The 71700-nt window shown below is 48.5% G+C and overlaps 1 protein-coding gene across 1 annotated transcript; it reads left to right on the forward strand.

The window, feature by feature from the left end:
- Positions 1-25975: 25975 nt before the first annotated feature.
- AQP3 (aquaporin 3 (Gill blood group)) lies at positions 25976-47036 on the forward strand. The gene is made up of 6 exons (XM_032779847.2): positions 25976-26176; positions 39051-39177; positions 40655-40792; positions 42374-42492; positions 43404-43621; positions 44521-47036. Exons 1-6 carry the CDS (start codon positions 26069-26071, stop codon positions 44687-44689), a joined length of 879 nt encoding a protein of 292 aa, XP_032635738.1. The 5' UTR covers positions 25976-26068; the 3' UTR covers positions 44690-47036.
- The last annotated feature ends 24664 nt before the right edge of the window (positions 47037-71700 follow it).

The following is a 71700-nucleotide window of genomic DNA, read 5'->3' on the forward strand; positions in this document are numbered from 1 at the left end:
CAGTTTATCTCCCTTTGGTCTTGCACCAATATTGTCCTTTAGCTTCCATAGCTCTTCCCCCTCCCTGGAGTTTAATGCCTCTCCTTCCCTTGTGACCTTGCTTGTCTTTTTAGATTGCAAGCTATTTTGGGCTCTGTGTTTGGAAAGTACATGGAACGTTATGGGCATTACAGTAATACCAACAGCAACAATATATAACATTCATAATGACCAGTTACTGATCGATACTGGGAATATTGTTACCCTATGTGCTCGGGAGCAAATACTTTCATACAATGGACACATGGAGTACTCTGAAGAAGTGGGGTTTTTATCATGAAAGCTTATGCCCAAATAAATCTGTTAGTCTTTAAGGTGCCACCAGACTCCTTGCTGTTTTTGTGGAGAACTCTGTAGCACATCTCAATCTCCTGCTGGCCCCCACCAGGATAGTGAGCATTTACACACCTAAGTAGCACTCCCAGTGCGCAAGTGTGGGGTGTGGATGGACCCCAAGCACAGCCATGGCACTGCATACAAATGTTAAATAATAGTCATCAGAATATCCACATGGCAGTGCTGGGTTAACTGGGCTCCACTTCTCTAGTCCTGCCACCCTCTGAGCAGCAGGGGTAGCAAACAAACAACTGGCATCTCTATTTGATTCATAATAATTATAAGTAAATAGTAATTAACATTTTGTAGTCCCAGAGTAACTAGCACTTGAGCATCTCAAAGCACTTTTTTAGCGTTAATTAGGCATCACAACAACCTGTGTAAGGCAGCTAAGTGTTGCTGTTATTTTACAGATGGAGAAACTGAGGCACGGAGCGGTCCAGTGATCACACAGGCAGAAATTCAGCCCTACGCAGAAGGGCTGCAGAGTGCCTATGTGCTGCTTAAGTCCAGCAGCAATCCTATTTTGAAGGCATCAGATGCACAGCGGAAATACCACCTCTGGATGAAATCCTGGCCCCATTGAAGTCAATGGCAAAACTCCAATTGACTTTGATGGGGCCTGGATTTCATCCCTGGAGTTCTGATTTCCATCCCCCTGCTCCCCTCACCACACAACAAATGGGATTCCTTCGGCTTTGCAGTTCTTCAATGCTCCGCACATAACTAACATCCCCAGGCTGATCCTTCAGGTGATCACGGGTGCATTTTTCAAAAGCGTCTTAGTCCCATTTTCGAAAGATTTGGCAGGTTCATATTTTCAAAGGCACCTAATGAGGAGGCAGATACAAATCAATGAGAATTTGGTACCCACCTGCTGCAGGCACTTTTGACAATCCTATTAGGCACCTAAATACCTTAATAAATTGGGCCTTACATCTCTTTTGAAAATTGAACACAGGCTCCTAAGTCACTTAGGTACTTCTGAAACGGTTATCCTCTAGCTATACACCAAGTAGCATATTCCATGCAAAACCTTATAATTTCTTCAGAATCATCCATCTCCCTTCGTCACGTATTTAACACCCAAGGACTTTGTTCTCCCTTCATTTACATCCATTTTCTCCTGGGGTAGCTCCATTGTCATCAGTGAAGCTACTCCAGATTTATACCATGATAAGAGAGAGATCAGACTCCCAAGGGATCCGGACAGATCCAGTTTTTGTTTCTTCACAGCTAATTTGAAGTCATTACTTGATTGCGCATACATCTTGATTGCCTAAGCCTCAGGGACATCTGCAACTGGGATGCAACAATCTCACAGTGAAGCAATCAGATCAGCGGCATTGAGTCCTCCAGCTCACAGCTGTAGTGTGGTCAGAGTCAGGGGATCTGGTCTTTCCTTATGCTTACCCATAACTATGGTGACCAGACAACAAGTGTGAAAAATCAGGACAGGGGATGGAGGGTAATAGGAGCCTGTATAAGAAAAAGATCCAAAAATCGGGACTGTCCCTATAAAATCGGGACATCTGGTCACTCTACCCATAACTCCCAGTAAGACCAGCAGGAGTTATGCATGTGCCTTAACGGGGTGACTAGGACAATACATCTAAATGCTATTCTCTTAATTAGCTACTGGAGAGGAGTCAGAGAAGAGTCCATGAGACTCGAGAAGCTTAATCTATTTAGTTTAACAAAGAGATGGCTAAGGAGTGACTTCATCACAGCAAATATTTAATACTGGGCACGTCAACCTAGCAGAGCAAGGTGCAACATGATCCAATGGCTGGAACTTGAAACTAGGCAAATTCAGACTGGAAATGAGGCGTAAATTTTTAGTAGCGAAAATAATTGACCATTGGCAAAATGTACCAAGGGTCGTGGTGAGTTCTCTATCCCTGATCATTTTAAAATCAAGATGGGATGTTTTTCTAAAGAATCTGCTCTAGGGATTATTCTGGCCTGTGTTCTACAGGAGGTCAGACTAGATGATCACAATGGTCCCTTCTGCCCTTGGACTCCAGCAATCCTTGCTCACTGCTGATTACGCAGCGTTGCTTACACAAAGACAAGCTAGGGACCTAATTCTCCAGCAGCGACAGCTATGGTGGAAGCTGGTTACACGGTAGGTTTCACTGTGACAGCTGCTTATAAGCTGGTCATCATCCTCTCATTGTCACTTCCTGCTCCCTCTGCTGTCTGTCTGAACCACCTGCTGGTCCTCGTCTTACAGTGAGGTTGTAAACATCGTCTCTTTGTTCTATGGTTGTACGGCACCCAGTACAGGGGGTTGGAGCTGCCTTGATACATGCCATAAATAATTATAATGGAAACTGTAGCGCAGACAGGTGTTTGTAACACAGGCACACCCCTGCCACTCATACACAGCCAGACTGCTCACTCCCCCAGCTCTCTTTCTCACACACCCATCCACACACCCATCCACAGCCAGACTGCCCACTTCCCCAGCTCTCTCTCTCACACACCCATCCACAGCCAGACTGCACGCTCCCGCAGCTCTCTCTCTCACACACCCATCCACACACCCATCCACAGCCAGACTGCACGCTCCCGCAGCTCTCTCTCTCACACACCCATCCACACACCCATCCACAGCCAGACTGCACGCTCCCGCAGCTCTCTCTCAACACAATCATCCACACTCACCTAACACATCCAGACCACCTGCTCCCCATCTCGTCTCTCCACACAGCCCAGGCCGCGCTTGAATTTATGGCCTAATGCAGAATATTAACCTGGTGCCCCATGCCGATGGCAGCCCAAGCTCACAGGCCGGTGGGGAGGGGAGGAGGACGAGACAGCAAAGGATAATGAGACGCCCAGCCTGCCTCACTGTGGCGAGAGTCACAGTTCCCGAAGACACCCATACCCTCTCCTCATGCAGAATGGACCGAAGAAGGTACCTAATAAAAAGCACTAAAACTTGAATAAAAATGTCAGTCACAGGCTTTTTGATATGCCCTGAAGTTTGGTCCAGAGATTTAGGTACATCCAGACTACCCACCGATAGGCGGGTAAGCGATCGATTTATCGGGGGAATCGATATATTGTTGTCTCACTAGAAATCGATATAGCGATCCTGTAATGGCTCCCGTTGATCTGAACTCCACCGAGCGAGCGGCGGATGAGTCGATGGACCACGGACGTCGCTCTGCGCCGTGAGGAGGAGGTAAGTCGGAATAAGTATACTTCGGATAGCTGAAGTTGTAATTCTACAGCGACACCCCGCCCTAGACCAGCCTTATTGCAAAACTCCTAGTAAGTGGCAGCGGAGAATCCTGTGGCACCCTTATAGGACTAACAAGACGTTTGGGAGTTGTGAGCTTTCGTGGGAATCCCCACTTCGTCAGATGCAGGGTTCTAGTAAGGGTTGAGTCCAGCCTGTCCTGCTGAAAATACCATTACATATAATGGAATACATGATGCAGCCTCTCTCTATTTTACATTTCTTTAATCATAATTTCTAAGAATTTAAATTTAATATTTTAAATGTTCTAAACCTTAAGCCGAACATTCCAGATACAAACATAGTTAAACTCACTGAAACAAAGACAGATTATTTTAACTTAATCAGAAGAGGTTTAGTTGTTCATAGCAATGTTCAATCATTTTAGAAAAAAAAGGGAACACTAATTTACTTTGTCTGATCTCCAACAACAGTAGACATTTTATGAAATCACCACTTTAAAAATATAGTTCCAAAGAATTTAGGTCATAACAAGGATTTATTCCTTACTAAAGGTACTGATTTGCTGGAGGGTCTCTAAAACTAGTTCATCAGATAGTCAGAATTAAAAAAGGGAAACTCTTGTCCAGCTATCTGGAAGGGAAGACTGTTGTCCCTTAAGGGCTCTCATCAGTCGGGAAGTGGGGGGACAGGCGGTGAAGGGATGGACAGAAAGGCCCAGGAAGACTTGAAGCATTTTTTTTTTTTAACTATAGTAACATAAAATGTGTATTTTAGATAAGGGAGGTCCTCTGAAAGGATTTATTTAAAAAAACTATAATACTGAAGACCAAACAATTGAAGCTAAGAATTGTGCATCTAATCTATGCAAGCAATTTGTTAAGAGATGTGATTTTATAATCTCACCAGCTCACTAATGAAAATTTTTATAAGCAAATTTTAACCTAAGGTCCTGTAGAACTGCTGTCTGTGTAAATATTACATTAATCACACTGTTTTTTGTCAGTAAAGTCAGAAAACTGACAGTATAAAAATTATTTGGGCAAAGCTTTCGTGGCACTGAATGAAGTGGGGTTAGCCGCCAAGAAAGCTTATGCTCAAATAATTTTGGTTAGTCCATAAGGTGCCCACAAGGATCCCCTCTGGTTTTTGCTGATACAGACTAACAGGACTACCACATCTGAAACCTGTCAGTAATATACCTGGGGGTGGCAAATGTCTGTTAAATGGCTTCATGACCCCCTGAAATGGCCCCTTTAACAGTTTCAATGTGTGCTAAATAGTCCGGCAAGGTTGGAGGCTTTTTCACTTAACTACTAGATTCCCTCCCAAGGAAGACTCACTCATGCTGCAGCACCATCTGTGGGAAAGCCGCAGGAAGGGCAAACAGGATAGGAAAACAAGGTGCGTGACGCTAAGAACCCAGTGGTGCCCAACTTTTCAGGTGCCCTACGCAGCTTCTATGTTGCCTATGCCTAAGGAGCCCTGCACACACCCATCCCACACACCACAACATACACCCAAGACTGCCACTCCTGCAGCTCTCTCTCACACACACCCATCCACACACACATACACAGCCAGACCGCCGCTCCTACAGCTCTCTCTCACACACACCCATCCATAGCCAGACTGCCCCCTCCCCATCGCTCTATCGACATCACACTCCATACCACCGCACACATCCACAGCCAGACCGCCTGCTCCCCCAGCTCTCTCTCACACACACCCATCCACACACACATCCACAGCCAGACCGCCTGCTCCCCCAGCTCTCTCTCACAGGGGTAAGGGGTGGGGGCCACGACCCTGAAAAGTTTGGGGACCACTGGACTCATCTCACACACACACAACACAGAGCTGGATCTTCCTCTGCGCCCCCCAGGATGCATCCAAATCATTTCCAACAATCCCAATGCCATCCCTCCCGTGCCAGGGTAGGGCATCCTCCCCTTCCTGCTATCCTTCTCCCCCCTCCCTTGTGCATAGCCACACCCCCTGCCCCACCAGTCGCCCCTATCCACAGTGCACAGACAGTGTCCTCGCTCATCACCTCTCACACACAGGGCTGCATGTGGAGCTGGAAAGGTGTCTGGTGGGGGAAGGGATGTGTGATCCAGCTATTGATTGTGAGTGGGCCTGGGGATGGAGGAGCTTCCCCCCCCATGTGCTGCTGATGTGTGTGTGTGTGTGTGGGGGGGGGTATGTTATCCAGTTGTGCACCCAGGGTGGGGGGAATGAGGATGGGGGATAATGGTGCCCCCTTGGTGGGAGATGCAGTCAGTCACTGTGGGGGGAGGGGAGGTGGACTACATCTGTCTATGCCTGGTAGGTAATGGAGGGGAGCTAACCTGCCTTTGTCTTGTGGGGTGGTGGGGCTGTTGGAGAGAACGTGTGCTCTGTGGGTGGAGGTGAGGTGGGAGTAGCAGGGGTGATTTGGATTTGCATGGGGCGTGTGTGTGTATGTGTGTGTTTGTGTGTATGTGCTGGAGGTATGGCTAATCTGGCTGTGGATTGTGCATTGTGATGTGTGGTGAGTGTGGAGCACAGTCTGGTTGTAGATTGTGTGGTGTGGGGGTGGGACACAATCTGGCTGTGCATTGTGTGTTGTGGGTGTGTGGGCACAATTTGGGGTGGAGTGTGTGTTGTGTGTGTGGAGCACAATCTGGGGTGCATTGTGCATTGTGTGTGTTGTGGGAGTGGGAAATCTGGGTGTGGATTGCGCATTGTGGGTATATGTTGTGGGTGGGGCACAATCTGGCTGTGGATCAGGGCCGCCCAGAGGATTCCGAGGGCCAGGGGGTCTTCGGAGACGGGGGCCTCAGCTTTGGCAGTGGGGGTCCTTCCGTTCCCACATCCTTTTTGTCCATTCACACCTCTGCTTGGGTCCTGGTTTTGTAAATACCAAGCTTTCAAAGTAAAACTCTCGAGTCCAGCGTATCAAGCCATTTGCAGGCCTCTCCTGCCTGTAGTCTCGCTTCCAAATCCCTGGTTCCTCTGCTGGAGCCTATTCACACTCCCAACAGCCTCTGTGCACCACTCTGATCTCCCTGACCCTTCTCTGCAGCTTCCTGATGCTTCTGATAAGGGAAGCAACTGATCCCTGCTCAGGTGACTAGGGTTGGGTGGCCCTGGGTAGCATTGCCTAGCAGGGACAGCACCACCCAACTCCGCCACTCACTGCCTGCACACACCTGGTGAAGCCACCTCGGGCTAGACGCACCAAGGTATTTAGGCACCAAACCGCTTTGCGAGGTGTCCAATGGCTGGGGGCCGCTGACATTCTTGAAACCCCACTCAGCTGCTGCCTGACCCAGTAGGCACTCAAGTGTCTGCTATGGGCACGTGCAAAGGCAGTGAAGTCCTGACAGCCCTGCACAACTAGTGAGCTGCTTGGTGCTCATGCCTTAACCCCGGTGGGATTCTCCCATGATGCATTGACCTGCCTAGCTCCTCAGTGGGACCCGAGCCTGTAGGTGTTCTCAGGGCACATCTACTGAGTTGGTTCTCACACACACAACAGCCCAGAATACCCAGTAGCCAGGGGCTCCGGGCTCCGGGCTCCCTTCTGGGAGGTCAGAGACCTGAGTTCAAGTCCTTGCTCCAGAGCAGCGATTTGAATCTGGGTCTCCTGCCACCCAGTTGAGTTCCCTACCCAGCAAGCTGTTGCTGCTAATGGGGTGGATCTCTTGGGTTTTTTGTGAGAAAAGGCTGACCTGACTTAGGCACCCAATTCCCGCCACGGGCTCGCAGCTAAGAGTCCTTTGCAGAGAGAAGCTCCTATGGGTCCAGATCAATGGGCGCTAGGTGTCTATGCACTAGTGGAGCTCTGGGCCGTAAACCGTGCTCCTTTCCTCTGCGTGTCGCTCCTGGCTAGCTCAGACAGCTCCCCACTCAGCTTGCTGGCTTCTGAGGTTCGCTGTCTCACCTCGCTCTCCCCATGTATTGTATGCAGACCGGGGGCACCGAACTCACGGCTGGGGATTGCACGAGGGGGCCTAGGAGCTAGGTGTCGCAATGCTGAGCGCTGCGGTGCCTAAATCCCTTTGCCCATCTAGCCATTAGCCTCTCCGGCTACGTCCCACTGTGTGCCATGTTTGACAACAGGTGTCAGATGCGGCTTTTGCAAAAGTTGGACACCCGCCGCCCCCAGGAAGTGCTGAAAAGACTGTCCCACTGGTGTCAACCACACTGCATCCGGGCAGATGCCCAGGAGAATGAGGAGCCTACATCCCTTTGTTCCAAAGAGCAATATACCTGGCTGACACAGCTCACACCAGCCGTGCCCAGCAGGGAGACAAATGGCAGGAAGGGGGAGGGATAGCTCAGTGGTTTGAGCATTGGCTGCTAAACCTAGGGTTATGAGCTCAATCCTTGAAGAGGCCATTTAGGGAACTGGGGTAAAAATCTGTCTGGGGATTGGTCCTGCTTTCAGCAGGGGGTTGGACTAGATGACCTCCTGCGGGCCCTTCCAACCCTGATATTCAATGATTGCAGTGGCTCTCCGAGATAGACATAAGAAACAGTGGGAAGATTTTCCTAGAGCCCAATGTACAGTGGGTGCTGTCATTCCTCAGCATGCTCCATCCTGCCCTAATTAGAAGGGAGACTACCCCAGAGAAGCAGTCATGAGTGATTTGCTAGCCTGGGGCAGTTTGCTCCCCTGCCTGTGCTGCAGTAGGCATGCTGCATGTCCTGCTTGAGATGCAGCTAGCCAGTGTCAAAGGAGGGGGATAAACAGTTACACAACCCCTGGATGACTTGTAAATGCAGATTTCCTCCTTTGCATAATCCAAGAGCCTGTCAGAGGAGCTGTCCCTCCCTGACCTAGGAGTTTAGTTCTGCAGAGCAACCTCCTGCCCTGGGGGAGGTCAGGACTGGCGCCCTAGGCGCCGGGCCATTTCGCCACCCCGCATGTGGGTCTTGCGGCTCTGGTGGAGCTGTCGCAGGCATGCCTGCAGCAGGTCCACAGGAGCTGCGGGACCAGCAGACCGTCCGCAGAAATGCCTGCGGCAGGTCCACCGGAGCCGCGAGCCCAGCAGACCCTCCGCAGGTACGACTGCGGCAGCTCCACCGGAGCTGCCTACCGCCTCCCCTGCAAAATGCCCCCCCCCAATGCTGGCACCCTAGGCGACTGCCTAAGTCGCCTAAATGAAAGCGCCTGCCCTGGGGGAGGTGCAGAGCTTTGAATAGTGCCAGGCACAGATTTGGGGCAGCAAGGTTTGCTCAGAGACCCTGAACAGAGGCCCCCAAGAAACCTGTGGCCAAGGGACAGGGTCAATGTGGGGGGCAGCGCCATGGGCTTTGTGTTTTGCAGCAGTCTCTGAGTTGCCCTCAGATTTCTGAGTTCAGGCCTGGGCAGAGCTGGATCCAGGATCAGCCCCCTGCATTAGCAGACGGGACCCATCCTTACTCAGCCAGCCTCTCTCATGGGGGCCCCTGCGTGACCCGGGGCCTGGGGCATATTGCCCCTCTTGCCCCTCCCTGGGTGGCCCTGCTGTGGATTGTGTGTTGTGGGTATGTGATGGGGCTGGGGTACAATCTGGCTGTGGATTGTTTGCTGTGGGTGTGTGGTGGGGGTGGCGGACAATCCTGCTGTGCATTGTGTGTGCTGGGGAGTGGAACATAAGAACGGTCATACTGGGTCAGACCAAAGTTCCATCCAGCCCAGTATCTGCCTGCTGACAGTGGCCAATGCCAGGTGCCCCAGAGGGAGTGAACCCAACAGGCAATGATCAAGTGATCTCTCTCCTGCCATCCATCTCCACCCTCTGACAACCAGAGGCTAGGGACACCATTCCTTACCCATCCTGGCTAAAATCCATTAACGTTCTTAACCTCCATGAATTTATCCAGTTCTCTTTTAAACATTGTTATAGTCCCAGCCTTCACAACCTCCTCAGGTAAGGAGTTCCACAAGTTGACTGTGCGCTGTGTGAAGAAGAACTTCCTTTTATTTGTTTTAAACCTGATGCTCATTAATTTCATTTGGTGACCTCTAGTTCTATGTATTATGGGAACAAAGTAAATAACTTCCTTATTCCCTTTCTCCACACCACTCATGATGTTTATATACCCCTATCATAACCCCTTTAGGCGACTCTTTTCCAGCTGAAAAGTCCTAGCCCTTTATCATCTCTCTGAACCTTTTCTAGTGCAGTGTATCTTTTTTGAGACGAGGAGCCCATCTGTACGCACTACTCAAGTGTGGGCGTACCATGGATTTTATAAGGGCATAAGATATTCTCTGACTTATTCTCTATCCCTTTTGAATGATTCCTAACATCCTGTTAGCTTTTTTGACTGCCGCTGGCACACTGCGTGGACATCTTCAGAGAACTATCCACAGACCACTCCAAGATCTTTCCTGATTAGCTGGAGCTAAATTAGCCCCGCATCATTATTGTAGAGGCAGGCAATGTAGGGAGGATGCCCCCTTGGGCTTTTGGATAGGAGGAAGAGGCAGGTCGCTGCCTGGCTCAGCAGTGGAGGGTATTTGTTCTCAGGCAGGGCAGGGAGTTTAAGATGATTTCCAGTGTGCATGACTTCTGAAGGAGCAGGGAATTGTCCTCTTTTACTGGGCTGAGCTGTGAGAGAGAGGTGGCCTGGGGAAATGGCCGATGTGGTCATCAAGTGCTCAGGGACTGCAGGCGCTGGCTGCTGAGAGCGTGGCTGAAGTCAGGATGGGTCCTGTCTGCCAATGCAGGGGCTGATCCAGGGATCCAGCTCTCGACCAGACTGAACTTGGAAATCTGAGGCAACATCAGAGACTGCCTGCAAACCACAAGCCCATGGCGCTGCCCCCCAATTGAACCCTGTCCCTTGGCCACAGGTTTCTGGGGCCTCTGCTCAGAGTCTCTGAGCAAACCTAGCCCTGCCCAAATCTGTGCCTGGGCACCATGAGCGGCCACCACGGTTACTGACGCCCCTAGCGGACGGGATCTATTCACCGCCCCCCGCCGGGGTCGTGGCCTACCGCAGTCATGCCGCGCGGACGAGCTCTACTGCTGGAAAAGCTCCGGTGAGCTGCCGCAGTCATTCTGGCGGGCAGTCCACTGGTCTAAAGGCACAGGGGTTGTGTAACTGTTTATTCTCCCCCCCCCCGCCCTTTGGCAACTGGCTTGCTGCATTCTCAAGCAGGACATGCAGGGAGCAAGCTGCCCCAGGCTAGCAAATCACTTATGAACTGCTTTCTCATTGGGGTAGTCTCCCCTGTTCTATTAGGCAGGATGAGAGCATGCTGAGGAATGACAGCACCCACTGTACATTGGCTTAGGAAAATCTTCCCACTGTTTTCTTATGTCTTATCTCAGAGCAGCCACTGCAATCACTGAATATCCGGGTTGCGAAGGGCCCTAGAGGTCATCTTAGTCCAACCCCTGCTGAAAGCAGGACCAATCCCCCAGACAGATTTTTACCCCTAGTTCCCAAATGGCCTCTTCAAGACTGAACTCACAACCCTGGTTAGCAGCCAATGTTCAAACCACTGAGCTATCCCTCCCCTTCGCATTTGGTCTCCCTGGTGGGCACTGCTGGTGTGAGCTGTGTCAGCCAGTATATTTGCTCTTTGGAACAAAGGGATGTAGGCTCCTCATTCCTGGGCATCTGCCCGGATGCAGCGTGGTCGACACCAGTGGGACAGTCTTTTCAGCACTTCCTGGGGGCGGCGGGTGTCCAACTTTTGCAAAAGCCGCATCTGACACCTGTTGTCAAACATGGCACACAGTGGGACGTAGCCGGAGAGGCTAATGGCTAGATGGGCAAAGGGATTTAGGCACCGCAGCGCTCAGCATTGCGACACCTAGCTCCTAGGCCCCCTCGTGCAATCCCCAGCCGTGAGTTCGGTGCCCCCGGTCTGCATACAATACATGGGGAGAGTGAGGTGAGACAGCGAACCTCAGAAGCCAGCAAGCTGAGTGGGGAGCTGTCTGAGCTAGCCAGGAGCGACACGCAGAGGAAAGGAGCACGGTTTACGGCCCAGAGCCCCACTAGTGCATAGACACCTAGCGCTCAATGATCTGGACCCATAGGAGCTTCTCTCTGCAAAGGACTCTTAGCTGCGAGCCCGTGGCGGGAATTGGGTGCCTAAGTCAGGTCAGCCTTTTCTCACAAAAAACCCAAGAGATCCACCCCATTAGCAGCAACAGCTTGCTGGGTAGGGAACTCAACTGGGTGGCAGGAGACCCAGATTCAAATCGCTGCTCTGGAGCAAGGACTTGAACTCAGGTCTCTGACCTCCCAGAAGGGAGCCCGGAGCCCGGAGCCCCTGGCTACTGGGTATTCTGGGCTGTTGTGTGTGTGAGAACCAACTCAGTAGATGTGCCCTGAGAACACCTACAGGCTCGGGTCCCACTGAGGAGCTAGGCAGGTCAATGCATCATGGGAGAATCCCACCGGGGTTAAGGCATGAGCACCAAGCAGCTCACTAGTTGTGCAGGGCTGTCAGGACTTCACTGCCTTTGCACGTGCCCACAGCAGACACTTGGATGCCTACCGGGTTGGGCAGCAGCTGAGTGGGGTTTCAAGAATGTCAGTGGCCCCCAGCTGTTGGACACCTCACAAAGCGATTTGGTGCCTAAATACCTTGGTGCGTCTAGCCCAAGGTGGCTTCACCAGGTCTGTGCAGGCAGTGAGTGGCGGAGCTGGGTGGTGCTTTCCCTGCTAGACAATGCTACCCAGGGCCACCCAACTCTAGTCACCTGAGCAGGTATCAGTTGCTTCCCTTATAAGAAGCATCAGGAAGCTGCAGAGATGGGTCAGGGGGATGCTCAGGGAGATCAGAGTGGTGCACAGAGGCTGTTGGGAGTGTGAATAGGCTCCAGCAGAGGAACCAGGGATTTGGCAGTGAGACTACAGGCAGGAGAGGCCTGCAAATGGCTTGATACGTTGGACTCGAGAGTTTTTACCCTGAAAGCTTGGTATTTACAAAACCAGGCCCCAAGCAGAGGTGTGAATGGACAAAAAGGGTGTGGGAGGTTTTCAAAGAAGCCCCTCAAAGGGGGAAACTGAGGCAGCAGCTACGTGCAGGGATGCCCTGAGCAGTCAGGGGACGCACGGGAGCTGGCGTGCACTCCGACTTGCTCTCAGGAAGTTTTTCCTGGTATTCAGCCTAAATTTGCCCTTTCTTTCATTCATCCCAGTGCTTTTCTCTGAGTTATATTTCCTGGTGCCAGCCCAAAGAACCTCTCCTCTCTGTCAGTTCTCATGCCCTTCAGACACATGCAGGCAGATTCTTGTGCCGCCTTAGTCACCCCTGATCATTTTTGTTCCTCCTCTTTGAACGCCCTCCCATTTGACTGCCTCATCCTAGTACTGAGGCGCCCAGCTCTAAGCACTAGTCTCATGGAGTGGGACTTTCACCTCCCTTGTCTATGACAGACGAAACCAGGCAATCTCAGAGCAGTGCAGCACGAGCACAGAAAGCAGATTCAACTGGGCACTTTAAGGCCTGGTCTCCACAGGAAAGCTTTGCGGTTATAGCTGCATCGGTCCGGAGTGTGAAAAAATGAGCTCCCAACCGACATTGGTGGGCTGCCAAAAGCCCAAGTGGAAGACGCTGTTGTACCACTTAAAAAGCCCTTTGCCAATATAGCTGATTTCATTTGGGGAACTGCTATAAACTATAACTTGGGACAGGGACTGTCTCTTTCTTCTGTGTTTGTACAGCCCCTAGCACAATGGGGGCCTGGTCCATGACTAGGGCTCCAAGGCACTGTCGTAGTAAGCACCTCGTGCCTCCCCACACTGGGGGGATCACTATCTAAATGGGAGGAGTGGCCCCCTGCCCTGTGCCCAGCCTGGGGGCCGCCACACTCTCCACACGCTACCCCACCAGTTACCTGCAGCTGGGCCTGGGTGGGGGCGGCCTGCCGCCTCCTACTGCCACAGGAGGCAGCAGCAGTGGGAAGACAGGGTCCCTCCCTTCCCAGCAGGCCAATGTAGGGGGGAACTTGACCCTTCATGACCCTCCAAGGAGTGCTCCCCAGGAGGGTTTGCCAATAGAGCTATACCAGCAAACCCTTTCTAGTATAGACAGGGCCAGAGGAAGAATATACTACAGGCTAATACCTGTCCTGCCCCTTACAAACATTTTGGCCACTATGGTGGTAAGAAATTTCCCCCACGGACAAGTTACTCCATAATTGTTCAGTTCGGGAGTTCTCAGAACTTCCTCTGAAGCATCTGGCCCGGTCACTGTCTGAGGCCAGGACTACTTTTCGGATGCAGTGTGGCAGTGCCTATGTTAAGTGAAACCTGTGCCCGTTGGCATATTATATTAGTTCACCATGGTGGTATCAGTGGGTGCTTCGTTTGCCTCTGCATTCTTGGTTCCTGCTAACTAGAAAAGCTGTTGGTAAGAAGTAAGCCGAAGCCAGAGCAGGCTTGGAGCACAACACCAGTTTGATGCAGCCTTGCGTAAGTCCACCCCCTCAATTTGCTGGGGGAACGTCATTATTTTCAACAGGCGAGTTCTCTGAGTTTGCTCATGATAGGAAGCAGGGAGTGGGGGAGTGCGCAGGTTTTGTCGCTGGACCGGTACATTTTCATGACAATTTTGCACCCCAACTGGACACGAATGGAGGTTACCATCCAGGCCTCAAGTGAAACTAATGTAAGGGCTTGTCCACACTACAAAATTAGGTCAACTTAATTTTGGTCAATCTACAGCCACTGCAGTAATTCAATCTGCTGCTGTTGTCCACACTGCCCTCCTTCTGCCGGTGGTTCGCATCCTCACCAGGACTGCTTGCACCGACTGAAGTGAGGCATTGTGGGGCACCAACAGCCAAGTGTGGGGCACTGACAGCCCTGCGGGCTCACAGCTGGAGCCCCCCACCCGCCCCAGGATGATAGCCTGAGCAGTGAGCCAGGTGAAGGCTCAATTTCACAGCAGAAAGCCTAGGAGCCCTGAAATTGACCTTGTCAATTTCACTGCTCCAGTTGTGAGCCTAGGGCTGAGGGGACACAATAGCAGGCCTGAAACTGACAAGAACGACAGCCAACAGCAGAAGGTAAGTAAGCAGACGCTGCATCCACATAAGTGCTACGCCTCTCGCGAAGTTGGAGTTATGATGTCACTGTAGTAAGCAACTTACTGCTGTGGAAACAGCATCCTAGTGTAGACACGACATAATTAGCCTGACAAGCTGCTTGAGCGCGACCTAACTCTGTAGTGTAGCCCAAGCCTAAGTGATCTTAGCTCATAGTTCAGTAACGTGCACATACTGCTCACTCCTGTTGCCCTACTCAGATCTTATGCAGGCAAAGGTTTCTGTCAATTGCTCTGAGATTATTAGCCAAGGGAGGGATGATAAAATCTAATTGGAAACTGGGTTTTGTAGCCATAGCTCTAAGTACAGGTCTGTTGGACTACAATACCCCAAATCCTTAATTTAAGGATGAGTGGGTCAGTGTTTGAAGTGAACAACAGAGTAAAAAACAGAGTAAAGTCTCCGAAACATCGGCGTCGACTCTGTGGGTGCTCCAGGGCTGGAGCATCCACAGGGAAAAATTAGTGGTGCTCTGCACTGACTGGCCGCTGTTTGGCTTCTCCAGGGTGGGGGGAGGAGTGGGAACGTGACACGCTCAGGGGAGGAGGCGGGGCCAGGGCAGGGATTTGGGGAAGGAGTCGGAATAGGGGCAGGGAGGGAGCGGGGACTTTGGGGAAGGGGTTGGAATGGGGGTGGGGCAGGGGTACGAGGGATGGAGTCAGGGCTGGGCTCGGGGCAGAGGGAGGTCGATCACCCACCTGCAGGAGCAGAAGTCGGTGCCTATGCTCCAGAACAATGGAGCATTCCCACTGGCAAGCCCAGTCATATACGCAGTGAAGTTTTACTGACACGATTGATGGCCCAAAGCCAATCACAAAGTCCCGTACGTGACTTTCCACAACAGCAGTGCTTGTGGCACTTGTCCGGCCAGGGAAACAGAAGCAATACTGAACTGGCCAATCACAACTACCCAGCGTGGCTAAACTAGCGACTAGTGAGAACTGACTGTTCACAATCAACCTCTAGACTAAAGGAATTTCTAGCAATTCGAAATAAAGAATGAACTGGAGGAAGCTGCTAGCTGCTCATAGATATTCTGCAGGCAGAAAAAGCCTACATTGCTAGGAGCTCTTCACTCATCTCTACTACAGAAGCCTGTTTTCCTGCAGCTTTGACACAGCCAAGAACGTACTGGGGATGTTTTCAAACCAGGATGGCCTCTTATGCAGAGTCAAGGTGATATCACTCAGCAGCATGCCCACCATGTCCTCACACATGGCAGGCTCCATCTGCTTCCCTCCGGTGGCGCTATTCTGAATTACAATCCCCCCGCCCTCTTCAACACGTGCATTTTAGCCAGTGCAGTTGCTTACTATCATTTTCTTGCAGCCCAGGCTCATGATCGAATTAGCGGAGCTGCATGGAGGGGATGCGGCAATGGAGTCTCAGGAGGGGCTGGAGGTCAGGATTGAGGTGTACCATCAGGGCTGTGTGGAAGGGACCCAGCTAGGGTGACCAGATGTCCTGATTTTATAGGGACAGTCCTGATTTGGGGGCTTTTTCTTATATAGGCACCTATTACCACCCCCCAAACCCCCTGTCCTGATTTTTTACACTTGCTGTCTGGTCACCCTAGACCCAGCTCAGGTTGATTCATGGTGCACAGACAGCCGCGGAGGGGCCTGGAACTCAGCAGAGAGCTAAGTCAGAGCCGCATGGCAGGATTATTTCCGGCCATGCTGTCAGTCTTTCAGCTTTTATGAGCACCAGTGAGGCCAAAGATCATCATCATCATCATTAACCTGAGGGAGAGAGCAAAGCGGGGGCAGCATGTCACAGGATCAAGCAGATGAGCAGAATTATTTCCTGGTTGCAGAGCTTGCATATAGCAGCACTTACATACTTCTGTGTTACTGTCCAAACTCCACCTGCCCTTATGCCTGGGAGGCTCCACTGAAGGCAGAATTTGGTCCATGAAGTGTGGACTTTCCCTGTGGTTTTCTTCGGCTCCCTGAAAGGTTCAGTGGGTGTGAGAGTGATTGTGCAATGGCACCGACTCAGTATTGCCAGCTCCAAATGTTCAAAAATCACGAGTCAGGCTCACAAAAATCATGAGTTTGGCTTTAAAATCATGAGATGATGTAAAAAGAATAGATAGGGCGTCCTTTTTGATTTACCTTCTGCTTTTTGAGCCTTTAGGGTGCACTGGGGTCACATTTTGAAGCTTTCCCCACAGCCAGGAAGGCTAGAAATTTATTTTTTCTTTAAGAATGGAGGCTGAAATCATCACATCTCCACTTGACTCCAGGTGCTGGGGCTTTAAGGAAACCAACCATTATCATGAGACTCATGACAAAATCATGAGAGATGGCAACACTGCTGACTTCACTGATCTATTGACTGAGCCAAGGGAACGGAGCTGGTTGATCATGGTGAGTAAATGCTGGATTTCCAGCTCTGGGATAGCCCAGGCCAATTGTAGCTCATAGGGAATCTAAATGACCCGGGCCTGATGGTCTCCTGCATAGCCTGTGACCCAGACCCGAGCATCAACATAGTTTAGCCACATGGAGAGATGGGCTCAGCTCAGAACCACCTCACTGCGACCTTCAGGCCTTTGTATAAATGGAACCTGCATCCAAATCAGCTGTAGATCTGGTTTGACAAAACCCCGAGCCATCCTTGGTTCTGGCCCAACTCTGGCAATGTCTGTTTCTCCAGGATGTGAGCTATAAGGCAAGGTTCATTTTTTTGGTTCTCCTTTGGCAGGATAGGCCAGGTTAGGTATGAGGTGGGTGCTTAAATCTCTGTAGATTTTGCGTATTTCATCTATTGATGAGTCTGGCCCTTCTGTTTACAGCCCTATTCTCCTGACAGCCACAGGCATTTTGCTGATGGCCTGCCCACGCCAATCACCACACCCAGCATGGGCTCTCTTGAGCTAATCCTGAAAACTAACTCCGGCTGTTATTTACTGGGCCCACTGGTTTATTTCATTATGGAATCTCAGAAATGCACATTACAATGCAGCTCCTTAAAGCCTGTTTACCTAAGGATGATGTTTCACACTTAAATTACCTGGGGAAAAGAATCTTGTGCGTAAACTCCCTAATCTCCCCCAGGATTCATGCCCATGCACGGGCAGTTGGGGATTAGGTGTCCTGAACAGTGCATCAGGTTTTCTTCTCTATTGTGTAAAATGTGGGCATGTAGCTGTAATTCCAGCAGAGGTGGATTTAGAGAGGATCCTGGGGTGGGGGTGCAGGGGAGGATGGAGCTAAGAGACTGAGAAAACAGCAGTTGGCAGAGAGTTCCCAGCTGGCTGAGTTCGGGGAGTATTCCAAGGGGATGAACGATGGTGTTGTAGTTAACGCACTCGCCTCGCCTAGAATTCAAGAGGGCTGGAGTCAGCCACCACCTCTCTGTATGAATTTGGATAAATCACTTTGGGCCAGATCCTCAGTTAACATAAATCACTGCAGCGTCATTGCCATGAAAAAGCCTGTCTCCTGACTTCAATGGGATTATGCCAGTTTGCCCCAGGTGAGACTCTGCCTCGTCTGTGAAGAAGATCAAAGAGCCTGATTCTCATTGCACACAAGTGTAAATCAGTGGCTACTCCATTGTAGTTAGTAAAGGGTAAATCAGCAATCTCACCCAACTGCAGTCAGTCGAATGTGTGTGTACCTGGGGAAATTGGCTGGAATAGCCTTGTGTAGACACTCCCCTCCCTCATAAAAATCATTTTATTCTGGGAAAATTAGGTGCCTCCAAAGCAGAGTCATTCTGGAATGAAGCCGTTTTTATTCCAGACTAGATTGTCTGCCCAGGGAGCGATTCTGGAATAGCTCTTCTGGTCACTTTCCCTGTTGTAGACAAACCCTTTGATGAGAGTAAATCAGGAGTAACAGAGAACATTCCCATCCAAGAGAAATTCCAAGTGGGAGCTGGCTACACTAATTTCACAACACCCTTCCCCAGTTCTGCGTAGCAGGTGATCTAAGGGTGTGGCCATCCCACACTGTATTCTAGCAATTCCCTAGCGGGTGGATTGGTCCCTAGAGGACTGTGTCTGCTGGCATAATACATAGGTTCAGCTACTAGGATCAGGTGAACAGAAGGGTGGCTGAGGGCCTTTTCCCCCTTTGGGTCTGTGTTGTGCACGGGTCAGCTGGACTTGGGGGAATCTGGCCCAGAGAGTTTAAGGGACTTGCCCAAAGTCACACTGCTAGTGAGTGTCTCCCTCTCAATCCACTAGGGCAAAGCTGTCCCTTCATGTTCACGTAGACCAGATAGGGTTTCAGGTTCTAAAGATTCACCCAGAATCACAGGAAACTGCTCAACACTCAGTGGCCTGGGCCCATTATTATACACCATGGGGAACCTGACCATACAAACCTCATCAGGGCTGAGCTGACTCAACTGAACATTGACTGTCTACTGAGGCAGAACCTCAGTATGGTGTTGAAACAGCTAAGCTAGGCCCCCTGAAGCTAATCTTGCCTTGGGATGCTTGCCTCATTTCCCACTCTTTCTTGCTAAGTAACCTATCATTTCTTTTTTACTACATCTACAGATAGAAAGGTCTCCTCCTCCTGCATCAGCAGGATAATGGAGATAAAGGGAAACGTGATAGTCACAGCCACTTTCCAAAGCGAGATTTTGCAAAGGTGAAATCCTGTGATGCTGCGACCTGGTGACCTCCCCGAAAGGTATTTACAACAGGCGGTGATCTAGGTGTACATGTAACGAGTGAGTCATTATAGCTTTGTATGATTCACGCGTTTATCCCTGTGCATCCAGGGATGGGTGAGTCAGTTTGGCTCCAATGAGAAGCCGCTCCAACCGTCAACCATCCTTCATGCCAAACCAAGTCAAAAGTCTTAAAAAAGTGGGTAAACTTGGAGTAAAACAAGGCAATTAAACTTGTGGGGCTAGCTCCCCCACTGCTAGAAATCAGCATCAGTCCACCACAGGCAAGGGATTGATAAGGTTTCTCTGGCACTGAAGTCAATGGCGTTACAGGGGCTCTGCAGCCTGGGAGGATCTTGTTTGTAACTAAGTGTGTGGCAATTTTCCAAAAGAGGAAATAACAAGAGATGGATTCAAGTGCAAATGCAGATGCAAATCGAGACCTCGGATCCAGGGTGTTGCTTTGGGTCCTTTGCGAGGAATAACAGCGCAGGCTGCGTCAGTGCCCTGCAGCAAATCACGACATTCTGCAGAAGGCAAAGTAAAACAGTAAGGCAAAGCTCACCGGGACATGCTAATAACAAGTCCTCAGTGTGTGAGAGGACGAGATGGTTGCACTACTCCCAGGGGAGGAAGGACGGTTTTTGGGTAAAGCACTACCCTGGGACTCAGGAGATCTGGATTCAGTTCCTGCCTCATGATCGTGGGTAAACGATGTAAGGGCAGATTCTCAGCTGTCATAAATCACCATAACTTCTCCTAATTTCAATGCGGTTATGCCAATTTACACCCATTGAATATCTGGCCCTTAAACGTTCTGTCCTTCACTCCCCAATAAAGTAAGGTCAGGGATATTGTCCTGCCTTGGGAAGGTAAATCCAATTATGTCTGTGAGGTTCTTAGATGCTGTGGAGATGAGTGCCATCGAAATGCCTACAACTTTAATAGAATCGAGACAAGTAAATTCAGTGTGTCATGGATATTGAAGCAAACAACAAAGCCATTATCTTGCACGTTAGAATAGCCTCCAGAATTGGGTTTAGATGTGTGTCACAGTCAAGACTAAAAAAAAAAAAAGGAGCTAGTTAACCAGAGAAATAGCTATGCAGATTGCTAATTACGAAAAACAAAGATTAACCCCATTCTACAAAATCAGGCAAAAAAAGAGGTCTCAAATCGTATCTTCATTAGAAAATGCGGCAGATTCTGCTGGGAGGGTCCTACCGAGGGATTCATTGCACCCTCAGCAAGTTTTCAGATGACACTAAACTGGGAAGAGTGGTAGATATGCTGGAGGGTAGGGATAGGGTCCAGAGGGACTAGACAAATTAGAGGGTTGGGCCAAAAGAAATCTGATGAGGTTCAACAAGGACAAATGCAGAGTCCTGCACTAAGACAAATGAATCCTATGCACCACTACAGACTAGGGACTGAGTGACTAGGCAGAAGTTCTGCAGAAAAGGACCTAGGGGTTACAGTGGATTAGAAGCTGGGATATGAGTCAACAGTGTGCCCTTGTTGCCAGGAAGGCTAACAGCATTTTGGGCTGTATAAATAGGGACATTGCCAGGAGATTGGGGGATGTGATCATTCCCCTCTATTTGACACTGGTGAGGCCTCATCTGGAGTACTGTGTCCAGTTTTGGGCCCCACACTACAAGAATGTGGAAAAATGCGAAAGAGTCAGCAGAGAGGGCAACAAAAATGATTAGAGGCTGGAGCACAGATTATGAGGAGAGGCGAGGAAACTGGATTATTTAGTCTCAGAGAGAAATCAAGGCGATTTGATTGCTGCTTCAACTACCTGAAAGGGTTCAAAGAGGTGGAGCTCAGCTCTCAATGGTGGCAGATGACAGAACAAGGAGCAATGGTCTCAAGTTGCAGTGGGGGAGGTCTAGGTTGGATATTAGGAAAAACTTTTTCACTAGGAGGGTGATGAAGCACTAGAACGGGTTACCTAGGGAGGTGGTGGAATCTCCTTCCTTAGAGGTTTTTAAGATCAGGCTTGACAAAGCCCTGACTGGGATGATTTAGTTGGGGATTGGTCCTGCTTTGAGCAGGAGGTTGGACTAGATACCTCCTCAGGTCCCTTCCACTCCTGATATTCTTTGATTCTATGATTAAAATACAGATGCTTGTAAAGCTTGGGCTGGTGAAAGGCGGCAGACTGAAAGTCCTAGAGATGATATTTCCTGTCCCCAGCATGGAGAAGAACCGTGCAAGCTTCCTTTGCGTCTGCTAGTGTTCCTTAACTCTAAGCTGCGGGGACCATTGCTACTGAGTTGGAGAGACCATCGCTAGGGGTTAGAATACAGTGCAGCTTCCATCAAGGCTCAGTTAGTCTGGCAACTCTCTCCTAAGGGCTTTGTCTACATGGGGAAACTTAGGGAAATTAATCTGAATCATCAACCCATTCCCAAACATCTAAGCCACTGGCTAGGTAATAAAACCACCGAGAACGGCACAAACATTAATCAGTGATTCTGGGGCCCAGTAGGGCTCTTGTGTCTCTAGCTGCAGTGAGTCACTCTCACAACACCCAGTGAGGTAACCTAATGTCACAGTCCTCATTTTACTGATGGGGAAACAGGCCTGGGGAGACGGAAGCAACTTGCTCAAGGTAACAGAGTGCAGCAGATTTGGGATGAGAACTCTGGACTTCCTGCCCCCTCCACCTGGGCTCATTCCCCCAATCTCGTGAATGTCTAGAGAGTTGAACATGCCCATCTTGAATGTTGACACTAATACTACCCTCTGTTATCAGCCTACCTCTGTCACCCCACTGCCTCACCTCTGCCATAATGTCTGCACCCACCAGCTTAGGGTCCCCAGGAAACCACAGGGGGACATTTCCACTCTCTTGCTTTCCAATATGTAGCAGAGGTGCTCGGGTACTCCAGTGGGAGGGGGCGGGGGAGCTGTGTAAGCGCCTGGACAAAGAGCATTACCGCCCACCAGCTGTGCTCTCTCTGGTTCTGTGCCTGCACAGTGCTGGCACTCAGGCCAGGTCTACACTCAAAAGTTAAGTCAACCCAGCTACAGTTCTCAGGAGTGTGAAATATCCACCCTGAGTGACGTAGTTATGCCGACCTAATCGCTGTTCTCAGGGCTGGCCCTACCCCAAATGGCACCCCAAGCGAGGAGCGTCTTTGGCGCCTCCCCCTCCACTTGTTAAACTTTAGAATACCTTTTTTTAATTGCATTTGTAGCCCATTTCACCACTTGGATGCACAATTCACATGCCTGATTTATCCCTGTCATATAAGATGATACATTTGTATGCTAGGATCTGTAAATCTGTATTTATTCATGCCATATATAAGCAAATAAAAAAAATAGTTTCCTCCAAGTGTATGGAAACTTTTTAATTTTAAGAATAACTGAAATGTATTAACATCAAGTCATCAAACACTACGCATTAAGCACGGCAAAAGAAGTAACAGTATTTCTTTTATATTGCTGCGTAGATATGGGGTTTGCTAGATATCTCTGGCGTCTCATTAAATATGTACCTTTACTGACACTCTTCAAGTCTTCAAACAAAAGTATACTTTCCCAATTACATAGTAAAACAAGGTTCACAGTACTGCAGCTGGGCTCTCACCTCATTTTTCTATCTCACTCACTGACTCTCTGGCGATGCCCCGCCCCATGGGTGACTACATTCGAGGAGGTTCGAGGAAAATGTAGTTCTCAGACAATCTGGAAGGTTCCATGAGATTCTACCAAGGTCCGGAACATTCTAAGAGGTTACTGAAATATGAATCCACATATGGAATACCTGAAACGCTTTACTTCAAATATTCTGTTTTTCTTTTTGTCGCCAGCAACAAAAACAGCCTCCCGCACCTGGTGCTCGCCAAGCCCAGCACCCCAGACAGTCATCTGGGTCACCTGCCCCTAAATCTGGCCCTGCCTGTTGTAGACAGCGCTCGGTTGACAGAATTCTTTCATTACCTAGCTACTGCCTCTGGGGGTGATGGATTAAGTACCCTCCCGTGGCTGCACCTGTACTGCTGTAGCTTCTTACATCTAGCCACCATCGTCCTAATAAGGGCACGAGTCTGCACCATGTGAGATCAAGTCAGAAATAAATGAATGCTAAGATAGAGGGGGTCACACTGCTGGGACAGCTGAGCAAATGGAGCAGCCATATGCTTGCTATAAAGCACTCGATGGGCCGTCGACCTTTTGGTTTCACTGGGTTTACGTGTCTAAGAACGGCTTGTAGGAGCTGGCCCAGGGCTTGCAGATGCCCTTCGAGATGTTGCTGGCTTAAAAAGAACACTTTTATTGCTGGCTGTCACTGTTTACAAATAGCTAGGCTTGGAAAGATTAGATTTTTATAGGCAAATGTCCGTAAATGTTGATTTCACCAGGCACGCACAACCAGATGAAAAAATATTTCCATCGATCATAATCAGAATTTACAGCGAGGCCAAGGCAGAAAAAAAATGCATGAGAATTTCTGGCATGAGTTAAAGGTATTGACTTCGTATATTTTGACGTGATGTTAACGATCTGTGTTTTAATTGTTATAAAGCTTTAACATTTTGATCATCGGCGTTTTTCTCATTAAATAATGAGTGTTTGCACCCCTACTATTTTTCTGACTCTGCATAATTTCCCACAACTGTGAAAATTTTAATCGCTACAAATAAAATGAAAAAAAGACTTCCAGCCCATAATCTCCCACAACTGTGAAAACTGAAATGGAAAACAATAGGGGAAAATGCTTAAAAATAAACAACATCATAATCAGTTGAAATGATACAAAAATAAGAACTGCAGTCTGCCGAGCCTACAAAGAGAGGAGGCATCAAAATGAACAAGCAGATTGGAGCAGAGATAGGAAACGAATGAGAAATAGGAGCTGTGATCGATCCCGTGTGGATCGCATGATGGATGGCCAGAAAGCGACAGGGAGAGACGGAGAGAAACAAGAGAGGAGAAGGAACTTTGTTCCTTGCAGGCAAGTTCATAAAAAACTCAAGTGCAACACAAGTCTCCGGGCCTGATCCGGAGCCCACTGGAGTCAGTGGAAAGACTCCCGTTAACCCCACTGGCATCGGATTGGGGCCTGTACCCATGGCAGGGAATGTGGAAGAAAGAGAAATGATAAACCAGGGGTGGCCAAAAAACGCTGCATGGTAGAAGCCCTGAGGTCTGTCCTCCCCAGTCTGGTAGGCTGTACTCTGTCAAAGAGCCACATGGGTCTCGTGAGCTGCGGTTTGGCCACCCCTATGATAAACATTCTCGTGGTTGTATTTTCACCCAGATGGTTTGACAGCGGTTGAGTCTTTCCTGTGTTCTGGCCTCCTTTTAATTCCTCTATCTGGCTGCAATTTACATTGGGAATAAAGGTCTATTAATGATTGCACTCAAAATCACCACTTGTTCGGTGGAAAGGTCAATGGTTAATAAAAAATGCTGAGAAATCTTTGTGCTGGGTGTGGCTTTATGCAGGGTGTGTTTCTGGGGGAGACGGAAGCAAAGCAGGGGACAATTTTTTCACAAGCAAAATTGGCCAATTCCATTTCTTAGGCCCGGATCCTGCTGTTCAGCTCTGGCTCGGAGCCCCAGTGAAGACAGGGATCCACGTGTAGGGATCATGGGTGGGGCCCTAAGTTGAAATTTTTACTACTTAACTAAGAGAAATGAGGCCTAACTAAGAGCACGTGGCCTAACGAATCTTTCATCCATGCTGTCTCGAAAGCGCTGCCCGGGATGACAGAAAAAGGCGGCTGAGAATAAATAAAAACGGGGACTGATGATTCATTTCAGACAGATTCCATGAAACATGCCAAGATAGTGCTGGTGTAAACCCAGCACACAGCCCTGCATGGAGCACGGGCACTTTCTGGCAGACAGTTTGCTGATTTCATGGTGCCGTGCCACCTATGGGTGGCTCGTGATAACGGATCTGCTCTCTCTCTCTCTTGCTTTCCTAAGACGGGTCCTGCTGAAATGAATGCACGGCCCATGGCGCAGTCCCTTAGCCTTGGGGAGCTGTGTAGGTTATGTAGACGTGCCACACGTTTGGCTATGCGTCCAGACCTGGAGGTTAGAGCGAGGGTTTCGAGTTAGGACCGTTTCTGGGCCCAATTCTCACTCCATTACACCAGTTTGATGCTGGTGTTAGGTACTGAGATCACTGGCCTAAAACCGGAGTGAGGGAGTGGAGAATCAAGGCTTCGTTTCCCATGATTTTATTGCAAGAGCGACTAACAAGCCCCCACACTGCATAGGAGCTTAAGTCACCAAGAAGCTGACAACCTACGAACAGCTCTGGTAGTGCGGAAAACAGAATTCCTTATATTGTCAAGAGTTGAGTCTGCACATGCAAGTTCAGCTGCTATGTTCGTATAGGTGGGTCTTCTTGGCTCATCTGAATTGAGAGTGGGACAGATTCAGCTGTATGTGCTGTTGGAAGAGCATGGAAATACTGCAATCAGGATGTGCAGGTCTCTGCACTGTTTCCCCCCCTCTGCCCCCCGAGTCTCCTTACAGAGCTCCTGACACTCGTGCATCTGCAGCCTGTCTATATGAGTAATAATACGACAAAAAAAAAAAAACCGAGCAAACCACCCCCTCAGTCCTATGCTGAGAACAAAAAGTTGCAGTCAAAGAGAGGGTGGGAGGGGTGTGGTTACTTAGGGGCGGTGTTTCAGGGATATCTCAACTTATTTATGAGCAACCACAGGGCTGCAAGGATCAGAGTTACACACCAGGCTGAAGAGCTGAAAGGTAGCCAGCCACCTCTGTGCCAAAGCAGGGCTAGAAGGAAATCTCAGCTACCATGGGGAGGCAAAAGGAAGTTCTTGCTAGAATTGGAGAGATGCTGAGGATCAGAAACAAACTCGTGAGACAAGCACTGGCCGAGTGCCTGGGGACACTGATTCTGGTGGTAAGTTTGCCTTTTACTACTTAGGATACGGTTGTGTTTTTTTGGAAACCTTTTTATTAAGGCATTGTTGCAATAAAAAGGTTAACATACTACATAGTACGTTGCTTATTCAGGACCAGGTTAATATTCCATGAACTGGCTAAGATTCTGACTTGCTGGCTCGGTACTGTTTAATTGCAGTCATTTGGGTGCAAAGCTAAAGTGATAGGACAAGGAAGTCACATTCATCCCTGGAATTTATACCAGAGATGAAACTGACCAGAGGACTCACAAGGTCTAGAGTAGTAAAACCCTGATGTTCTGTGTGAAATTATGTATGAAAGTTGGTAACCAGTCAGTTTTAGAGTTGCTTCCAATTCAGTGTGATGTATGAATCTTTTGAAGTATTGAAAGATTTCACTTTCTGTACTTATAAGCAGCAGAGTAGACCAAAGAAGGAGGCACATGTGTGAACAGCAAGTGTATTGCTGGGGGGAAATTGCTTTCACGCCTCTATGTATTTCTCTGATCCTGAAACTGCCCGAACTTTAAAAACCTTTAAAGAGCCATCTAAAGGAGAGAAGATACATGAAGGGGAAAGTTCCTCTTCTTGGATTGTTTTTCTTAAAGCATCATTTAAAAAATGTGCTGGTGTTGAAAGTGTTAATAACAGTTCTCAACAGCCTGTCCTGGGATGGAGTGAGAGGGGGAATAGCAGGGCTGTTTTGTGGTTCACTGCAAAATACTAACTGGGATGGCTGAATGCCTGCCTCTGCTTGCCACATGTCTAGGATCGGGGAGCTGTCCCCCGTCATATGTTAATGGTAAATAGACACAAAAGATTCAGTGCTTAGACCCCAGGACAATATGTGCCTTGGTGAAAGGGTTCAAACCCGAGTGCCTAAAGTTGGGAACCTGCATCTATATCTGGGCATTTAAATCACGAAGTGATCTGATACAGGGATGAGAGCTGAGCTCCACCACTGGTATCTAGAGGTATATCTACGGCTCCAGTGCTTCAGCTACACCTCTGTAGTGTAGATCCTTCCTGCCACAGCGAAGTGATCTGGTTAATTCACCTGTCTGAGGGGCAGTACCTAGTTGACAGAATAATTCTTCCATCGACCTGGTTGCATCTACATCAGGCTTAAGTCAGCCTAACTACTGTGCTTAAGGTGAGAAATTTTCCATGTAGTTAGGTCGATCTAATTTCTACGTGTGAACCAGGCCTAATTCCAAAGTAGTTGCTAGTACTCAGCATCTCTGAAAATCAGGACAATGGTTTAAGTGGCTAAATATGGATATAGGTGTCTTGCTCTAGGCATCCAACTTTGAAAGTACTGGCCCTTCCACATATGATAGGTAGGTATATAGATCACACTGCAGACAGCTGTAATTTGTCTAATTTGCTGATATTCTAGTACTGGCCAGTTAATGTTTGTGCATCACTTTGAAGATATGTGATCAGATTCTAATCTCATTTACCAAGGTGTAAATCCTCAGCAATTCCATCAACTTCAGCTGAGCTGCTGTGGATTTATATCAGTTGAGATCAGAATTGGTTCGGAAATTATTCAGTAGCCGGAATAGCTAAGGGTGGTGGCAACTTTGAAAAGCTCTATGCACCTCCAGCCACCTCCCAAAAATGGAAAGACATGGCCTCTTGCATTTTAAAAAGCAACAGGGGCAGAGAGGCGGACGTATCTGCTGTACATCTCGCTGCTCAACAGTAGAATGTTACCCTCTCTAATGGGGATGCCGTGTTTCCCCTAGCATAACTTTTGTATCTGCGGAAAGACCAGCTTTTGCAATAACTACTTGCAACCAAGTGGCCATACTTTGCTTTGAGAGGATTATTTGGAATAAGGATGGGCAGGAGCTGATTGAATGATTGTGCAGGTTCTGGCTGTGAATCACCGGTGCTATTTGGCAGGGGAAGAAAATCAAGCTCATTCCAGCTGCTCAGAGACTGATCCAAAATCCCCTGGCATTTGGGGTGTGTGCATGTGTGTGTGTCTTGGGTTTGGATCAGGCCCCTCCTGTACAACTCCAGGAAAATCCATGTGTTCTTCTAGGGGCTGTAGGTAAAAGTTGGTGAAAGTGGGAAAGGGAACAACCCGAGGCACATCACCTGTTGTGTTTTACTAGCCCTAATGAGCAGAGGAGGCACAGCATTCATGGGTGAGTGGTTTGGACAGAGCTTCTGGAAACGGTTAGCAAAGAAAAGGCAGGATTTAGAGTCAGGCTGGCAGATTCTGAACTCATGCTTACAGGGTTTGTGGAAATGACAAACTTTTTTTTACAACTTCTCTTGGAAATACATCTGCTGAAGACAGATAGCAGGGCACTCTGCCTGTGGGGCTTCACACATGTCATGGATTGCATTGGAATCTGGGGTTAGGAGCCAAGAGCACCTTCCAAAGAGATTCAATGCAGGGAGGCTGCTCTGCTCCACACCCCCCGCTGTTTCCAGCTTCAGTCTCCCCTCACATTGTTAAATGTATTCAGTGGCTGTATTTAATCTCTGGCTGCCAGAGAAGAGGCAGAAAAGGGCCATTTTGAAAGGCTGATTGATGATTCCCTTCTTGCTTTTTTCAGTTTGCTCCCAGTCCCAGATCATCCCCTGTTCTGGGGTCTGGTTAGCCCATATTTTCCTTTCCATGTAAGCCTGGTAGCAGGTGGGGTTGGTTAATGCTGGGAACTGCCTGTGGTCCTTTCCATCCCCAGCTTTGAGCCCACTGGTTACCTTTTTAGTGTGAATACACTTAGACACCTTTCTGAGTCTGGCAGTCTCCACTGGAGGAACAATACTGTCTGGTGGGAGCACAGCCTGGGTAGCTAAATTGCCCTCATGGGAGTCCCAGCAGGCTGACTCTCACCCGGCTGGTGTGTGGAGTGGTGCATGTGATCATGTGTAAGTGAAATATGTTTATTTTTATAGGGTCATTTTTAACCTCCCACAGAGCCCAATCCCAGTGTCTGTTTGCACCCAGAACTTTCATTAACATCAGTGGGGGTTTTGGCTGTGCAAGGGCTGTAGGATCAGGGTCAGAGTTGACCGGATTTGTCCCCATCTCTCCAGGTTCAGTGTACATTAAGGTTAATATTGAGGGTGGGCTTAAGGTTTGCTCCTGCTCTCACTGAGGTCAAACTTCCATTGACTTCAACAGGTGTGGGACTGTGCTTTGGAATGGAAGATTTGTGAGACCCAAAGGCACTGGGCATGGTCCCAGTTTCTCCCCAACAGATCTCTCGCCTTTGGCTGGCACAAAGATCACAGCGCCAAGAGAGGCACCTTACCCTGCAACAAATGTCTCTGTGCATGGCACAAAAACAGCCTACGGGAAGCATGTCAATAAATGTTCCTCCTTCATAGATAATCAGGGAAATCATGCAGCAAAAGAAGCCGAGGAAATTAGCTGAACTTACCTAAAGATTCCAGTCACTGCCATCTCTCTTCTCATTTTAGGAGGGGGCGATTTATGCCCCAGTGCCTCTGCAGTTCAACACATTATTAAGATCTTTTTTTCCTACTTCGTCTTCCTTCTTGCCTGCTCCAAAGCGCCACCTACTGGCAATAGTTGAGCAATGCAAATATCAAACGAATTTCACAAGTCGGTTGTTGTTTGTATTATACTCTGGTTTTTCTTCTTCATTTCGTATAAATCTTTCGCCTTTTACTGTAGCAGCCAATTAAAAAAAATATTCCATCAGCCCAGCTTTTTGCACTTGGCTTAAAATAAAAGGGCTGCAACTGTTACATTGCTACAGAGCTGCTTTGTCTGAAACACTGGGGCTGGCTAAAAGGTCAGACTTTGTATCCTTCCTATCTGGCTGGTATAATAGTTCGGCTCTGTGGTGGATTAGCCGGTTTTCACTGTTGTTTAGACACAAGGAAGGAACAAAGAGCAGTTTTGAATCCAGCTCCCTTGGTCATTCTTCAAACAGGACTGGTCTGATGAAAGACTTTACTGTTACAAATTGGAACTTCATGGTTGTAACTATGCCACATGCCATGGAAACCTGAATTTCATAGTGTGATTGTTGGGATAAAAGTAAAGGAGAATATTCTTCAGTTGTTAGCAGTACAGGGCGTATGAAACATAGTTAAGCTGTTCTGATTCCATCCAGTAGAGGGCAGCAATACTCAGACATACTTGGAAGTTTGCTACACCATATTTGCTTTATCTAGGACTTGGAAAGGCTGGCTTGCTTTCAGTCTTGCTAAGCATGGCCCTTGCATTATGTTAATATTTTACTAGAGTTTAAAAAACTTAAGTGTAAATTCAATCAACTTCGAGCACCAGCAAAACTGTCACGTGCAGGTCATAATACCGCAGTGCTGAAAGAGTGGTCGTAGTGGGCGTGTCTTGTGGGCAAGGAAGTCATTTAAGGAAATGGCAATAACACCACCTTCCCTCTAGTGCCTTCCTTTGAGGATCTCAAAGCACTTCACAAGCCCTAACGAGGCCACCCTCACTCCAGTGGAGTAGGGAGTGTGATTTCCCCATTTTACAGATGGGAGAAATGAGGCACAAATTAACAGCCTGATCCTGTGCCCACTGTACTCAGTGTCTTCCTTCCTTGCTGGAGGATCAGGCCTTAAATGACTTGACCAAGACATCGTGGGAAGTCTGTGGCAGAGCTGGAAATGGAACCCTGGTCTCCTGACCCTTCGTCCTGTGCCTTCACCTTTCTACCACAAATCAGTGGGGAATGGTTGAGCTTGCTTTAGTGGGAAAAAAGTAGCATATACATTCTGCCTTAACAGACTCTTCCAATGCCATTTGTTATAACTTTCTCACATGGGGTGAAATTCACCCCCTGTGCAGGGAGCCAGCCCAAGATCGGTGTACCACATAAACCCCATTTAAGCCCTCTTATCTCTTGAGTTCTTAAGTGGTGCATAAGCCTTGGGCTGCGCCTCTGCACAGGGGGTGAATTCCAACTCTTATGCAGAAAGATCCATTACAAATCTTATTGTTACTGACTCTCCCTCGTCCCCTTCCTCCCTTTTCACTGCGATGGCTGCTGCAATATGGCTCTGAACACATTGAATATAACTGTGCTAGGTAGGTGGCAGACCGACTAGATGATTATAGCCTGAAGAGTATGAATTCAAAGCTATGAACATATATAGATTTGAACTTTAAAAGGAGACAGGTTTAAAGCTGAGCAGGGCCCAAAGCCCTTTGCAGCTTCTACACTGATTCCACCATTGGAGACTGCCACTGCCATGCGGCTCACAGCATTCGGCTAGCATAATAGGCCACTTGAGTTGCTCCCAAAACTCCATGGAGCTCAGCTGCACCAGCACCACCCCTCTGGCTCACTGCTGGAGTGTAGCTGGGACAGCCGTGAAGGAAGCTAAAGGGAGGCTTTGTCGTGGCAGAGCTGGCTCTAACTTTTTTGCTGCCCCAAGCACGGCAGGCAGGCTGCCTTTGGCGGCATACCTGCGGGAGGTCCCCTGTCCCGCGGATTCAGCGTACCCGCAGCCAAATTGCCGCTGAATCCGCGGGACTGGCAGACCTCCCACAGGCAAGCTGCCAAAGGCAGCCTGACTGCCTCCTTTGCAGGGACCGGCAGGGTGCCTCCCACGGCTTGCCGCCCCTGGCACGCACTTGGAGCACTGGTGCTTGGAGCCGCCGCTGCTCAGTGGCTTTCGATCAAGCCGGGGCTTTGCAAAAGAAAAGGGTGAACAGAGCCAGCTGCAGGATGACGGCCCCAGACCCGCCCAGCCTCACCCATTTGGAGGGAGAGTCCCTTGTTTGGGGTCCAGCTTTAACTCTCATTGTGAGTGAGCGTTTACCTCTCATGTGTCAAGTATCAGAGGGGTAGCCGTGTTACTCTGGATCTGTAAAAGCAGCAAAGAATCCTATGGCACCTTATAGACTAACAGACGTAACCACTTCGTCAGATGCATGTAGTGGAAATTTCTAGGGACAGGTATATATATGCAAGCAAGCTAGAGATAACGAGGTTAGTTCAATCAGGGAGGATGAGGCCCTGTTCTAGCAGTTGAGGTGTGAAAACCAAGGGAGGAGAAACTGGTTCTGTAATTGGCAAGCCATTCACAGTCTTTGTTTAATCCTGAGCTGATGGTGTCAAATTTGCAGATGAACTGAAGCTCAGCAGTTTCTCTTTGAAGTCTGGCTGAAGTTTTTTTTTGCTGCAGGATGGCCACCTTGAGGTCTGCTATGGTGTGGCCAGGGAAGTTGAAGTGTTCTCCTACAGGTTTTTGTATATTGCCATTCTGTTAGTCTATAAGGTGCCACAGGATTCTTTGCTGCTTTAACTCTCATGTGCTGCACGGAGCTGCTGAAAATCTCCCTCCTTCAACCTGTCATCGCAGCTCAAGAGTTTTCAACAGCCTTATTCAGGCAGCTTGGCTGCAACCCGATCCGAATCTCCTTTCCATTCATTGGTGCAATCGGGCTAAATTTACACAAGGTTCATTGCCTAATCCCTGCTCTCTTTGTCTGCTGAAGAGAACAGTTGTTACTCAGACGATAACACTGGGTCGGGTTGTGCCAATGCTACAAAGTCTTCCCAGATTAATCCAGGGATCAGGGCCATGTAAATTCAAGAGCAAATACGTTCAGGTCAAATACATTCCATGCTATGCTCTGATGAAGTGGGTTCTAGCCCATGAAAGCTTATGCTCAAATAAATCTGTTAGTCTCTAAGGTGCCACAAGGACTCCTGTTCTTTTTTCAGGTCTTTCGTGGCTCCTTTGAAGATGCCAAAAGGAGCCACTAGGCAAGGAAAGGTTAATCAGAGAGCCGTTGTGCAGAAGAATGCCGGTGATTATCCCTTCTTGATTGTGCAAACAGAGTCACTCTTCTCCAGAGCTGTTTAGAAACCCATTGGTTATGTAATCTCTCCAGTATTATTTACCCATTTCTGTTTCCTGCCAAAGTCTTGTACTACCTTAGTCAGTTCCAGACCTTTCCAATCTCAGGCCTTGTCTTCTCTGCTAAGAAGGGTGTGGGTTTTTTTTTATTATCTCAGGGCAGGTCTACATTACTGCGTATATCAATATAAAGTACGTTGCGCAGGGGTGTGAAAAAGCCACCCCGCCAGCGATGCAAGTTACACTGACCTGCGTCAGTGTAGACCAAAGGTGGGCAAACTATGGCCCGTGGGCCACATCCGGCCAGCAGGACCGTCCTGCCAGGCCCCTGAGCAACTGGCCCGTGAGGTTAGTCCCCGGCCCCTCCCCTGCTGTTCCCCCTCTCCCGCAGCCTCAGCTCACTCGCCCTGCCGCCAGCGCAATGCTCTGGGTGGTGGGGCTGTGAGCTCCTGGGGCAGCGCAGCTGCAGAGGCGGCCTGACCCGGTCTCTGTGGTGTGCGGTGGAGGCGGCAGCATTGCCCAGCTCCAGCTAGGTGGTGCGGCTGTAGCACTGCCAGCCACTGGTGCTCTAGGCAGCGTGGTAAGAGGGCAGGGAGCAGGGGGGGTTGGATAGAGGGCAGGGGAGTTTGGGGTGGTGGTCAGGAGGCGAGGATGTGGATAGGGGTTTGGGGGGAACAGGGGATTGAATGGGGGCAGGGGTCCTGGACGAGCTGTCCGAAAGAAGGGGGAGTTGGATGGGGCAGTCAGAGGAAAGGGAGAAGGGATGGTTGAATGGGGCAGGGGTCCTGAGGGGACCATCAGGAATGAGAGGAGGGGTTGGATGGGGTGGTCTGGGGACAGGGAGTGAGGGTGCGTGGATGGGTCAGGGGTTGTTGAGGGGGCTGTCAGGGAACAAGGGGGGTTGGATGGGGCGGTCTGGGGACAGGGAGTGAGGGTGTGTGGATGGGTCAGGGGTTGTTGAGGGGGCTGTCAGGGAACAAGGGGGGTTGGATGGGGCAGGAGTCCTGGGGGTGGGCAGATAGGAGGTGGGGGCCAGGCCACGACTCCCTCCCCTAACCAGCCTTCCATACAATTTACAAAACCCGATGTGGCCCTTAGGCCAAAAAGTTTGCCCGTCCGTAGTGCGGCCAGTATAGGACTGGGCAGTATTCCTCCCTCAAGTGCTGCAGCTGCTGCTTTGGATCCCCCTAGTGGTACATCGCCTTTGGGGCTCAGGTACCGCGGTGATGAGTGCCCTGTCAGGGTCTAATCCAAAGCCCTTTGAAATCAGTGCGGAGAGATTCTCATTGACTTCAGCAGGTGTGGAACCAGTCCCTACGTAGACACATACACAGAATCATAGAAATGTTGGGCTGGAAGGGACCTTCTCCAAGTCCAGCCCCCTGCCCGGAGGCAGGACAAAGTAAACCTAGTTCATCCCTGAGAGTGGCAGGTGTTTGTCCAACCTGTTCTTATAAATCTCCAGTGGTGGGGATTCCACAGTCTCCCTGGGAAGCCTGTTCCAGAGCTTAACTACCCTTGTCATTAGGAATTTTTTCCTAATGTCCAACCTAAATCTCCTTTGCTGCAGATTAAGACCATTCCTTCTTGTCCTACCTTCAGTGGACACAGAGAACAACAGGAGTCCTTGCGGCACCTTAGAGACTAACAAATTTATCTGAGCATAAGCTTTCGTGGGCTACAGCCCACTTCATCGGACGCATAGAATGGAACATATAGTGAGGACATATATATATATATACACACATACAGAGAACATGAAAAGGTGGGAGTTGTCCTACCAACACTAAGAGACTAATTAATTAAGAGAAAACACTTTTGTAGTGATAATCAAGATAGCCCATTCCAGACAGTTTGACAAGAGGTGTGAGAATACTTACCATGGGGAAATAGATTCAATGTGTTAATGACAATTGATCACTGTCCTCTTTATAACAGCCCTTAATAAATTTGAAGACAGTTATCAGGTCCCCTCCATCAGTTTCCTTTTCTCAAGACTAAACATGCCCTGTTGTTTTAACCTTTCCTGACAGATCAGGTTTTCTAAACTTTTGACTGTTTTTTGTTGCTCTCCGATTTGTCCACAACTTTCCTAAAGTGTGTTGCCCAGAATTGGACACAATACTTTGCCTGACCAGTCAAATGCATAGATTTAACTTAATATATACCCGTGGGAGTAATGTTAATACTTCATAGTGAAGTTGTTTCATACATTTTATTAATACTCCTAAAATAATCATTGAAATCGTCCCGCGGAGCATAAGGGACCTGAAATACAACAGCAGATCATGTGAGAGTGCGTGATGCAAACCTTGATACCGGAGCTTTTTATTTCGATGGTGTGTGTGACATTTTATTGGTAACATGAAAATGCTGGAGCTGGGGTAGCTAGTTAACGTCAACAGAGCAGGGTTTCAGCTTCTCCATATTTCACACACATCATCCCTAGCAGCAAGTTCCCAAGGAAAACATCTCACCGTGGCCCTAGTGAATTGCATTTAGAGCCTTGTCAATGTGGCTAGACTCCAGTGATGCTAGACTGAGCCCAGACATCTGTACAGCCAGCCTGAGGGTCTAGTGGCTGTGTGGCCATACGCACAGTAAACTGCATGACAACAGAGCAGCCATGGCGAGTGCGATTTGAAATGCTTCCTAGGGTCGAATGCAACTGATAGAAAGGTGTGTGTGTGCGGTGTGAGTGTGTCTTGCGGAAGCCACTGGGATCAAGGTTTGGCTTGGTTTGCTGGGGCCCAATAAAAATACAAACATGCACATCACAAGCAGAATTTGGCCTTAAATGCCAGCCTGCCTGCCTCTCTTCTGTGCTTGCAGGGCCAGATTTTCTCAGTGGCAGATTAGCCATTAGGCTAATGGGGACCGTGCTCAAGGTCTCCGGCCAATTGGAGGGCCCCAAAAGAATGGGCGTCCCCATGCTCTGACCCACTCAGCTGCCCATCTGGTGCTCCTGCCAGGGAGTGGGGGCAGGAAAGCTCCCCAGCAGGCGAGGCGGGGGGCGGGGGGAAGCTGGGACTGCAGTCAGAAGGGGTGGGGAGGGGCCCCCACTTGCTCTGGCCCAGGGCACAACAAAAGCTTAATCTGCCTCTGATTGCGTTACACCAGTTTTACCCCATTGGCCCCCTAATGGAGTGGATTGTCCCACACACAAGGGCTCACCAGACTTTGGAGCACTCAGGCAGAGGTGCCATGTGGCATCTTGCCTGACCGGTAGGCGCTGCTCAGGACAAGCCAGGAGTTTTTCACCATTCATGGGGAAAATGAGTATTAAAATCTCATCCACTGGCAAATTCGGAATTTATCCAGGCTGAGATCAAAGGGCTTAGTGGGAAATGTGGGGTAATTTTACACTATGGTTTTCTGCAACCTAAATGTATGTAGATTACTATCAAACCCCATCAATTTGCAGGACGGCCAGGTCCTTGAGCATGAGGAAAATAAATATTTGCCTAAGAAAATAACCCTGAATAAACTAAAAGAAAGAAGACACACTCTAGACATTACAGCTTTGTCTGCCCTCAATCCACTCCCTGTGCGTGGCCAGACACGGCAGTTGAAGGGACCACCTGAGAGAGGAGCACAACAAGAAGCTACAGTAGCAACCGAACCTTCAACTAACATTACCTTGGAAGTGATTTACGGGGCAGAAAGGAAAGGGAAGAACTTCCCATTAGCTCACTAGCTAGTAATTGTTGGCTTCATAACACACGTTGGATTTCACCCTCGGTGCTCCACTGAGCGCAGGCTGGAAAGGCCTGCGCAGGAATGGGAATCAGGATGCTTGAGGTCTGTTTCTAGCTTTGCCACAGCCTCCTCCATCCCTGCTTCCCCAGCTGTAAAGTCCGGGTAATAGTTCTTCCCCTTCTGCCTAGGGCCTGTAGATCTCTTTGAGACCTTAGATGACAGTCATTCATCAAAGGGCAAAATATTGGAACATGTCTGGGGTCACTTAGCTGGGGCTTCACAGCTGCAATTCTGCTGCTCACTCAGTATTTGGTGGGGTTGGTACTCAGAGCCTCCCGGTCCCAAAGCACAATGCGCTAAAGGAGAACCGCTGCGAGCAGTGCGGGGCCTATGATGTGCAGATGAGGAGATCTCATTCCATCCAGTAGAGGGTGCTCTGCATCCACCCTAGTCAGTTCACACAGTGCCATTGAAGGTTCCTTTGTTGTTTTCCTTATCTGTAACCTGAGTCCGTGTGGGTGGAGACCTGGGCTCTTTAGTTCAGAGGGACTTAGGTGTGGGAAGTTCATCTAGTGAATCAACCTGCAGTCTATCTGACCATTCCAATCTCTGCCCAGGAGATAGCAGGGCACGGTGTTTATTTTATTACTCTTTCATCAGCTGTCAATTGTATGGGAGAAGAGAGGTTACATGGGTTGGATTCTGGGTCTGATACCTTGCTCCCAGGGCTGGCAGCCGGCTGCATCCTTCAGCTCTAACGGGGAAGAGCCATATGTCACTAGTAATGGAAGAGGCTTCAGGCCCCGGCTCTGAGCATCCCTGAACTTTAGGAGGAAGTCAGGATACAAGCTCTGGGTCCTCTGTGTAATTATAAGGAGGCAGTCCAACACAGCTGCAGAGCCTGATGCTGAGCAGAGCTCATGTTCTGCAGTGTAAATCAGGAATAACTCCACTGAAGCCCTTGGAGATACACCGGAGATCAGGATCTCCCCCCGTGGGTTAAATACAAGCTAATGATTCAGACACCAGCTATAATCTGAAATGGGCTGGATTGTTAGCGAGGTGGAGTGAGACGAGGAGGAGAGAGAGCATTTTAACTCTTGGACATGGGCCGGAAATGAGGGATTGACCGGAGCAAACATCCTTGGGCTGCAGCTTGCTTCCTCCCTTCACTGCATGCAAACAGCCCTTATCACCCTGCGCAAATAACCGCCCGCTCACCAAATACTTTCCAGTCTCCAGCCCTCCGAAGGAAGAGGCGAGGCACAGCGCCTCTCACAATGCCAGAGACAAGGTGTAATTTACATGGTGCCTGGACTGAAACGTTTAATGTCTGTGGTTGTCTTAGTCAGGTTTGTGTTACATGCAGCATGAAGCCCCCTAAGCAGGTTTGCAGGCTGTAATCAAGCGTTTGAGCTGCTGTGTAAATCCTAGCACCAGCTGATGGTGGACAGTGTTCTTACATCATCCAAGCTTTGCCTTGCTGACAGCTGCAGACCAGCACCTGTGCTGCTGGGAACTCCTTATATCAAGGGTATTGTCCTTACAATGTTTTCCAGCCATGTATAGTCATCTCTGCAAATGCCAGCAAAGTACGAACTGATCCTGTTTCCAGTCCAGATCCTAAACTTCCACTGATTTCAGTTCCATATAAAGAGAGACAGCAGGCTGGGGACAGTAGGTTTAAATGCATCATATAGTGTCCCTAGGTGTGGTAGGCAAGGGAGAAAAGAGATATGCAATGCAGAATGGTTGAAAGTTGGAGGTCTCTGGGGGAAGATTTTGATGGTTTTATTAAAGGGAGAGTTCGGATAAGTAGGAGGCCAAGAGGAGAGATGCATCTTGAGATGGGAGGCTTTGGGAAGGGTTAAGGAATCAGCTAGGTACAGATAATCAGGAAAGGGAGTTGGTGAAGGCAGCCTTGAGGAAGGATGTACCAACTACTGTGAAGAAACAAGGAGAAGTGGAGAAAGAAAAGAGTCTGGTGTTTTAAGAGACCAGGGAATTGGCTAGAGGCAGCAGAGAGGGGTTTGGAGAAGACTGGCAAGCCTATGGAGGATCTTGAAGACCAGAAGGGAGAGTATTTTGTAGGCTTCAGAAGATGGAGGTGCTCAAGTCCCTAGCAAATTCATGACCCTGCTCCCTGGCATTTTCCACCCAAGCCAGCATGTTTCCCTGCAGCCTTTCCCGTTTTGTACTGCAGCACAAACGCACATAGTGGAGTTGGTCATGGACTTGGGCTGGAGAACTCCAGTGGAAAGCATTCAGGAGTCGTTGGCCAGTTTCTCGCTCCTGAAAGAAAACCCACTGGGCCAGTTTTGATCAGTTCTTTTCTTCTTTCAGTTGTTTGGCTGTGGCTCGGTCGCTCAGATCGTGCTCAGTAGAGGAACCCACGGAGGCTTCTTGACTGTGAACCTGGCCTTCGGCTTTGCTGTTACCCTTGGAATTCTGATAGCAGGGCAAGTGTCTGGTACGTGGCTTCCACTTCACGGCTTTGCTGAAAACCTAGAGGTCCCTCTTGCTCTAAGCTGCCGGCCATGCGCAGTTGGGGATCCAAAAGTCAAAGAGCATTGCTTCATAGTTAGGGCCCTACCATATTCACGGTCCATTTTAGTCAATTTCATGGGTATAGGATTTTGAAAATTATAAATTTCATGATTTCAGCTATTTAAATCTGACATTTCACAGTGTTGTAACTGTAGGGGTCATGACCCAGAAAGGAACTGTGGAGGAATCACAGGGTTACTGTAGCGGGGGTTGCGATACTGCTACCCTTACTTCTGCACTGCTGCAGGTGGTGGCACTGCCTTCAGAGTTGGGCAGCTGGAGAGGGAGCCCAGCTCTGAAGGCAGCACTGTTGCCAGATATCGTCACCTTTACTACTGCACTGCTGCCAGCTGGAGAGAGAGCCCAGCTCTGAAGGCAGCAGTGCAGAAATAATGGTGGTATGGTATGATATTGACACCCTTACTTCTGCGCTTCTGCTGGCGGATCACTGCTTTCAGAGCTGGTGTCCGGCCAACAGCCGCCGCTCTCCAGCCGCTCCGCTTTGAAGGCAGCGCAGAATGATGGCAATACTGTAACCCCCCTAAAATAACCTTGTGACCCCCCCAACTCCCTTTTGGGCAGGACTGAGAAACTCTGGTCTCCCATTTTAAATGTATAATATAGTATAGGGTAAAAGCACACAAAAGACCAGATTTCACGGTCCGTGACGCTTTTTCATGGCTGTGAATTTGGTAGGGCCCTACTCATAGTTAATAACATAGTTTCGTCTCTGCATGCCTGCAGCCGACGAACCCACACTGAGGAGAGAATAGAACCCTTTGTTGGTCATTTGTTTCTCAATACTTCTTGCTCTTTGCAACTGTCGACCACCCTCTTGCTGAATGCCTGCTTCTGGCACAGGAGAACCAATGTGAGTGGACACGACTATCACTGTTGGAAGTCAATGGCATAGACAGATAGCTAGATAGATTTAGAGAGAGCAACTCATTCTTGCTGAGAGCCTCACTGGGTCATAGAAATTAGAGATGGAAAAAGGCCTATTGGACCATCGAATCCTTTCCCCAGTCCCGTTCCCTGCAGTACACGCTCAAAGGCTTTATCCAGTGCGTTTCCCTAAAGACCAGGTATTGCCTAGCTCTGGGCACTTGGATTAACCTAGCGCTTCCAATGAACAGGGCCACATATCTGGCCTGGTTTTCAGCGGCTGCCCCTCCTTCAAGGATTTCAGTGGGGCTTAGAATGAGTATGGGCCTGTGCTGCTGTTCTGATGGGTGAATTTGATCCGGAGGGTGTTGTCATACACACAGTCCCAGAGTGCGCCAGCAGCTGTGCTTTTTGCATGAATGCAGGCGCGTCTTTCTGAACGTGTTGGTCCCTTTCCATGTATTCTGGGGCCAGATCCTGAACCCAGAATGCACTAACGAGAAACTCTTTCCCAGGTGGCCACTTGAATCCTGCTGTAACTTTTGCTCTGTGCCTCATGGCCCGGGAGCCGTGGATTAAGCTGCCTATTTACATCCTGGCACAAACCCTCGGTGCTTTCCTAGGAGCGGGCATCGTCTTTGGCTTGTACTTTGGTAAGTGAACAAACCATTTGGCTTTTATGCTATCCCTCCTCACTCTGTTCTGTTGTGCTGTTAAAAATATCTTCCTCGTCCAAACTGGAGCATTTTCCTGCAGTTGGGCTGACGGCCATCCTAGTATCTCTGGGCTTTTCCAGGGTGATCTCGCATTCAAAGCTCCCAAAATCAATCGCAGGTCCCCATGTAATGTCTTCACGATATGTGCTTAAGCAACAACATTGTGACAGTTGGCTTTATCCCATCAAGGAAATTCTATTCGGAGCCCTCCCATGCCTGGTATTTTTGTGTCTCCTGATTGGTAGCCCCTGGGGCGACACTCAATTAACTCCTCTTGTTTTACACAGCCAAGAAAAAGAACAAATAAGGATTAACATCGAGGCAACAGTTAACTCCATTATCTAACAAAGTGCAAACAATCAGTAACTAACAGCGTTTGTGATCCAGCTTTCCTGATTGAATGAGCTAGTTAGGGCTTGTCTACATGGAAGCACGGTGAAGTCCACAAGAGTGTGAACGGAAGACCATGCTAATGTGTTGCCCCCTAACTGACCCAGGTAGACCTTGCTGGCATGAACTAAAAGGCACCAGTTCACGTTAACGTAGACCCATTTGAGGGACTACATCAATGCAATCTAGGTACCCTTCAGCTCACGTCAGCAGGGCTTACAGGAGATAATTCAAGCACGACCCAACAGGGAGCTCTGCAATTCACATCCCCATAGACCGCAACGTGCTGCCCTGCAGACAAGCCCCTCTTGGGTGCGACAGTTAAGGCCAGTTGGTTGCTAGGCTCTATTACTAACTGTTGTGTGTTTTATACCTCTAGCTGCTGTTGTTTAAAATTAGGAAAACATTCTCAATAATCAATTGTTAATTAAATAGTCAATTTTATTAAAGATCAGTGACAACTCCTTGAACCAGACTTTGGCCTCAGATACACATCCCCTTCAAGTCAATGGGACTTGCGCATGCGTACCTGAGCAGAGGCTCCGGCTCATTATCATTTCTAGATTCAGAGCATTGCCCACTGCCGTAACAGTCATAGAGTTCAAGGCCAGAAAGGACCCCAGATCATCCATTCTCACCTCCTGTGTATCACAGGCCACCAACACCACCCACCCTGCTACCCACATACCAAACCCAACAATGAGAATGAGACCAACCTGTTACAGCCCTCAGGAGACTAAATGACCCAGTGTCACAGTCAGACAACAGGAAAGACTGAGGTCAACGTTAAGTGTTACTAAATTATGGGACATGATTATTCATCCTATAGCAGGTGCTGAGCCTGTGAAGTCTGCACAGGATGTTGAAGAAGTCATAGGGCCCCCAGTAACCAACAGCTGCTAAGTAACCGTGTCTCCTGAGTGTCAGTTGGCTGTGTTGCAGCTAGTTGTATGGTGCTCAGTAATGTGCATGATGGACAAATATTGTGATTCTCTATTGTAATATTCATAGGTTTTAAGTCCAGAAGACTTGTTAGGCTTTCCAAATAACACCCGCTGCCCCGGATTCTGCTGTGTTGTTGAACAATCAGGCGATGAATGACTGACCCAATCCTGTTTTCCATTCTAGATGCCATATGGGCTTTTGGCAATAACCAGTTGTTTGTAGTGGGACAGAATGGCACCGCTGGCATTTTTGCCACATACCCATCTAAGCATCTGGATGTAGTGAATGGATTCTTTGACCAGGTAAGAGAGTTGGGGGTGCTGGTAAGAGACCTTGCAGGACAATCCTTGGCCTCTCACTCAATTTCAAGAGGAACAATGCTGCGTTTCCTGGGACTTAGATCAGTGATATTCACCAGTCGAGACCCAATAATCCACTGGTCAGCATGAGGATCAGAGTGCTGGGGTGTGCCTGGGTACAGGAGGATATAGGTGGCCAGAGTGCGGTCTGCACATGGAAACAGACTAAAATTTGGCCAGGACACCAGGGCTAAGACCCCTACTCTAGTAAAATGTGCCCAAGGATCTGTAATGATCACATGGGGGCAGAACCCTGGTTTTATTTCTCTTCAGAAAAGTGGCATCTTCCGACACATAGTGCCACTAAACACCATGCTGGGGCACACCTACAGAAGGAAGAGTAATAGTAGCATGAGGGGAACCATGGATCTCTGTGGTACCTTGGTCTCCTTCTAAGTGTCAACTCTGACTGATCTTGTTTAGCTTGTGAGATCCTAACCAGAGCTGGTATCACTGCAGGCTGTTAGAGGACTATTTAATGTCCTCCTTGTGGTGCAGTTTCTCCTGCTGATGCTGCTAAGAATGCATCCTTAGACTCATGGGAACTCAAAGACCCAGCTCTCTACTCCTAAGAAGCTTTACTGAGAAAGAGATGTTCTCTGCTCCAAATGTTTCCATGAGGCTATTGCTAAGGGTGGGTGCTTTTCTGGATATGTTCCCTTTGCCATAGTATTCCCCACTTCGTATTCCCTTTGGTGTTCCCTGTGTTTAATGAGATCACATCCTTCACTATCCCTGTTCATCACTCCAGAGGATAAGTTCTAAACATTCAGCATTCCACCCAGTAGCTAGGTGACTTTGTTAAAAGACTGATCAAACCTCAATCATGTCTCTCTCCCTCCTTTTCCTGCTAGTTCATTGGCACGGCATCCTTGATCGTTTGCGTCTTGGCTATTGTGGATCCCTACAACAACCCTATCCCCCGGGGCCTAGAGGCTTTCACTGTTGGCTTTGTGGTCCTGGTTATTGGGACATCCATGGGCTTCAACTCTGGATACGCCGTCAACCCAGCCAGGGACTTTGGGCCTCGTCTTTTCACCTCCATTGCTGGCTGGGGCACGGAAGTGTTCTCGTAAGTGTTTTCTCCACGGAGCGCGGGTTACTCAGATCTGATGGGATCAAGGCACATGGTGGCCAAAAAGTAACTCACCCAAGCACTTCTGGAAGTGACTATTAGAAAAGGAGAGGGAGGATAGCTCAGTGGTTTGAGTCTTGGCTTGCAAAACTCAAGGTTGTAAGCTCGATCCTTGAGGGAGCCATTTAGGGATCTCAGGTAAAAATCTGTCTGGGGACTAGTCCTACCTTGAACAGGGTGTTGGACATTCTATCTCCTTAAGATCTTACTGCCAAGCCTTTTAAAAAAAGAGACACCTAAGCAGTCTCTGCATTTTGAGGCATCTTTGGGATCACGTTAACATTTCTAAAAGGCATTAATCTCCTTTCCTGAACAATGAGAAACAGCCAGACCAGAGCCCTTTCCGCAGATCAGAGCTTATGCCCTGGTGTTGCTATCAAGCAGTGGGCCTAGGAGCAAGCAGGGGAAGGGCAGCCATTCCCTGAACATAAGATCATTTGGAGACTTTCCTGGCTATTGCCAAATGGAAGCGATGGGGAAATAACAGGGGCAGGGGAAAGTCCTCTCCCTACTGATGTGGGTGGGACAGCACTGACAGCTCTCTTAAAAGGCTGTATTCATGCTCATGCTTAGGAAGTCACTGTTCTCTGATAGGGTGATAGCAAAGCCAGAGAGAGCCCCAGTTCTCTGGGTCAGTCAAGCTCAGGGGTGAACATTTTCTAAAGTGCCTAGATGACTTAGGCACCTACATCCCATTTTCATAAGGACCTCAGGCACTTAGGAGCCTACATCTGATGGAAAGTCATTGGAAATATTCAAAGATGCCCAGGGTTTGGGTAATTCTGGTTGATGTCCTGCTACCCATTCCTCATCTCTCATTTTCTTGCGTCTTTCAGTACCGGCAAGCAGTGGTGGTGGGTCCCAATCGTGGCCCCTTTCCTTGGGGCAGTTGCTGGAGTGCTGGTTTACCAGCTGATGATTGGATGCCACGATGAGCCGTCTCCACCATCCACTGAGCAGGAAAATGTCAGGTTGGCCAACGTGAAGCATAAGGAAAGGGTCTGAGGAGGCTGGCAGATATGGACACTTTTCACAGGACTGCAGAAACCAAAGAAGAGAAGGAGAAGAAGGGAAAAGATTCAAGAACAACAAGAGACTCCATTTCTTGAGATATTCTGTCCTAGTTTCTTTGTACACCCTGATGCGTTTGCTTTAGAAATTTGCCCATGAGCCTTTGCCAAAGGCACCATATAGTCTCATCTTGGTAAAGGGGGGGTTGGCAGTGCAGTCATCGTTAGAGTGCTGACTTGACTCAGGCAACCTGAGTTCTAATCAGGCTCTGCTACTGGCTTACTGCGTGACCTTGGGCAAATCACTTCACCTCTCTAAGCTTGTTTCTCCATCGGCAGTGTAGGGATGACGAGACCTCCTCACACGCACCTTTATAAAGGGCTGAGAGATCAACGAATGAAAATATCTAAATTTATAAATAAAGAGAAGCAGGCGGTTGCTGTTGAATTAATTCCTGGTGCAACTCCAGTGAGGTCAATGGTGTTACACTAGGGACGACCGTAGCCCATTAAATCTGTAGTGCATGCCATTAATATCATAGCATTAAGATCCACATCAATCAGGCTTTGCCTAGGTATAACGTCACAATAGAGAGAAAGCAACAATGCACTGGACTTTAATTTTGTATAAGGACAAAATCTTTACGAGCCCACTTCACATGGATATTTGATCCTCAGCATTCACTGAGTCATTGAAGACAAGATTTAGGAAAACACTAATCCACCAGAAGCTTGCCTGGGAAAGCTGCCTTTCTGAATGCATTAGCGATTCTTACGCATTAGAGAGGCTTATACAGGATTCCAAGCTTATAGTCATGTTTAATTGAAAACATGGTGCTTGACTCTCAATAAGGCTGTGTTTGTTCATGTAAATTTCACATTAGCTTTATGTACATAATGCCAGGACAGGGAAGAGTTAATTCAAGAGTGACATAAGCAGCTGTCTATTCACTGACCTGCTTTCTGATAGTATCATTGCATTTTCAAAGTACAATCATGTTGGCAGAGAAATTCCAACTCCCATGTTATTAGATCATTTTTGATACCCATGGCACCACGTTGTGAGAGCATCTCAATTCTCATGGTGCCACATTGTAGCTCCATTACTCATGGCATCATATTATTCGATTGTCTCTGAGATCCATGATGCCATCTTGGCAGAGAATCTCTGTTTCCCATTGTGCCATTCTATGTGACCCTCTTTGATATCAGTGATGGCATAATGTCACTCTCTGATTCCCAAGGCATCATATTATTAGAGACCCCTTTGATAACTGTTCCTTTAATGCATGAATTCCTTTTAATATGTTTCTCATATGCAGTACCTATTTACAGTCGGTAAAACTTTGCATTCTTTCGTGCTTTTTTTGTGTGTCAATATTGAGATTGTAAAATGACTGTGTCAATTTTATTGTGTTTATTTTTAAACCATTTCCAGTAAACTTTGACACTTAGAAAGGCATCAGTGACAATAACATGCCTGTCAGAGTGCTCTCACCCCCTTTCGTCTCATGAGAATCTATAAAAGGAAAGGGAAATCTACCTTTACTGGGCACAGTAGCTGAGTGCTACCTTCATGCTGTATTTCTTTCCTTCTGAATTGTACTTTAGGGTGCTAAGGTGAGGTTATGCAAAGATCAGGGATATGGGAAGGACCTCTTGCAGATGTAAAATCATGCACCTACTCTTGTCAATACAAAAAACAAGAAGCCAGCCCATAGAGTGCACTGTGAATTGGTAATAGATTTGCTAAAAGACAAGGAAAAGCACAGGATGCGATGAACCCAGGCTGGCTTTGAACATCCTTCAGAAATGAACAGCATCATGTTCTTGCTTATATCAGAGGAGCAGTCATAGTAGAGGAAATAAACAGAGCTTTCTTTGAATCTTAGCTCAATTCAGTCTAATTTGGAAGAGATTAACCCTATTCTAGGTGCATATGCAGATTCAAGGTCAAGAGATGTGTGTTCCATGTGCAACAAAGATTCGTATGGCAACCCTATAAGGACGGCAGATTAGAGAATATTTTAAGCCACACAAAATCTTTGTACATGGTTTTAGAACTAAAAAAAGAACAGGAGTACTTGTGGCACCTTAGAGACTAAGTCGTAATGTTACATTCAGATGGCACCTTCAAGGGCAGCTGGCATTCCTATCAAGTTATAGTCCTGTTTGCACTCACATTAGATACCTGGAAAGAAAATAGTTGTGAAAGCTATTCTTTGAGTTTGTGCGTTACTGTTAAAAATAGAGTCCTCTTTCCTTCTTTCATACTTCGATGTCAAAACAATGAGTTCTTTTGAAGATACCTCTTCTCCACTTTGTTCAACTGTAAATGTCCTCGTAAGCTTTTGTAATAAATTTATTTTGAAATAAGAACAAAATCTACTATTATAAAACACACTTTTTTTTTTTTTAACAGTGAGGATAATTACTGAAACAGATTGTCAATAGTTGTGGTGGATTCTCCATCATTTGGAGTCTTAGGTCTGGTCTACACTGGAGGGAGAGTGGGGGAAGAATCTGCCTAAGATACGCAACTTCAGCTATGAGAATAGAGTAGCTGAAGTCGACGTATCTTAGGTCGACTTACCTCGTGCCCTCACGGCGCTGGGTCGACTGCCTCCGCTCCCCCGTTGACTCCGCTTTTCTGCCTCTTGTCACGGTGCAGTACAGGAGTCAACGGCAGAGTGATTGGGGATCGATTTATCGTATCTACACTAGATGCGATAAATCGATCCCCAATAGATTGCTCACTACCCACCGTTCTGACGGGTAGTGTAGACGTACCCTTAGTGAAGACTGGATGTCTTTCTGAAAGAGATGGTCTAGTTAAACTGCAAGTTATCGGTCTAGATGCAGAAGTCATTGGGCCTGGGTTACACAGGAGGTCAGATTGGATGAGTGTAAGAGTCCCCACTGGCCTTACAATATATGACATCTGGGAAAGTAAAGTACCCGAGTATTACCTTTCCTTTCCTGACTTTCACCCTGGTTTAACTGATCAGTGGAATATCAGATGTCTATTTGTAATTCTCCCAGCTACAGCAATGAACCGGTGGGTCTAGTCTCCACAATTTGAAAGTGAATACAATACCTTTTATGCAGCACTCTTTACTCTAGAGGCTCCCAAAGTGAACAACAGAATTAACAAGCTGATATGCAAAATTATGGTTCCAGTTCTCTCATGCTGGTGTAAATTTGGAGTAACTCCACTGAAATGGAGTTGAATTGGCTTAATTAAAATCAGAATCAGGACCTACATGTACAGGGACCATTTTAGCCACCACTGACATGCAGCCACTTCTGGGGAGCAACACAGCAGCAGTTCAACTGCACACAGTGAGGTTGTACTTCAATTTATTTTAGGGGCAGGAAATGATAAAGAATAATGCATCCAACTGAAACCGCAGGGCGGGGGAAGGTTCAGGAAGGCAGGCTGCATCCATGCGGCCAAATCAGGATGTTTTTAGGTTACAGCTGCAGTGGCACACAGCAAACTGAAATATCAGAAGAGGAAACATGCCAAGGAGGAGTTTATTTGATGGGTTACTGGCCTGACATGTATTTCTGCAGGGAGGGAGGTGCAGCTAGGCTGGACAGATGGATGTGGGGGAGAAAGCAAGGGTGGGGGGAATACGAGATGCAGCTGGACTGGTGAAGGAATGGAGTTCCGGCAGATGGAGGCTAAAGGGATATCTATACTGAAAAAAAATCCCTGCAGCAACGAGGCTCAGAGCCTGGTTTGCCTGACTTGGGCTAGCGCCATGAGGCTAAAAACTGGCATAGACGTTCCCACTTGGGCTGGAGCCCAGGCTCTGAAACCCAGTGAGGGGAGTGGGGCTCAGAGCCCAAGCAGGAACCTCTGCATGGCTATTTGTAGCCCTGTGGTACGAGCGCTACTACACTGACTCAGTTGATCCAGGATCTGAGACTCGCTGCCATGGGTGAGGGGTTGCCGTGTAGCTGTACCCTAAGTAGCTAGAGCGTCAACATTTTATTCTAGGCTAACCCTTCTGTGGCTGCTGTCGGCCTAGCTCTTACAGTATGGGGAGCAACTCTAGGGAGAGACAGGAACGATCTAGCTGGCTAGATGCCTTCCTCTGACCCAGGCACTGCGTGGTGATCAAGTAGCATGTGTGAGGCGCAGGGGGGCGTGTAGGGTTGTTGAGGAGCTGGGATGCTGAGTGCTCAGGCATCTACTAAGGGCTTGTCTCCCCTTGTAAATTTTTTGGGATTCATTGCATTTTTTCACAATGACAGCCTTTCCTCCACACACATAGTTTCCCCCCAAAATTTTCTGGCTTCTCGTTCCTTAATCCGCTCCAGGACTACGCTAACTAAATGAGGAGTGAGTTATTCTTTAATAAGGTAGGTGTGGCTGTAACCCCATTTTGAAATAACTCTTTGGGAGGGATAACTCAGTGGTTTGAGCATTGGCCTGCTAAACCCAGGGTTGTGAGTTCAGCCATTGAAAGGGCCATTTAGGGATCTGGGGCAAAAATCTGTCTGAGGATTAGACCTGCTTTGAGCAGGGGGTTGGACTAGATGATCTCCTGAGGTCCCTTCCAACCCTGATATTCTATGATTCTGACAGTCCTCCCACTACTATCCCACACTGCATTGGGGCACACCTGAGTCAGCCTCTCTGTCTACCTTGTGTGTCCTCTTCTGCTGCGGGGTCATCTTGGCCAGTTGTCACCCCCTGCCCCGCATTTAAATGCTGCATTTAGAAGACTCAAAAACATCTGGCAACTCAAAAACATCTCCCTCAAGACAAAACTGAATGTGTACAAAGCAACTCTTATCGCCATCACAACATATAGGAGTGAGACATGGCAACTTACCAAGAAAGAGACGCAAACACTGAATGCACTTCATCACAAACGTCCGCGAATAAGAATATGGGAATAACCAATAGAGACAGGAAGATGAATTAAGAAATCAGAAAAAGGACTGGATGAGGCTCCCTGTCACAAATCATCTACAAAAGAAGACATCAGTGGCTGGGACACGTGCTGAGAATGGAAAAAAAATGCTTACCAAATACTGCCCTGGAATGGAAGCCAGAAAACGCAAGAAGAGAGATAGGAAGACTGTGAACAAAATGGAAACGAACAGCTCTGAACGACATCAAGCAGCTCAATGTGAAATGGGAAGATTTAGAGAGAAGGGCAGTCGACAGGCAAGGATGGCAAATGTGGGTAGCCCAATGTGCAGCCAAGCACGGGATGGACTAAGATCTAAGGCATGGCCAGGTGCACCCCATTGCTACTGCAGCTTGTGGTTAGTCACACCCCCAGGTCACAAACTCTTTACAGCAGCCATGCCCCATGCTTCTGCATGGTCCTGTGCTGAGGTTCTGGAGTTCCTGACCTTCTGGGGAGAGGAGAGAGTCCCGTCGCATCTTAACAGTGCTCACCGGAGTGCCAAGCCATCCATCAAATCATGAGAATGGTCATACCAGGGTCAGATCAATGGTCCATCTAGCCCAGTATCCTGTCTTCCGACAGTGGCCAGTGCCCAGGAATGTGCACAAGGGGTCCAAGCATGGGAACGCACCCCAACAGTCATCTAAAAAATAGGCGTTTCTGCTCCAGCCCTGGATCCAGCCCCGACAGCTGCTCCAGTCCTGGTGTCTGACCACCGTTTGCTGCCCCAGCCCTGGGTGCACAATGCACCAGCTCCAGCCTCAGCCCCGGCTGCTGCTCCAGGTCAGCGGCTGATCACTGTTCGCTGCCACAGCCCCAGCCCTGGCCGCTGCTCCAACCCCGGTGCTTGATGCCATTCACTGCCTCAGCCCAGGCTGCTGACCCAGTCCCTGGCCGTTGCTCTAATGTGCCCCCCCAAACGCAGTCCAATTTAAATTCCTGTACGCACCCATAGGTGCCAACTTTTACTGGCGCCAGTGGGTGCTCAACCCCCTCTGCCCTCAGCCCCGTCCTGACTCCACTCCTGCCCCACCCCCTCCTGCCCCCATTCCAACCTTTTCCTCAAAGTCCCCGCCCCAACTCCACCCCCTCCTGTCCCCTTTCCAACCCCTTCTCTGAAGTCCTCGCCCTGGCCCTGCCTCTTCCCCATCTCCTCCCCTGAGTGCTCCACATTCCCGCTCCTACCCTCTCCCTCCCAGAGCTTGCTACAGCTGTTTGGTGGCGGCAAGCACTGGGAGGTAGGTGGAGAAGCAGGGACGCGGCGTGCTCAGGGGAGGAGGCGGAGGTGAGGTGGGGTGGGGCAGGGAGCTTGGCTGCTGGTAGGTGCAGAGCACCCAGTAATTTTTCCCCGTGGATGCTTCAGCCCCGGAACATCCATGGAGTCGGTGCCTATGCACGCACCCCTGCCAGATGCTTCCAAGGAATGAACAGAATAGAGCAAGCATCACATGATCCATTCCCTGTTCTCCAGTGCCAGCACATGACACCCAGAGGTTTAGGGACACCCAGAGCCTGGGGCTGCATCGCTGACCATCTTGACTAGTAGCCATTGATGGACCTGTCCTCCAGGAACTTGTCGCATTCTCTTTTGAACACAATTATAGTTTTGGCCTCCACACCATCCCCATATCAAACCAAACCAAGTGTGTGTGTGGGTCTCTTCTGGGACACGGGCCAGTGTCGTGACTGGTGCTCCGGCAGTTATAAAATGCCAGGGTCAGTAACAAGACTTCTGGGTGAGCTTGCATGACTGCAAGTGAGGCTGCTAGTGAACCCCAGCCTATTCTGGACACCACTGCAGAGTCCTCGGTGGCCCCTGACCAGGGCCCCAGGCAGGAGGAGATTGCCACAAGCAATCAGGGTCTCTGCAAACCCCTGAGGCAGATGGTTTGGAAGAGACAGCACTGGAGGCCCATGAGACGGAGATCCAGCCTGACAGTGCTGCAGAGGGGACCTCGTCCAGTCAGCATGGTGTGTTATATTACAATACAACTGCACAGGAGGATTTAAACAGCTTTGGTCTGGCTACCGCCAGGGTGCTGCCATGTTGGTCAGCTGCAGCATGTAGCAGAGGCAGCTCTCTGGCTGTTCAGATCATTCCAAAAGTCTCTGCCCCTCCTCCTTCCATCTGTCAGGGAGGCTCTCCCACCCGGGTCCCATGGAGGTTGTGCAAAATGCAATAAGGACCAATCAGATATTGCCCAGCTGCTTCTAGCCCTGTCATGGGGCACCGCCACCATCCATTCAGCCTTCCTAATGCAGAATTCAGGAGCTCCTTTCTCCTGTCTACCCAAGTGCCCAGTAAATGGCTTCCCGAGCCAGGGGAGCAAAGGCCAAGCTGGGTCTCCCAGAATGACAGGGGTAATGGTAACACGATTAATGTCATAGCGGTCTCCAGGTTGCAGAAAACCAGTCTGAGTTTCCCATGATCCTGGCCTTGCTGCCCTTTCCAAATTGACCCACATTAATATTGGTGAACAATGGTCTGTTCCGAGGCCAGCTTTTGAAGTGGGCACAGAGTGACCATGTTCCTTCCCACAAATGAATGAAGGGGAAACTGAGGCAGGAGCACTGGTTGTGCTGTGGCCTGCCACAGGGGGAACAGCCTGACGACACAGGCCTTGCAGCATCATGGAGAAATACTTCTTGAGTTTATCTATATGAAGTGCGTATATGGCTCCCCATTGCTGTAGTATCAGAGCACCTCGCAGTCTTCATTATTCCTCAAAACACCCCTTGGAGGGATGGAAGTGCCAGGACATCCCCATTGTACAGATGAAGAAATAGAGGCCCAGATTTTTAAAGGTATTTTGGCACCCAGCCAGAGAGTCTGAGGCCCACATCCTCAGATTCCTAACTTCTATTCATTTTAATGACCTTTGCATCAGTAAGTAAGGGTCCCAAGATCACAGAGGAAGTCTGTGGCAGAGCAGGGAACTGAACCTAGGTTTTCTAGGTCCTAAACTAGTGCGCTAACCAGTGGACAATCCTTCCTTTCTATTGCTCTGCTACTGCCATCCCACTGTTCCCCATGGCCTGATTTTCTTGTTCTCCACCATCCCTGCTTGCAGGCCAGGAGGCACCTACCAATTAATATAAACCAGATTTGCCTTTGATCCCTACTTTTGCAGACAGCTTCCTACACCAGCAGCTGAACTCTCCAACTCTGGCCCAGAGATCCATTTGGTTCTGCAAGAGTCACTGGGGGCTGGTGAAGTTTGGGAGCAAGTGGGATAATTTACCTGCTCAGCAGTGAGGAGTTGGGAGGAACTGGAGGACAGTGTGGGGAGCAGGGAGGAGGCCCAGGGGAGTGGGGTTGACCCCCCCCCAGATATTCTGTCCCTGCCTCCCCTTTGTCTGTGTTCAGTTCCTGCTCCCCTCAAGGGGCTCTGGTGTCTTGGTGGCCCTGGTATCCAGCTCCCAACATCACCTGGCTCTGGGTCCAGCTCTGCCCCTGGCTCCCGGCAGTTCTGGCCTCTGTGTTTCCATGCCACATCCTGGCTGTAGTGTCCCCATCCTGGATCTGCCTGGGCCCAGCACCTGCTCTGCACACAGGGCCGCCCAGAGGATTCTGGGGGCCTGGGGTCTTCGGCGGCAGGGGGCCTCCGCTTTGGCAGTAATTTGGAGGCCAGGGTCCTTTCGTTCCAGGACCCGCCACCAAAGTGCCTCCAAGACCCGCGGCAGGTGCCCCCCACCGCCAAATTATCGCCAAAGTGGGACTTGCCGCCGAAGTGCAGCTGGGTCTTCAGCGGTAATTCGGAGGCAGGGGGTCCTTCAGCCCCGGAGCAGAAGGACCCCCCTGCTGGCGAAGACCGGGAGCAGAAGAAGCTCCGGGAGTCCGGGCTCTGCGAGAGTTTTCCAGGGCCCCCGGAGTGAGCGAAGGACCCCGCTCCAGGGGCCCCGAAAAACTCTCATGGGGGCCCCTGCAGGGCCCGGGGCCTGGGGGAAATTGCCCCACTTGCCCCCCCTCTGGGCACACAGGGAGGGAAAAGACTGCCTGGCCTGTGACCACTTCCCTCACCAGGACCCCCAGGCAGGGGCCTGTGGCTGGGGAGAGGTTGTCTCCCCGGCCTCACTCCTCCATGGTCCCAGCTTGGGGGGGACGGGGACAGGGGAGGCACTGGATTCACCAACTACGTCCCAGGCTGCAGTGATTGTACAGAGCTCGACCTGCCCCATGCAAAGCCTGCTGGCACAGTCTACCAGCAGGGACTACATGGGGCAGTTAGAGCATGACACATTAGAGCACTCTGCAGTCACCACAGCCTCTGGCTTGGGCACTGAATTCAGTGCCCCAAACTCCACTGCAAATCACTGCAGCTTCAGGTCCTGTCTGACTTTGAAAATCATTACTGTGCACGTGCCCCAGGGGTAGTGGAGAATGCCTAACTCTAGATTTGCTGTGTTTGTTGGACCTGTGAGTCTCTCACACGCAATCACACACGTGTGTGTGCTTGCTCAAAGCCCTTTCTACAGGAACTGCCACTGCTGAGAACGTGAGAGAATGGAGAGCGGGAAGATGAGGGTGTGGGTGGATGTGAGAAATAGACCACAGTATCCTGAGAAATTATCCCGAAACTCAGCATTTGCTAAACAGACTTTCCTTGCTGCAAATTGCAATTGGCTGGGGCAAGCAATAAAAGTTATTGAAACTGTCACACGGCAAGAAGCTGGGGGCTGTTAGTACAGACAAAGATGTTTACCAGGTCGAAAATATTTTATATGTACCTATAAAAAGCCACTAGAAAATCAAAGGTCAGTGGTATAAAAGCGAGAAACTACAGAAAGAATGAATCATTTAAAAGGGCAAGGTCATTTTACTCAAGATGCAGCTGAGATTGTCTGACAGGAAAGTGTTTCAAGATGTATTTATTATATTTGTTATGTTCATGGCATATGAACAAAGAAGTTAGATAAAAAACACTGAACTAGTCTTTCTGGAAGATTGCACTGTAACCTCACCTTATTTCTTAGAACCCAGGACCCTAACACACAAAAAACAAAACCTGAGAGTGACAAAAAAGGCTGCTCCCTAAAGCAGAGAGGCATAGAGCTGACTGTTGGCTGGCTCTCTGCAGACTGGCTACTTAGGACACAGATTGCATGCTTCCCTACAGAATCTCCTAGCTTGCAAGCAGGAGCAGGAAATTCCTTTGGATTTAAAGTGACAGTTAGTAACTGTTACACAGTTTTACACTACAGCAGTATCAAATTAGAATCCAGAGAGGGATTAAAAAATACAACCATTGAGTTTTCATTAAAAGTGCTACTTTGACTACCCAATCAACTGGGAGATTTAGCAAGACAGAGTATTGCCACCAGGAGCAGAAAGAAAGAAAGAAAGAAAGAAAGAAAAGGAGAGGCTTCTTTGTTAAGCTATTTAAATACATTGAAGGTTAGAAGAAGATTTTAATTTTGTGTTAATTAGAATGTTTTAAAGAATTATTTTAAAATTAAATTTGTTCCTTCAAAAACATTCTTGGCAAAATTTGGTTTGTTTCATTCAAAGCAGCATAACTTTGCCTTTAGCATTAAGGCCCCAGCCATGAAACCTATCCTGCAAATTGCTGAAGTAAATGGATGCAAAGATAAGCTTGAACAGAATAAATTGCAGAATTGGGGCCTGAAAGGTGCATGCTGATTTACATACCCAGACATACACCGGTCTTAACCTTTGCACTCCCGCTTGTGAAATCCCTAAATCACTCCGATCATCATAACGGCTTTAGATAGTCATATAGCTTCTCTTATCTACTGTGTAAGTCCTAAGGTATCTGTGAGTGCACATACAAATGGAACTATGCAGTGTGTGATGCTATAATAATAACATTGCCATCCCTGAAACTTTATTGTATGAAGTTTGTCAGATTGTGAAATCCAATGAAAACAATGCATATAAAAAGAAGTGGCATAAACACCAATTGGTGCAGCAAGGGAAGTGAGAGATATGTTCCTTTTGGGGAAAGTGTTGTTTCCTTTTTTGGTGGTTGAACAGTTTTCTAGAGACCAAAGCCAAGATTTGGTATCTATTTACGGCGTTCCCCTTTGTATCATCACTCACACCTGTGCAGAGGGAATGTAATACAGCACCCATTCCAACTGGGTAGATTTCTATGTACCTACTTGGCACAGTTGTTATGGCCTAATTCAAACCCCATAGCTACGTCACTCTGGCCTATGCCAATTTCATGCTGTGAGCACTGTGGTTCGGTCAAACTAAACCCCGATGTAGATTGGCTAAGTCACCAGAAGGATTCTTCTGTCAACATAGCTACCACCTCTGTGAGAAATTAATGATCTACATCGACAGTAAAAACCCTCCTGTCAGTGTAGGGAGCGTCTCCATGACATACCCTCAGGCTCCTAAATCAGCTGCAGCTGTAGTGTAGACATACCCTCAGGCTCCTAAATCACATAGGCACTTTAAATGGTTTTACCATAATCTCCAAATAACTCCACTGACTCCTCCATGCCTTTCAGAATCCACATCAAAACTGCCTTGTTTGTTTGAAAACTGTCTGTGCACTTACTCCAGCCTGTCTTGGACACCTACATCTTTCTCGCCTCCTCTGCTCAGGTAGCTGTAATGTCTTTTCTCTACCACCACCGCAGCAAGGTCACCCCTTCTGAGGTGAGAGCCCCCACCCCTGAAGTCTCCTGCTCTTTAGACCAGGCTTCCTCATGGACTATTAATCCAGTTTTGAATCTCATCTGGAAACATCTCTCCCGTGATTCTCATTTTCTGCCTCCCTCTGTTAATAGTTGCCATCTGTCTCTGTGCAGTGTTTTGAGCATGCAGCCTATATGGAAGACAGTGTAGACATTAAAAGTGTCCTGTATTATCTCTGTGCTGAAGAGACTAATCTAAATCTCTGTGCCAGAGAGTAGGCTATTATTAGTGTTTGTCTTACAGTAGCACCAAAACTGTAGCTCAGGGCCCCATTGTGCTATGTGTATGAACACATAGTAAGGCCTGGTCTAAAACCTAAGTTGACCTAGATACATGGCTCAGGGCTGTAGGTAGGTAGGTCGCCATAACCCCTGCTGGAGATGTAGCTAGGTCAACGAAAGTTCCTTACAGTCTCTATACCTGTTGCGCAGGGACCATGCTCTAAACCAGTGGTTCTCAACACTCAGCCCATGGGCCGCTTGCGGCCCAATCAGCCCACAGCTGCAGCCCATGTGACATCCTCAGGGCCATACAGGTAGAATATATATTGTGTGGATGCGGCCCACAGAAGACAGAGAGCTGCATATGAGGTCAATAAGTTGAGAACCACTTCTCTAAGCTGTCAAAGGTAACGAAAGCCCAACCCGGCTTGTTACATAAAATTGTTTATGAAAATCAATGAAAGTTGGAGACAAGTCGACTGGGACATGCTGGATTGTTTAGATTAAAAGAACTGAGCAAAGGGTTCTGGCAAGTCTCCTGGAAAAGTCAGGGGTTAGCATGACAACAAGCTGAACGAGTCTAGAAATGGGAGGAAACGTTTATAGCTGCACGTTATTGGGATGACTCCCCCCCCCCGCTCCTTCTTGAACATTGTATCTGGGGGTCAGTGAATGGGAGGAGCAGGGACATGTGGATTAGAAGGAACGAGCTTTTTACCGTTATGGCTGCCACCCCCATCATCTCTTGCGGCCCCAGGATCCACCTTGACTCTGTTTGGCCTTCATCATCATGATCCTGAAATGCATCCTGACTGGCCTGGGCCAGAGAGAGGGAACCAATGACATAACCACCTCCACCTCTACCAGCTACATTCTGAAGAACACCTGGCAAGTGAGCCTCAGGTTCCTGCCACCCCCCACCATCCCCAGTGTGTGTCATTTTCCTTCCTCACTTGATCCTTCTCTCTCACTCCTTTTGGTTTCTGTCTGAAAAAAGTCCGGCTCAGCCAGCCACGACAACGTCACCCTTTGCTACACTGCTGTGAGCCTGTGGCCAGAGAGGCAGCTAAAAGTAATTCTTTAAACAGCATGACACTAGTAGAAGTTTGCTTGGTCTTGGCATGACTGATCAGATCAAAGGCTGGCCCTGTGTTTTTCCACCAGTGAGGTTGAAAATCAGAGTCAGATATAAAGATGAAAGCTTCATTTTCTCTCTTCGCTGTTCTTTCCTCCGTCCCCTTCCATGCGTATTTGTTTTGTCTTAAATAAAACAGGCTCGCACTTCAACAAGAACTCCAGCCTGTCTCAGCTCACTCTTTTCCCTTCCCCCAATTAAATGCCCTGGTCAATACTCTCTTTAATACTCCTTTTGCCCCATAATAGCTCTCTACTGCTAAACTGAAAGGAAATAAGGGATACCCTTAACCTGAATGCCTTACTTCATTCTTTACCTTGCAAAGGCTTTAACTGCTTTTCCTTCTTTTTCTGTATCTTTAATAAAAGGTTAAAAAGATGCTTAATAGTGCTTGTTACAACAAAGGTAAGCCAGTAACGTGATGCAAATACCTAGGCTACTTAACCATGTAATGCTGTAACAGTGAATAAGGGTTCCTCCTTCCCAGCACAACTTTCCCCATTGTCACTCTCCCTCTACTGAGACACAGCAAAGAGTAACACTTTCTTCTGCCCTTCCCAACTGCACCCAGTAAACCTCTCCCCCCAGAACCTCTGTCTGTCCTATCAGGATTGACCCTTAAATCCTCAGTTTTGGGGACAGATTCCTTATCAACTCAGGAGATTGCAGACAGTATCAGAGTTTCAGGAAAGGGAAATGGAGGCCTCACCCTGCACAGGAACCAGTTCCAATCTGATGCGCACGTTTTACGTCCTTTAAGCTCTCGGGATTTATGCCCAGTTCCTCAATCAGACGCGATCTCACTGCTAACAGAACCAGGCACAACAGGGGAGCCAGCTTTGGAGGAGGTGTATGGGCCAGGCTAGATCATTACTTCTTGCAGGTCTTCACTGGGCTGATTTCTATCTGGCTGGTTCGCGATGCACAGCTGACGTGCGCAATGCAGTTATGGAGAAATTAACAACCCCTTGGAATCTCCTGCACTGTCTGCCAGAAAGCCAGGGGAGCCAAGGTCAGTGAACCCATTAGGTTTGCTCCGGATTCAGGCTAGATCTACACATTGCATTTTCCCTTCAGCTCAAGGTAACTCCTCAGTACACTAGGAGCCTAAGAAAGAACTCTTGGGAGATCTGGGGAAATGCACCAGGCATAAGGATTTCAGGCTGGATTCATTTTTGCTAGGGCAGGGAAGCGCAACTTCTACTTCATTTCCACCAGTAGGGGCTGCTGTGCCCAAAGGAGGGTGGATTGGCCCCTGAGGGATGGCAGCTTTATAGTACATATGGATTCCATGAAGGTTCCTGCTGGTGGAGGATGCAGAAGGAGTGATTGGTTCAGCACATGCCCTCCCCACCCTGGCCACACCACAACACTGGCCAGTACTGGATGCAGGAGCTGTGTGGGTGGGTGGGAGGAGAGAGGGAGGGGACAGGGAGGCTGAGGCCACCAAAGGAGCACAAGAAGTTCCACAATGAAGTGCAACCCTTTATTTTGTGTTTTGGGTCAGATGTCGCGGGAAGCTGGGGCATAGGAGGGTCTGTAATTGTTCATAGATGCTTCTTCAGCCTCTGTTTGCCAGCAAAGAAGGGCAGAAACTGGTCGCCATAAAACTCTCCCCAGAAGGCTCTGCCCTGAAGGAGCTGGCCCAAAGCCATGTGACAGGGTAGTGGGAAGAGAATGAAAGGAATGGGCACAGAAAGCAGAGGCCTGGGACAAAGATGCTGGAGAAGAGAGAGCGCTAATTGGAGGTCATAAACGGCTTCAAATGCATGCAGAGCACTCACATGCCATCCTCCATCCGTAGCCATCTCCACTGGCTTCCTGTTCAAATCTAGTTTAAAAATGCCTCCTGGGATTTGCCTTGTTGACGTCACCGACCTCTCCCCTCCTCTCCCTCCATGTGCCTAGCACCAGCCTCCTCCCTGTGCCTGCAAACAGTCTCTGCTGGAGTGAGACCCCTCCGGTCCTGCAGCATCCTGCAGCCCAGAACAGCCTCCGTGTCACTGCATCTTGTCAACTTTCCTGCTCATTTCAAATCTCAAGTATCTCTTTCCTCCCTTGTTATGTCTCATAGGTCTACAGGGCAATCGGGACATGAGATTGGAGTAGGTGTAGACATACTCCAGCTACATTTGATTGAACTAGATCAGGGGGTCTCAAACTCTTTTTGCTGGGATTCCCTTTGAAAATATTTCGGGCTGTGATAACCCCTCCAAAGAGTTATGACCTCCCCCATACCATGCCACCCTGAAGTCTGCTGGGGGAAGTGCTGTCTTCAGAGCTAGGCACCCAGCCAGCAGCTGCTGCTCTCCAGCCACCCAGCTCTGAAGAGTTCAGTCTGTCAGCCCTGGCATGTGTGGGGGCTGACAGCCAGTGACCCGACATGCGCAGGGGCTGACAGCTCATGACCTCCCTGTAATAACCTTGTGACCCCCAGTTTGAGAACCCCTGAGCTAGATCAATAAAAGTAACAGTGTAGCCACTGCAGCATGGGCTAGCCACCCGAGAACAATCTCACCCAGGACCCTAGGTATGTACTTAGGTGGCTAGCCCATGCCACTGCCATGCTGCCACTGCTATGCTGCTATTTTTAGCAGGCTAGCTCAATCAAAGCTAGCTGGGGTATGTCTACACATGCTGCAACAGAGCCTCCCCATTGCAGTGTAGACACATCCTTCATTTCTCTCTCTCGCTGTGATCACTGAACTCTGGAAGGGCATTGTTCGGCTGGGCGGTGCACTGAGACGCAGGCTGTGTGGAATGCTTGCATGCAATGCAGGGAGTGCTGTATTATGGTTCTGCCTGTGGGAGTGTAGCGAGCCAGTCAAGGGTGCTACAAGATAAGAGTCAATATCTCATTGCTCCGTTCAGGGAAGTAGCAGTGGAAGAGGGACAATTGTGGATATAACACGCACGGCATAGGAACAGCCAACGTGTCCCCACCCAGAAAAAAGTCCAGTAGGAGATGATCACAGAAGCTTCCCCCCCAAACTGTGAGGCATCCTGTGATCTAATGATGGTATGTAGCACCCAAGAGCACCTTTCCCTTTTTTCCCAGCATACCTTTCTTGGGCTCTGGGTGCACGTGCACTGGCCCTTTAAATATAGCAGAGACTCAGAGCAGCCTTAGAGGGACCATTTTGTGGGTAGGTGCTGGTGGTTGCATCTGTCCTTCTCGAGCTGGTGAGTACTCTGACCTCCTGTTGTCTGTTCCCCTGCTTATTCCTGGGGAGATGCCGAATTCGCCTGCCACAGAAAGTGCTGGATACTTTTCTTTCAGTGTTGACCTGAATTTCCTGGGTTAGTTGTTATGACTCACCACTGATTGCATCGGACCAGAAGATTTATAGGTTCTTGTCCAATTCAGACTACAGGGTTCAAGAACTCAGAGAGTTCTATATCAGGAGAGGACTCTCGGGGTGCTTGGCAAAAACACTTACACTGAGGACAATACCAAACTGATAAAAACTTTATTGAGATTAACAAAAGACTAATAAATGCTATGAAACTTATAACTGCAAACCAGTAAAAGAATTCCAAAACTCCTGGTGGTAACATGCCTCTGATAAGTCCTTAACTTAACATACTCACACCCTTCCTTGAAGTCCCAGTAATAGGAGGTGAAGTTCTAGCGATGATTCTGGCTTCCCCAATAGTTAGGAATGTTGAGTAGTTATACTATACTGCACAAGCTGAGCTGATAGCGTGAAAGAAGCTAGAATGATAGGTAGATAAAAAGCTAGCCTATAGAATATAGGAGAGCTAAAGAAAGAGCTAAAGACTAGAAGAAGCTCTCAAAGAGCGCTAAAAGAGTTATTTCCAAGACCCTTCCTTATCAGGTATTTTATAGGATTCTGACACTATGTAATTGAGACCCAATCTACTATACCCAAATCTTACTTCCGTACCCTAAGAAATTTATGGATACCCTTATCCTATAGGTTAGTGGATTATGACACTTACTCTCTATATATTAATAAGGATTATCTCACTCCAAAACCTGCCATCCTAGACTCTCTTGGCGACTTCCAAGTTGTGGTGTACCCTGTGGATACCATCCAGTTGTAGATGCTGGATAAACCCATTCAGTTATGTGTATAGTTCCTCCTTTTGGTTCCCCAAAGTTCAGGGACCATTCTTATCAGTGCCAAAGGTTACCACCTTTTATGCTGACATACTCTTAACTGATTATACTTTTTGCTATATAGCAGATCTTATTGGATCTTACAGGCTGGTAGGCTTCTTTCATTTCAGCATTTCAGCAAAACTTATTCTATGTATAATTACGAGGAAACACATCCTAAATTTAAAGAAATTAATACTGATAAGAATGAAATGGATTAATTCAGAAAGAGAAGCATATTATTTGATAGGGCTGGCTGGATTAGAAGGATATAATAGCTAGCAAAATAATCCTATGGGCTACATCAGAAACCCCTTTTTAAAGCTAACTCTCCAAAGGGCCAGCTGTCTGGGATCTGATACTACACTCAGAGATCCTCGGAAGAGAAGGAGGGCCCAGAAAACAGCCAACAGGAGATGAGCCAGTGGGATCTGCGTTCTCCAGTATTCTGATCCTTTAGCTCAGGGTTTCTCAGACAAGGGTCGCCGCTTGTGTAGGGAAAGCCCCTGGCAGGCCGGGCCAGTGTGTTTACCTGCCCCGTCTGCAGGTCCGGCTGATTGCGGCTCCCACTGGTCGCAGTTGGCTGCTCTGGGCCAATGGGAGCTGCTGGAAGCGGCACAGGCCGAGGGACTTACTGAATGAGAAGGGGTATGACAGGGACCAGCAGCAGTGCCGTGTGAAAGCAAAGGAACTGCAGAAGGCATACCAGAAGGTCAGGGATGCTGAAAGTCGATTCGGTGCTCAGCTGCAGACCTGCTACTTTTACAAAGAGCTGCATGCCATAGTTGGTGGAGACCTCCCTCGATACACAAAACAGTGGATACCTCCAAGGATCTTGAGACACTGGCCCCTGTCGGAAACAATGGGGAGGAGATGGAGGAGAAAGAGGAGGAAGGGGGACCTGGGGTCGGGGGAGATCCATTCTAGAAATTGGGAATAAAGGACCAGATCTTCATCTAGTGCCAAGTGGCATTTCATAGAGTTTAAGGCCAGAAGGGACCATTAGATATCTGGTCTGACCTCCTGTATATTACAGGTCATTAAATTTCACCCTGTTATCTCTGTTTAGTGTCCAATTACTTGTGTTAGAGTAAAGCATTTCAGTCCTCAGGAGACTAAGCTGGTGTGTGCCACAGGCAGAGAACAGGAGGGACCGAGGTGTCACGAACTCCAAAGGGCCCCTGTGATGGGAGGGAATGATCAGGTGAGATATACCCAGATGACCCTAGCAAGTGACCAGCACCCACACTGCAGAGGAAGATGAACCCCCGCAAGGTCCCTGCCAATCTGATCATGGGAAAATTCCTTCCCAAGTCCAAATCTGGCACCCAGTTGGACTCAGAGAATAGGAGCAAGATACATCTGCCAGGCATCTAAGAAAGAGTATTCACTGAATCACCTCAGAGCACTGGTCCACCCCATCTAGTATCCTGTCTCTAGCCAGGCCATTCCCTGATGCTTCACAGGAAGGTGATAAAACCCTGACTGAATAATGTCACCTCCATTGACTTCAATGACTCTACATTGTTTGGCACTAGCTGGGGATCTGGGAAAGACAAAATAAAGTGCCTCCTTCCCAAATCCACAAGTGGTGAAAGGAAACTACATTTCAGGCTAAAGTTTTCATAAGTGACTAGTGATTTTGGGCACTTCAAATGTGGGTGGCTAATACAGGCACCTCAAAGCACTCCGCACTTTGTAAAAACCAGGCCCCTTACAAGGGTGTTTTAAGTTGGGCAGCCAAAAAGTATGAGGCACCGAAAGTGATTGTTGAAAATTGTGGCCATGAAACAAAGACTCTGAAAGCATGTAAGTCAATGGTTGTCAACCTCTTTCATACAATGACCCCCTTTGCCATCCCAGCACCATCCTGGGATCCCTTCTCCGTGGGGCAGGCAAAACCCCACTTGCATTTAGCAACATGGAAAGGACCTGATGGGCAGAACTCCCAGGCTGAGAACTCTAATCAGTGGCCATGGGAATTGGTATTTTAACCTGGCAGTCACCCTTTAAAACCAAGTGCACTCATGTGTGTGTACATTTGTGTATGTGTCTGCAAAGCCGAGGAGAGGAGTGAGATCCAATCAGTTGGCCGGATTTTTCCAGTTCAAATCGAGCTGAAACCATTACTCATTTTATTGTAATTTCTGCATTCTGCACTTCAGGGATGTTCTGTTGAAATGTTCTGAACCAACGCCTTATTGGTAGGGTGTGTCAATGACACATCTAGCAAGCTGAGGCAGCTCCCTCTGGCAAGCTGAATGTATCGAAAGGAGCGTGACTGACAGATGAAGAAAACTAGGGAGATTGGAGGAAGGGGAAAGATCAGAGAGAGAAAGAGAGAGAGGGGGTGGTTTCATTCAGTTATGTACACAGTATGTTAAGTAACCACTTAAATAACTCAGTAGTAGTGATTCATCTCAGCTCTGCCTTGGGAAAGAGCTGGGCTAGTTAAGTCCTGCATAGATGTTCTAGGCAGGAGCTGGGATAAAAGCATCCATGGTCTTGTTAGCTGTATATTATGTAAGGGAAGACTGATCCCTTCTAGTTGGAAGGAAGACCAGGAGTGGATGGGTTGTAGGTTGCATTGCGGGTTCTTGAAACCACAGGGACAACTGTGCATCGTGGAAGGTTTCCCCAGAAGGAGCAAATCGTCCAAGTGTGATTTCAAGGCTTCATAAAATGTTTTGCACAGGATAGCATTGCCTTGAAGGCTATTCTTACTGGCAGAGGATGCTACTGCCAGCTTCAAGCGTGGCATGGAGAGAGAGAGAGTCTCTTCAGTGACATTCATCGGTCAACCATTTCCTTTGGTGCCAGTAGAGAGATGAGGTTCAAGCACAGGCCAGGAAGCCAGGGACTCCTAATCACAGCTCAGACTTTCTATAAACTTTCACCTTCTAATGGAGAGCAGGCTCTCTTAGCTAAAGGGCATGTGCTTTTCTGCTTTATTTGTATATTCCTATCTCTGTACATGGAGAAAGGGGTTTTCTTAATAACTGTGCACTGGATAGTTGAAGGTTACTGAATAGGATACAGAGCTTTTCGTCTCGGCATCAGCATCAATCCGACCTAGGATGGTAGCAAGTGACGAGGTACCCCTTGCAAAAGAAGTTGGTGCATGTTAGTCTAGTTCATTGCAGACATTTGTCCACATCCCAAAAGAGCAACCTGGGACCCCCTCTAGCAGTTCCAGCCAAGGACTCAGTGCATGATAGATACTGAACTTCCTTCTCAGACTTTAAAGGTGGCCACCTGACGGTCAGCGTGGATAGATATGTTAAAAACAGAAAGAATAGGCCCTGTACGATTCCTGTAGCAACGTGTGGCACAACAGAAGAATCTGAAAGGCTTTAAACCTAAAGCAGTTGGCGAGGAGCAGCACGAGACAGCCTGCTAGGAGGTCCTTCCAGTACTCTTGGCACTACATTACCCCACCATGTGTCCTGATAGCCACCACAGACTCTCCTGCCCCATTTGCTAATCTCTAAGCAATGGAGCCCTCTGTGCACCATTCAAACTCCCAAACCCTGCCACTTGGTGTCCTCAGCCTAGGGATGGATGTTGGCAAAATAAGAGCAGCTTCTGGATTCACGCACTCATTCCTGCCAGGAGTCTAGCCGTGGAAAGAAAGGACCAGTCACTGATCCAGCTAAAGAAGCAGGATTATTAGCTTGTTTTCAAAACTGGACATTCTCCTTGGCATTCCCTTGAGGACTAACCCACATGCATGTAACGTCCCATCCACATTTGAGATCTGCTGAAGTTGCCTGAGCTCAAATGTCCTCCCTTGATGCATATATAGGCTTCACACCTCTAGCATATTCAAGGTCTTTCTCCTTACTTTATGCTCAACTTGACAGCAGCTAACACCCCCTGGGGAGCGGGTCTTTTCTTCCCTTTGTGTTGACACAGCACTCGTGCATTTTTATTCTCATTTGGTGCTTTCTGAAATCTGTGTTCAGGTTTTTCTTTCTTTCAGGGGCTCCAGACCGTGATTAACCCCAAGCATATGGTAACGGCCCCCACTTCAAATTCAAGGATGTCTGGTTCAAAGCAGTTTTTGGTAGAGCAAAATCATTAAAATAAAAAGTGCTTAAATAAACGTACCTCAGGTGAACACTGCTTTACAGCTCACTATGGCTTTATTATAGAAGAACAGGAGCACTGCCATAGTTAAGGGTGAGACTTGCTTACTGTTTAATAGATGGTTTTTTTAAGTACTCTAAAATCTACATGCTTAGGGACTTCAGGAGGTCTAGTTCAACCTGCTGCTCAAAGCAGGACCAATCTCCTGACAGATTTTTGCCCCAGATTCTTAAATGGCCCCCTTAAGGATTGAACTCACAACCTTGGGTTTAGCAGGCCAATGCTCAAACCACTGAGCTATCCCTCCCTATTGTTGTATTTGGCTCCTCCTTGACAGTGAGGATTGTATGAGCTGCATTTACAGTGTCAGGCACTGTATCACACTGTCCTCATTGCAAGAGCTGCAGATCCCATGCACTCATCAGTAAGTCTTCTACATTAGGCTTTCTTAAATTGTTCGGCCTTCGAAGAGAGAGAAGGTAGGTGAGGTAATCTCTTTTATGGGACCAACTTCTGTTGGTGGAAGGTACAAGCTTTTGAGCTTCACAGAGGTCTTCTGCAGGTCTGGGGAAGGTAATCAGAGGACTAAGCTAAATACAAATTGGAACAGATTGTTAAACATAAGGTGTTCATGCATCTTGTAGGAGACCACTTAAAATGAAGCAGGCAATTCAGGGTAAGCAGGCAGTGGGGTGTATTACAAATTGCTATAATGAGCTGTACAACTAGTTGAGACCAGGTTTTTTTGTGTCTAGCAGAGTTATAAATTTAAGCTCCCAGGTTCACCTTCGGAAGGTGTTGTGCAAGTGTCCTTTGAGGACAAGGACTGGTCTACACTAGAAAGTGAGGTCGACCTAGCTACGTTGCTCACCAGGAGATGTAGTTAAGCCAACTTCTGCTGTTGAAGAGGACACACATTGCGTTCGAGCTGACACAAAGCTCTTCATCTTCTAGGCATTTCTGTCACACATTACTTATCAGAGTCATCTTCCCTAGGGCCCTTGGTGCTTGGGCAATATCTGCATTTCCCCATGAAGGGAATGACAGATTTATCTGCTATCTTCGTGTTCACCGCATCCAGTTACAAGGGAATTTGTTGATTAGAAAATCTGTACCAAGCAACAGGAGGCTTTGAACAAACATGTATCCATCAGTACTATAGTATCCCCTCTCCCAGGAATAAACCCACTAATCCTGCTTAGCATGGGACTAATACTGTTGACCTTGGAAAGGCTGTGGAAATGGCAGTCAAATATCGGCACTGGTTGAAAGGTCTGTGGTAAATCTACTGGCTGTGCAGGGTATGTCTTTCTGGTCATTTCCACAGATAATATGCCATGCTTCATTCTCTGTTTTACATGGGACATGAAAAATAAACCAAAAGCTCACTTTCATAGAAGTAATGGCAAACTATGTATACGCTACACACACAAAAGCCCTTTGTCAAAAGAACAATTTTTATGGTTGCAGTCAAGGAATCCAAAGTTAGGAAATGCTGAAATTATGGTTGGTCGAGCTACCTTAATTCACCCCCTTGTGCATAGTGTGATGGGGCAAGGCCAGATGGCTACAGTAAAGTACTGAGAAACAGGTATGTTAGCCCCAGGCTAAACAAATCCCTAGTACCCTGGTAACCAAATGGCAGTTGCTCCAGGTAATCCAGGCACCTGGAGCAATTAAGACTTTTCTAGAAGGCAGCAGAGATAGCTACTTTAATTAGAAACCTGCAGCCAATAGGCAGCAGGCTAATCAGGGACCTGGTTTAAAAAGGAGCTCACTGCAGTCAGAGCCAGAGAGAAGAGTGTGTGAAGGAGCTGGAGCAGCAAGCTGGGCGTAGTGAGAGACTGTATTGTTGAGAGAATTGAAGAGGACAAGCGTATTCAGACAGCCAGGAGGAAGGTCCTGGGTGAGGATAAAGAAGGTTTGAAGGAGGCCATGGGGAAGGTTAGCCCAGGAGCTTGTGCTCATGCAGCTGTTACTGGAGGCCTATACTGACACTGTGATCACGCCCTGCGGCGTGAACCTGGGGATAGAGGGCGGCCCGGGTTACCCCCAAACCTCCCAACTCCTGATCAGACACAGGAGGAGCTGACTCAGACTGTGGGTTCCACAAGAAGGGAAGATCACTGAGGTGAACAAATCTGCCAATAAACGCAGGACCCACCAAGGTAGAGGAGGAACTTTGTCACAGTAGGCATTCTCATAGTTTTTAATAACATGCACCTACCCAGTCTCCAAGCAGCCTATGGCCACAGCAGTTGGCCAGTCCATCTGACTGGCCAAGGAAGTCAGGAAATCTGTTTTTAAGCCTGACAGCAACAACTGATCTCTGGCTGCTCAATGATTATGCCCACCACTGTGATCACTCTTACCTGCCTTGTTCCCAGCCTTGCTCCAACCTTACTCCTGCCCTGCCCTAGTCCCCTCCAGACCTGCTTTCCTACTGGCTTCCTGATTCCAGCTCTGATCCTGGCTTCTGGCTCTGACCCTTTGGCTTTCATTTCTGGTTTTCTGACCTCGAGCTCTGGCTCCTGATTCCTGCTCCAACGACTAGGCTCAGTGTCTTCCCTGAGCCAACTGGCTCAGATTCCTGCCTCCATCCCAACTTCTTTTGTTGGCTCCCGGTTTCCTTCCATTGCTCCCAGTCGTCTTGCACAACCAGTCCCAGTCTCCCTATCCAGCTCCCAGTCCCAGTCTGCCTCCTTCCCCCAGCTCCCACTCTCCTTTCCTAACCAGTCCCAGTCTCCTCCTTCCAACTCTTAGTCAGTTTTTCTCCCACCTTTCAGTCCCAGTCTCCTTGTCCCAATCTACTTCCTTCCTTCCGCCCTGGGGAACCCCCACCCACTATCCCCACTTCGCCTCAGTGTTAGGCTACTGCCAGTCTCCATCTAGCCCCTGCTCACTGGGGTGGACTGCAGTGTATCAGCCACTCATCATAGGCAAAGGGGGTTTAGACCTGCTGCCTCTGCCTACTCATGGGCTGCCCCCTGCAACCCAGTACCTAATAGGCCTTATCAGGCCTGCAGCCTGGGGCTTTCCTAGGCCAGAGCTCCCCGGCTCCCTTGGCCTTTCCCCAGCCCTGATCCAATCTAGGTTCTCTTTTTGGCACCTTGCAGCCAGGCCCTTTTCCCTCTACAGACAGAGGGAGACTGCCTGGGTCCTGGCTCACAGGTTCTTATAGGGGCCAGCTGGGCCTGATTCAGGCATGGCCACAGCTGAGCCTACTTTCCCCAATCAGCCCAGGCTTCTTGCCCCAGCCACAGCCCTCTCCTGGGCTGTTTTTAAAGCCCTCAGGGCAGGAGCGGGTAACCACCCCACTACAATGGGCAAAAGTGCGCCAGGTTGCAGCCCCTATACCGGCTCCTCATCAATATACTGTTGCGTTTCTGGCTGCACTTTTCCCCTCACCTCCTTCTCTACACACTCCCTATCCGTGGCCCCACCAAGTCGCAGGATCTCCTGGTCAACCTCCTCCTCGCCCTGGCTAAAATGGCCATCTACACGACCAGGGAGAGGAGGTTGGCCGATGGAGACTCTGGTGACTGTGGGGCTTGTTTCCGGTCCATGGTCCGTTCACGTATCCGGGTGGAGTTCCTCTGGGCGGCGTCCGATGGCTCCCTTGACGCCTTCGAGGAGCAGTGGGCGCTGTCCGGGGTTCTCTGCTCGGTGTCCCCTTCAGGCTCCCTTCTTATGACCCTCTGACCACACTCCCATCCCTGTTCTTTTATTAGTTGTCCCCTGTAATCAGTGGGCTTCTGTGGTCCTGTGGGTCCTCCCCTTAGGCTGGGGGAGGATCCTTTAGCGGTGGGCGGGCTTTGCCCGCCCACTTCCCGGAAACCCAATAGATACAATGGGCAAAACAAGGTCTATTTCCCTAACATCATTCTCAAAAGTGTCTGAACCATTCTGGCCAAAAAGCTCTAAAAACAGCTTGAGGCATAATAAATTTTGGTCCAAGCGGATAATGTTTTGCTGAGTTATCAATGACTGGAAACAGGGTCTTATAATGGGAAGTGTCAGACAACCATTATAATAGGCACTACTGGTACACAGCTTATAACAAGAATTTCACATAAAACTGCTCTCTTTCAAAATGGCTGCCATCTCCCATTGTTCTCAATGGGAACTGGCTCATAACTTGCCCACAGTTAGACACCCTTCTCAACATGGCCACCTATCTCCCACTGTTCTGAATGGGAATGAGGCTCCCAGGGTGTCTTTAATACACATGACTGATGCAGTGGCAGAGTGAGGGGGGAATAGGGAGAAGAAAAAAATTCTGATTTGTCTTTAAAATCAGTGTAAGCTAATTTGGGACTACCAATATTAAAATGCCTTTATGGTAATCATATGGTGACACTACAGGGGAGTGTTAAGGGTGTTTGGGTGCATTATCTCTATCTATGCAGCATCAGAACTCAACATGGGCGGATATCCTTTTAAATTTAGCCTTAACTCTGAATTTCCTGGGTTTATAATGCTCCGTTTGGGGATATCTGCAATATCCCTGCAATTTAGTTTACCTGCAATTACTATATGTATTCACCCCTAAGTGCATCTTACATAGGCACCAACTTTCTAATGTGCCTCCCTGTCTCCGCCCCCACCCCCACTACATCCTTCCCCCAAAGTCCCACCCCCAGCCTGCCTCTTCCTGCCCGCCTCTTCCTGCTCAGCTCCTGCCTTGCCTCTCCCTGCCTTGTTCAGCCGAATGCATCCTGCCTCCAGTCCTCCCCCTACAGTGCCTCCTGTATGCCACAGAACAGCTGATCCGCAGCAGCTGGGAGGCGCTGGGAGGGATGGGGAGGCGCAGATGGGGGGGCTGCTGGTGGTGCTCAGCACCCATCTGTTTTTTTTTCCCCAATGGGTGTTCCAGGGCTGGAGCACCCATAGAGTTGGCATCTATGACATCTTAACATAAATAAGGTCTGGGGACAGACACCTAGACCTACATTTTCAAAAGGGAGCAGCAGAGAAGGAAAAGTCAAAGAGGACCCCAGGTTACAGACCTGGGTGACAAGGAGAAGGGTGGTAGAATCTCCTTCCTTTGAGGTTTTTAAGGTCGGGCTTGACAAAGCCCTGGCTGGGATGATTTAGCTGGGGATTGGTCCTGCTTTGAGCAGGGGGTGGGACTAGATGACCTCCTGAGGTCCCTTCCAACCCTGATCTTCTATGATCAGCTATAGCTGTTATCATGCAATACCACATGAGGTGATAGCTATCACTGCTCCAGAAAGTTCCCATTATGTTTCCAATTTACCATTGCCTGGAGCCACTCTCAGGAAAACTGTTGCCATTGATTTATTTTGTGTAGGCATCAGAAGTGCTGAGTCTGCTCCATTAACTCCCACTTGGAAATTTGCTGCCCACCTGTGTTTTTGTCTCTTTTTGGGGGGGTGAGAGGAGGAGGTATTCATAGATTGCAAGGCCAGAAGGGACCACTGTGATCATCTAGTTTGACACCCCATATAACACAGGCTATGGGACTTGGCTGAATTAATTCCTGTTGGAGCTACAGCAGATCTTTTAGGAAACATCCAGTCTTGATTTAAATATTGCCAGTGATAGAGAATCCACCATGACCCTTGGAAAAATTATTACAATAGTTAGTTACTCTCAGTGTTATGAATTTGCACCTTATTTCCAGGCTGAATTTGTCCAGCTTTATTGCAGATCTTGTCAGACCTTTGTCTGCTAGACTGAAGGGCCCATATCAAATTTATGTTTCTCGTGTAGGTACGTATAAACTGTGATCAAGGCACCTTGTAACTGTCTCTTTGTTAAGCTAAATAGATCGAGCTTCTTGAGTCTATCACTATAAGGCAGGTTTTCTAATC

This window comes from Chelonoidis abingdonii, chromosome 6 (assembly GCF_003597395.2).
Source record: "Chelonoidis abingdonii isolate Lonesome George chromosome 6, CheloAbing_2.0, whole genome shotgun sequence".
Lineage (NCBI taxonomy): Eukaryota > Metazoa > Chordata > Testudines > Testudinidae > Chelonoidis > Chelonoidis abingdonii.

Excerpts from the sequence above, each read along its gene's own strand:
- AQP3 (XM_032779847.2), top strand. The coding sequence starts at position 26,069 with ATGGGGAGGCAAAAGGAAGTTCTTGCTAGAATTGGAGAGATGCTGAGG. Across the intron at positions 26,177-39,050 it reads TGGGGACACTGATTCTGGTG|TTGTTTGGCTGTGGCTCGGT; the intron begins GTAAGTTTGCCT and ends TTCTTCTTTCAG. Across the intron at positions 43,622-44,520 it reads TGGGGCACGGAAGTGTTCTC|TACCGGCAAGCAGTGGTGGT; the intron begins GTAAGTGTTTTC and ends TGCGTCTTTCAG.